The sequence below is a fragment of the Pelodiscus sinensis genome, chromosome 21 (assembly GCF_049634645.1).
Source record: "Pelodiscus sinensis isolate JC-2024 chromosome 21, ASM4963464v1, whole genome shotgun sequence".
NCBI classification, from domain to species: Eukaryota; Metazoa; Chordata; order Testudines; family Trionychidae; genus Pelodiscus; species Pelodiscus sinensis.
The window spans coordinates 23,516,673-23,577,620 of NC_134731.1; the positions used below are offsets into that span (position 1 = coordinate 23,516,673).

Sequence of the window (60,948 nt, forward strand, 5' to 3'; positions counted from 1 at the left end):
CAGTGCCCTCTAAAAGCAAACATTTGGCCTTGCCTGGAACACATCTCCCTTGTCTTTACAGAGACCTTTGGTGCAGGCTAACAGAGTAGAGGTCACCTTAACACAATGTATCTCCTGTAACGCCTTCCCTTGTAACTTCTCATTGCAGCTGGGGCTGCATCCAGCTCGGCGTCTACTCCCTGTCTTCCAGCATCTGCCCACCTGGCTCAGATCCACAGGTGAAAACCGACAAGGGAGGACATGTTCCCGGAGCAGATAGACTGCATGAACTCCCTTGTGGAGGAGATGTGGGAAAAGCGCCTGGATCACATTGAGGAACACCAGGAGAGAAGAGCTACCAGGAAGCAGCAGACAAGGCAGCAGGAGACTGTGTTTGCCTCCCTGACTGCTTTTATGGAGCATTTGGCTTCATGCCTAAAGAGAGCCTCCTCCAAGAACCCTGTCTGCTCCAATGACAGCCCTGGTCCCTTCTTCCCCAGCACCATTGCTTCCACTCCCAGAGTCCCCAGGGGCCTCAGGACATGGGCGGCGGGAGGGGAGTGCGTAACTCAAGAGCAGCCATACCCTCCAACACCTCAGGGTGCAGAAGGCAGTCCCACTTGTGCTCCTGAGCTCCACTTCCTCCTTCGGGTTCCCACTTGTTTCCTTTGTTTTCCCCAAATAAAAACTCCTGTTCTTTGAACAATGGTATCTTTAATCCCCCACCTCTGCAGTTCATGCAATAAAGGCAAACACAGGGAGTGCAGGGGCAACTTATTGAGAGCTATGTGGAAGAGTCTTAAAACTGGCCTTGCATAAAACTGTCCACCAAGGCCTCTCTTATTTGTGCTGCCCCTTGCCGTCCTCTCCTTATGGCAATGGTGTCCAGTTCTCTGCCTAGGAACCCTGCCTCAGCCCCCCACCCCTGCCAGATGAGTTTCCCTCCCTTGCTTTTGCACAGATTATGGAGCACACAACAAGCTACCATGAAAAAGGGAATTTTGTGGTCACTGAGGGCCTGCTGAGTCAGGACATTCCTAAATCTACCCTTTAAATGTCCCAATGCACATATGACCCCCATTCTGCACTTGCTCAAATTGTTGACGAACACCTCCTTGCTTGGGTCCAGGCTGCCCGTATACAGCTTAATCAGCCACAGGAGCAAGGTGTAGGCTGGGTTGCAAAGGTTTACAATAGGGATTTCCATTTCTCTGACTGATTTTCCTGTCTGGGAAAAAAGTGCCACTCTTCATCTTTTGGAATAGGCAGGAGTTCCTAAAGATGAGGACATCATGCATCCTTTTCCAGCCATCCCAAGCTGATGTCCGTGAAATGGTCCTTGTGGTCCTTCAGCATCTGCAGCACCATCTAGACGTACCCTTTGCAGCTGATGTACTCTGTGGCAAGGAGATCAGGGGCTAAGATGGGGATGTGTGTTCCATCTATGGCTTCAGGGCAGTTAGGGAACCCCACCCTGGCAAAACCAACTACTGTGGTGTCCACATTTCCCAGAATCACTGCCCTCTGTAGCAGAATGTGATTGATCACCTTGGCTACTTGTCTAACAGCCCCCAATGTAGATTTCCCCAATCCCAACTGATTCACCACCTACCGGTAGCTGTCTAGCATTGCAAGCTTCCATAGGGCAATTGCCGCGCACTTCCCCAGGGTCGGAGCAGGACTCATTCAGGTATTCTGGCACCTCAGCACAGGGGCAAGCTATTCACAAAATTCCAAGAGCGTGACCTTGAGCATTTGGAAGTTCTGCAGGCCCTGCTGATCATCCCATCACAGTGCCATCCTACCTGTCTGAGATTGTCTCATGGTGCCAGAACTGGCGTTGCACTGTCTCCAGAGGATTGATTGGCAGCTGTGCCTCCATGCCACACTGAGCTTCATCCTCAACCTCTTCCTGGAGGAGTGACATGTGTCAGCTCTCCAAGTACTGCGCCATTAGGTGCACCCCAACATACATCCCCATCACAATGGTTTGCTGCAAACTGGGCTCCATGTTCATGCTTCTATGGTGTCTGTTGAGGGCACAAAAAGGCGTGAGCACATTGCCTCTCCTTTATCTCACACAAGGGGGGAGGGACTAGACAAGTGCATTATGGGACATTGGTGACATGAGTGAATAACTGCCCATTGCACATTTTTGGTTGCAGTGGGCACAGTGAGCCTAGCCCAGAATCAAAGTGACCTCGGAGTTGACCAGAGGTTCCCTAATGGGGACACATTACTTCAGACAACGTTCAGTTCTTCCCCGCAGTGAGGACCCAGGCCTTTGACATCGCAAAATTGGGTAGTAAGAAATTGACCATATTAGATTCAATCTTACCTTGTAGTATAGATTTGCCAGTATATTTCATCATTAATCCTTAGAATGTACGAGGTGTTAGATCTTAATATATAGCTTCTATAATGAAATTGTATGAAGTTCTATTGAAACCAGTGAGTATTTGGTTGTTAAAAGAAAACCAAGCAGATCTATCATATCCTATACACTTCAGCTATTTCACATTGGTGCGATCTTGCGCAAAAGCCAAAATTTGCTGCCTGTCTACACTGACATTCTAATGTATGAAATCAGTGCTTCTTGCACAAGAACTATGATGCTCCCGCTCAGGAATAAGCCCTCTTGCACAGCTGTTCTTGCGCAAGAGGCCAATGTAGACAGGCAACATGAATTTCTTGCGCAAGAAAGCCCGGTGGTTAAAATGGCCAACAGAGTGTTCTTGCGCAAGAGAGCATCTACGCTGGCATGGATGCTCTTGCACAAAAGCACATCTCTTGCTCAAAGGCACATGCCAGTATAGACGCTCTCTTCTGGAAGAGTTTTTGCACAAGAACTCTTCTGCAAAATCATGCCAGTGTAGACGTAGCCTTTAAGTTTATGGAAGGTAGATTTTGCATATTTTCAAAAGCCATGTTCTGTGATAGTCATTGTCTTTGTTCTTTATAATATTTAAAAAAAATGTCAACAGTTGTATCCCCTTCCTCTCCGTAAACTAGCACATTTTAAATATTTCCCATGAAACAGTAGTTTTTCAAACTAGCCAATTGCACTTATCTGCAATGACAAACCCATTTCAAGCAAATACTTCTTAGCCTTCTATAGAATTTTTCATTCAGGGATACCAAATTCCTTCAAAAAGAAGGGCAACTTTCCATATGCAATTTTGTAGATGGGGAAGAATGTAAATGACTTGCTCATTAGCAAAACATGGAATATAATTGAGGTCCCCCACAGTACTGGTCCACTGCCTTATTCCCTGGAGCACATAAAATGTCTCTTAAACAGATGTTAAAAAATATGTCACGGCTGTTCTCCACTCTGGCACTCCGAGTGCAGAAAGTGGGTGCCCGCGGAAGACCTTAAATACCTTGCCTCTATAGGTTTCTGCTTAAAAACCTCCTCAAGTTTACAGATTCCCTGGCCTTGGCCATCTAATGTAAAAAAAAAAATCCCTTTTTTTTAGACCCAGGAAGAAGCACTTGAGCTGCTTCCATAGGGGTATCTCCTGTCAGTCCCCGTAATACACGAGGTTCGAAGGGATGCCGGAAAGGATGAGACCACAACTGGGGGCTTTAAAAAGCACAAACTGATTTTATTTTGATGGCGCCAGACAATCATCAGAACAAAAATTAAACAGATTGCCAGACAACACAAAACAATTCCCTGAGGCTTTTCTAAATCACAATAATTCCCAATAACTGCCCAGGGGTTAGAAACAGTTGAATTAACACTGGTATTGTCCATAGGGCTGATTATTTACACAACTTTATACAAGGAATCAGTAAAAACCCAAAACCACAACTATTTATAAACTAACTTAGTGGTTAAAAAGTTACTGTCACTTGACAAGCTATAAGGACAACTAAGAAATCAATTAGGATAGGGATGATGGCGGGGGGGGGGGGGATTTATACCAGTTCTGGAGACAGCAGGAACACAAGTACCGGTCACATGCTCATAAACTGTCTCCACTCGGGTCGACCAACTCGGAGTACGCTCAGTTAGACTCGAGAGCGGGGGGTGCAAGGCGTCTGGGTGATCAGGCCAGGTGTTCACTCAATGCGAATCCCCAGGGAGAGAGGGGCTGTCTGCCTGTTTTATTGCCTGTGAACTTATCACCCCATAGGTTGGTTTTTGCTGCAGTGGGTGGAGTAGCAGGCCTGAGCACAAGTCAGCCCATTGGCTGATCTTTCACTGCAATGGGTGGAGCGAGCAGGGGAAGATTATTAATTTACATGCCCTTATATGGAAAACACTCCACCTCACAGACAGAGCCCCCTATACCAGCCTTAGAGGTATTACAGGCTATGGCTCCCTGCGATGGGCAGCCATTGTTGTAGTTCTGACTCGGACATCCCCAAGCTCTTTTACCACAGGAGAGCTTGAAGAAAAAAGAAGAAAAACTGCAATCTCTTACAGCTGACCTTTCAGTCTTAGGCATGCATACACAGACCTCCTGCTACCTTCCAGGACACAGGAATCAAATAATCACCTTAAAAAAGGCGATTTTATTAACAAAACAAAAAGATATCCTTGATAAAGCGTGCCTAGTTGTTAGATATTACAGCGCAATGAGAAACTAACAGATTAAAACACATAGAAAATGGTTATCTCTGGGTGCAACATAGATAAAGGGAATGGGGGGGGGCACATGGACGTAGTACAGAGTAGCTTAACCAAAAAAACAAAACAAAGAAAATAACCTGATCGCGACTAAATATACAATTTTCCCTATTTACTCACGATACACTTCAAGATCCAGTCCATTTCTATGTCCACTATTTCTTGTAGTCATGGTAATTCTGCCTGGTTTAATTCTTCTTGTTTCCCCAGCTCCTAGTTTAGAACTCACACAAAGAGACCAGCAGGCAGGTATATCTTTTCAATTCAAATTTAAGCACTGTATCCCATTGGTTCTCCTGGCTCCCGGCCAACAACCCCTAGCTACCTGAGTTTAACTCTTTAGCCACTGAATGCTGCTCAGCACTCCTCCTATCCATCACAATGAATCACTCCTTGGTAAAGCTGGGTGACTTTTTTAGGGAATTTTTTGGGTTGTTGTTTATGGAAAAATACAGAGTGGGGTCAACCAAAACATTTCACAAACTCATGTCAAAATTTCTGAATTGTCTTAGGGAAAAAAACCCACTAAAAATAATGCAGGAAATGTCAAAACATCTGGGCCTCTGTTTAGTTTTGAATAAAAAGTCTTCAACGTGCAGCTCATCAATGTATATACCTGTCTCTCCACAAATAAATTAAGCCAGTCGCTAGCATAACAAGACCTAGGCATGTTTAAAAGCAGAGTTAATTGCCATATACTTTACCTCTTGAAGTAGCAAGTTACAGTATTTCTAATAGATTTCCAATCAGGGCTCTGACTTGCATGATAGTTTGTTGTGCGATTGTGGAAATCACCAGCCAGGCCTATGAAAACAATCATGTAGCTTCTGAACAGTCTCTTGACTTAACCCAACCTACATCCCCTGTCTCACCAAATGTCTAACACCATCAGTCACGATGTGCTGTATTAATGGCTCCAGAAGAGTGAATGTGACAGTATAATAGTTCCCTTCATACCTGTCAAGTACAAACTGTACTAAATAGTGCATGTAAGGTATTTTTAGTTTGTGATCAAAGTGATTTAAATTGATGTACCCCAGGGCCTTATTAATTGCTGTAAAAACGACTTACCAGACATCTGTATTCACTTCACAAATTATTTGTATGCATGTGATGCTTTCTCCCCACATTTTGAAGCAAACAGCTTCACATTTTCCTGAGAAGTCTTTACACGGTATAGATTATTAATAAAGAGTCTTGTTACATCATGGTAACTTGAGCAACATTAATGTGATTCTTATGATCTACAGTAGTGGCTGGGATTTTTTGCAGAGAAGACATTAATTGAACTCCGTTTCCGAAGGCATCTCATTTTTGTAGCAGGTGCAGGATACTATCAAGGGAATTATTGCCATTTGTCTCCAACAGTGGTGGGCAAGCCTGTGGCCCGAAGGCTGCATGCAGCCCATTTGGGTTCTATCACATGTAGGAGACATTTTGTTGACTGTTGCCCATGCACAGGGTTGTCAGATTCGGCTGGTTTTTACCTGCATAGTTCCCCCCCCACACACACACTAGTATTACTGAAGTGACACGCACACAGCAAAGGCAAGTGAAGTGAAGTGTGTGCTGATTGACACAACATTTTGTGAGAGTTGCATGTTCCCTCTCCTGCTATGGTTCCATCAGCGCACCCTGCAAATTCTAGGTATGCAAGCTCAATGAGCAAATCTACCCTATCCCAGGAGACCATCTTGGTTATGACAATCTTGCGGCTCACTGAGATGAAGGAGGGCCACTCATGTGGCCCACTCAGTAGCCGAGGGTATGTCTGCACTAGCCCCCAATTCAAACTAGGGAGGCTAATGTACGCATTTGAAATTGCAAATGAAGCCCGGGATTTAAATATCCCGGGCTTTATTTGCATAGTCCCGTCCGGTCGCCATTTTGAAATTCCACTAGCCCGAAGTAACTGCCCGCGGCTACACACGGCAGTGAAACAGTAATTCGAACTAAGTCCTTAGTTCAAATTAACTGTTTCACCTCATTCCAGGAGAAGCAACAGTTAATTCGAACTAAGGACTTAGTTCGAATTACCGTTTCGCTGCTGCGTATAGCAGTGGGCAGTTACTTCGGGCTAGTGGAATTTCAAAATGGCGACCGGACGGGAACATGCAAATAAAGCCCGGTATATTTAAATCCTGGGCTTCATTTGCAATTTTGAATGCCTACATTAGCCTCCCTAGTTCGAACTGGGGGCTAGTATAAACATACCCCTAGGTTGCCCCTCTCTGGTCTACAATATTTGGAATGTCTTGACTAGCTCATATACATTCGCTCAACTGGCTTTTAGCACTTGAATGAATTGATCAATGAGGAGTTAATTTTTGTGCAGCCTGTAGATTCTATGGAATAAATCGATGCCTCATAACATGCTACACGGAAGCACCAGACTGCAGATCTATAAGCAGGAAATGAGCAAGAATTATACTATAGTAAGCACACCCATATTGGAAAGGTCACATTTAGTTATACTTATTAATATTGATATTTTATTTATTTATTATTTACATCATAAGGCCTAGTATGCCCAGTCATGGACTAGGGCTCTCTATGCCAGAGGAACTCAACACGCGGTCCGCAGGCCACATGCAGCCTGCCACCCATTTGTTTGCGGCCCGTGGTGCAGTTTGGGTTTACACAGGACGCAACATGCAGCCCACAGGGTAGAAGCCAAAACAAAAAAGTAGCCAATAGAATGGTCTTCTGTTGATATGCGTTTTAGTAGTTATATTCCTGGAATGACATTTCTCATTCAAGTGCTGTCAGATGGGTGGGAATCGGGTAACTATTGCATTTTATTGATCTCAGCAGAACTGACTTAAATGGGGCCTGCGTGTTGTGTAGTCTTGCCTTAATCTTTGTATTCATGCCCCTCAGTGAAAGAAGCTATTTGCATAAATGTTCATGGACATGCAACCACACTTAAGTTGCAGCCCTCGGTATGTGCTGAGAGTATCATTGTGGCCCCCAGGGCTTCCAAAGTTGAATAGCCCTGCCCTATGCAATGTGCTGGTTGAAGATGCAATAAGATTGCTCCTACCCCAAAGATTTTACAAACTAAACAAATAAATATTCCAATGAAACAACTAGATCTGCTATATTTAAATGCTGACAACGTTTTCACAAAGGTAGACACAACATGCACTTAAGGATTAATTTGAACAATGCACAATTAAATACATTCATTTCATGTTGAACTAATATAGCTAGAACTAAATTTGTATGCTGGAAAAAGTTATTCAGAACTAAGTGATCATTAGGGAAGAAGGATCTGAAATATATTAAATATGGTTGGGGCTTCATGCAGTTAGTTTAATTTTGAACAGGTTGCTTTATTTAATCTTATAACTGTTCTAGGCAATTAATAATAATGGGTCTACATCCTAAACTTGTGGGAATCCGTGAAGCTCTGCACACCCCAGCTGAAGATCTAGCTCGGTAAATAAACCAGGGTCACTTCTGCCGTTGTGTTGGAACAGTTGTTATAGTCAGGGTCCTGAAAGCCATTCCAAAATGGTAAAACTGTGTATGTTGAAAACCACTTACAGCTGGGGACACTGCCACAGCCATAGCACCCCTACTTCCAGTACCCGTGGGCTTCTGAAAAACATTTCAACCTAAAAAGTCAAAGCACCAATAAAAAGCAAGTCTAAGGCCAGGTCTACAGTAGTGACCGATGTTAAACAAAGGTGCGCAACTCCAGCTACATGAATAGCACAGCTGGAATAGATGTGCCTCAGTTCAAGTTACTGTGGCATCTCCATTGAGGGGAATTGATGGGAGAAACTCTCCTGTCAACTCCTCTTACGCCTCTCAATCCGCTGGAGTACCAGAGTCAATGGAAAGTGGTCGATTTAGCGGGTCTTTATCAGACCCACTAAACTGATCCCGGGAGATTGATCGCCATAGTGCTGCTCTCCCGGTATGTGTACACCACGCTCTTCTTCATGGTTGGAAGTGAACAAGAACTTACGTCTTCCAGGAGAAGTGTGACTTAAGGGGAGCACACGGAGAGCTGGCTTAGGAGATTAGAGAGGGGTTCCATGTGAAGGAGATTGTGAACGCACAGTATTGAGTGGGTAAAGTGCATGGGTATAGTTGTGTCTTTCAAGGGATATGAGCCATTTCAGGGTATGTCTAGACTTCATTGCTATTTCGGGATACTGGAAGTATCCCAAAATAGCAACGGCACATCCAAGGAACGCTATTTCGCTTTTTTTTTTTTAAATAACAGTCACACTCTTTCACCATCCCTGTAAACCTCATTCTATGAGGAATACAAGATGTCTTGAAAGAGCATTTTATTTCAAAATTTAGCACCGTATAAACACGCCAAATTTTGAAATATCGTTTTTCGATTTAATTTCAAAAGAGGCTAATGCAAATTGCGTAGCTTTTTTCGACTTTATAGTGCAGTCTAGACATCACCTCAGTCCTTAAGGAAGGGTTTAAGTAAGACTTAACTGCCCTATATCCTTAAGCAAGCCCTCTGCACTGGGATAAATATATTGAGGCATATGAAATGAAATGGCAGGTATAACACTATGTGAGCAGAGTTTTCACTCTAGGTTACTACAGAGTGCGAACATAGCAGCAGCTGTCAGATGTTCACGCTTTGGCTATATCAAGTGTAACAGCAATGGAGAATTGGGTGTTTTTCAAAAAGCCAAGAGGAATTGGAGTAAAATAATATCTTTGTAAGCTGATTCTCCTCTATCCAAGTCATTTCCCCAGTGCGATCCACTTAGTTTCTAACAAAAATGAATTCTAAAGATTAGCGACAGAACACTTTGAAGTTGAAGCCACTCCGGACTAATGATATAATTATTCCACAAAACCATTTATAAAGTAATTATGTACTATTGTTCCTTTTTTTCTGCGTCTTTATATCAGTGAGCCATCATGGCAGACACTTTTAAAGAATGCACTGAATAGGCTATTATGTGAAAATATAAATAATTTGTGCATATTTATACAAGAAAAAAGGAAATACTTTTTGCCACAGAGTCCATGGTTTTATAGAAAATGTGCATGAAATCTTTATACAGCGGCAGAATGAGCTATAATGATCTCTGATATGGAAGCCTGGTTGTTCTAATGTCTACAGAAAGTTTTTTCTTTAAGGAGGAATTATCTGGTGGGTTTTATTTGAACTTATCTCGTTAGCAATAAAAACCAATGTATAAACTAGAATTAAAGGGCAGTAGAAATAGAATGACTGGGAATGTTCTCTTCCAATGTATTTGGTGGGCCTCTCTTCCCTTTTTTGTTCACCGGGCAAATGTTTCAGTTTGTTAGCAGTCATCTACAGCAGTGTTAATTAGGGGGCTGGAGCACATGACCTATGAGGAGAGAGTGAGGGATTTGGGTTTGTAAGTCGCAGAGAAGAAGAGTGAGGGGGGATTTGATAGCAGCCTTCAACTTCCTGAAGGGAGGTTCCAAAGAGGATGGAGAGAGGCTGTTCACAATAGTGACGGATGGCAGAACAAGGAGCAATGGGCTCAAATTACCGTGGGGGAGGGGGGGGTATAGGTTGGAAATTAGGAAAAACTATTTCTTTAGGAGGGTGGTGAAGTACTGGAATGAGTTACCTAGGGAGTTGGTGGAATCTCCATCCCTAGAGGTTTTTAAGTCTCAGCTTGACAAAGCCCTGGCTGGGTTGATTTAGTTGGGACTGGTCCTGCCTAGGGCAGGGGGCTGGACTTGTTGACCTCCTGAGGTGTCTTCCAGCCCTAGGATTCTATGAGTGTTTCCCAAATGGTATTCCGTGAAACCCCAGGGTTCCACAAAGTGAAAATAAGGTTTCTGAGAAAATTCCATTACAAAAAAATTGTATTATTTGAAAAATAATCATTAATATTTAAGCATTTATGAATTTTATTGAAAGCAGTTTTCATTTGTGTGTGCCATGATAAGTGTCCCTGTGTAATGCCAGCTTAGCCAGAGAGTGGGGACTGTGATGTCACTCCTCAGTGCTGTGCACGCAGTCAGTGGTACCATCGTCTGTTATAGACCACCGTAAATCCCCGTACTCACTCTCTGGGAGCATGGATCACGTGGGTGACTAAATATGAATATACTAACGCCACCTCAGACAAAGTCAAAGCTTCAGCTGTCAAACCAATTGCTTGTACAGGAGTGCATAGGCAGTGCTCGTGCGAATATTTTACTTCAGTATAGTCACGCGGTTTCTTTTTCAGCTCCATATATAAGACTGTTTATTAGGGGTTCCGCAAAATTCTTTCGCATTTAAAAGGGTTCCACGGCCAAATAAAATTGGGAAACACCACCCTACAGAAACAAATTTCAGAAGCGGCGCCGGAAGTGCTTGTGTTGCTCAGTCAGGAAACAGTATCATGCGGCAGAGCTGACAAATTACAGTAAGCAACGTGTTAACGGCGAGCTGTAATCCACCCAGAGAATTTACAAGGAATACAAAAGAAATGGCTCAAAATAATATAAAATAAATCAATATTGCAGTAGGGCCTAGGAGTGCTTGCTATGGACCAGAAACATAATGAACTGGGTGCTGTACAAACCTGGAACAAAAGATTCCTTGGTCCAAAGAGCTTGCAACTTATGTCTTTGGGAACCGTTTGCTCAGTTCTAATAACTTACCTGTGCAATAAGTTACCCCCATCCTTTCCAAAGTACTACAGGTTGGACTTCCCTGGTCCAGCTCCTTGTGGGCCTGGCTGGTTCTGAACAAGGGGAATGCCCTGTGATTATCCTCCCAGCCCTGTGCCCCTTGCGACTGCCAAATGCTTCTGGCCTGCATCAGCCCTGCTGCCCTTGGCCTCAGGCTCAGGTTCTAGTCCCAGCCCTGCTGCTGCACCCAGTCCCCGCCCACCCCTACCGATAGCCTAGTGGGGGCTACTTGCTGCCACCAAGGCCAGAGCTCCCTCATCTCCAGGGCCAAAGCTCCATGATTGCTGCCAGGGCTGGAGTTCCATGGCTACTCTGGGCTGGAACTTCCTGTTATGCCCCCTGTCCCTCCTGCCCTTGGGCTCCTGGCCGCATCACCATTCCCCCTGCAGCATGCCTGGCCTTTCCGCCAGATCTCCTAATCCTGGGGCTCTCTGGTCCAGCAACATCCGTGGCCCTGCTGGACTACAGGTCTGTGTCTAGACTGCATCCCTTTTTCGTAAAAGGGATGCAAATTAGACATATCGCAATTGCAAATGAAGCGGGGATTTAAATCCCCCCCGCTTCATTAGCATAAAAATGGCTACCGCTTTTTTCTGGCTCAGAGCTTTGCCGGAAAAAAGCGCCAGTCTAGACGCAGATCTTTTGGAAAATAAAGCCTTTTCCAAAAGATCCCTTATCCCTTAAAGAGGGAATCTTTCGGAAAAGGCTTTATTTTCCGAAAGATCCACGTCTAGACTGGCACTTTTTTCCGGCAAAGCTCCTAGTCGGAAAAAAGCGGCAGCCACGTTTATGCAAATGAAGCGGGGGGGATTTAAATCCCCGCTTCATTTGCAATTGCGATGTGTCTAATTTGCATCCCTTTTACGGAAAAGGGATGCAGTCTAGACACAGCCCAGATGTTGCCGGAGCAGAGAGGGCCAGTTTAGGGAGGTACCGCCTGTAATTAACAAACCGATGGCTAGCTCCTCCGTGGTTGCTCTGCTGCCTGCCTGGCGTAGGTTTCGCCTACACGACAAAGGTTTGCTAGCACAACGGTGTAGGGGAGCCTGGACCACCCTGTCTTGGCAATAAATGGTGATGTCCGCCTTTTCCACAGTGCGGATTTCTAAAAAACAAATCCAGGCCTGTCTCAAGTCTGGTGCGCCAAAGCGTACAGGCAAGGCCCGAGAGTCAGGAATTGTTTTGCATCACAATGCAGATTAAGCCTGGTACACAAGACCACATCAAGAACACACGACCAGCAACCTTGTACTGGTACCTCTGTGTCCGATAAGCAAAAATGACAGATGGAGCCATGAAAAAAATTTCAGAAAAGCAGACACGTTTTTTTGGCATCCTTGTTTTACAAGGAAGAAGAGATGTTCCAAAAAAGGGTTTTTTTCTGACATCTGGCCCAGTGTAAATGGGCCATAAGAGACATTCCCTGCACCAAAGAACCTACAGTAAGATTGTCTATTGTCTAGCACAGTGGTCCCCACCGCGGTGCTTGTGGGCGCCATGGTGCCCGCCGGGGCATTTATGTGCACCTGCCGAGTGCCCAGGGCAAGCCCAAGACATTCTTGCATCCCAGGCCCCGGGCACACGGTGCAGGTGCAGCCCCTGCCCCGGGCGCGCGGCGCCAGCTCCGGGCACGTGGCACAGGCACGGCCCCACCCCTGGGTGCTCAGCAGCCCCAAAAAGTTGGGGACAACTGGTCTAGCACAATGGGCTTTGATTTCAATGGGTTCTTGTGGTATTACCATTACAGATACCATGGGGAAGGCGCTGAACTCATTTGGAGACTTTACTGTAATAGAACTAAAAAATTCATAAGGTACAGAGATGGCAGACACCTCTGCAATTATTGGAACGTTGTTAACCCAATGCAGCTTCTTTAGCTCTCCATTTTTTGCTGTAAAGTTGTTTGGACATCTCTTCTAAGTCAACTTCATTGAGTTGAAGTGAACGTGTGTCAAATGGCTTGTTTCCATCTGAACCCAAATGATGGCTACTGCTTTTGCCATTTCTGTTGTGGCAGGGATTCCTACTCTACCAAGGCTGCTCCTCGAACAATTTCTTATCATAGAATCATAGAATAATAGGACTGGAAGGGACCTCAAGAGGTCATCGAGTCCAGCCCCCCGCCCTCAAGGCAGGACCAAGCTCCGTCTACATCATCCCTGACAGATGTCTATCTAACCTGTTCTTAAATATCTCCAGAGAGGGAGATTCCACCACCTCCCTTGGCAATTTATTCCAATATTTGATCACCATGACAGTTAGGAATTTTTTCCTAATGTCCAATCTAAACCTCCCCTGCTGCACTTTAAGCCCATTACTCCTTGTCCTGTCCTCAGAAACCAAGAGGAACAAATTTTCTCCTTCCTCCTTGTGACACCCTTTTAGATATTTGAAAACCGCTATCATGTCCCCCCTTAATCTTCTTTTTTCCAAACTAAACAAGCCCAGTTCATGAAGCCTGGCTTCATAGGTCATGTTCTCTAGACCTTTAATCATTCTTGTCACTCTTCTCTGTACCCTTTCCAATTTCTCCACATCTTTCTTGAAATGTGGCGCCCAGAACTGGACACAGTACTCCAGCTGAGGCCTAACTAGTGCAGAGTAGAGCGGCAGAATGACTTCACGAGTTTTGCTTACAACACACCTGTTGATACAACCTAGAATCATATTTGCTTTTTTTGCAACAGCATCACACTGTTGACTCATATTCAACTTGTGGTCCACTATGACCCCTAGATCCCTTTCTGCCATGCTCCTTCCTAGACAGTCGCTTCCCATCTTGTATGTATGGAACTGATTGTTCCTTCCTAAAAAGCCCTCTGTTCTGCCACTTTACTGCTGATTTACTTGCGCAAAAGTGCATTTGAGGTGTGGACGCGCCACAGGTTTTTGTGCAAAAATGGGCATTTTCGCACAAAAACCTTGCAGTGAAGACGTAGCCCTAGTGTAGACCAGACCTCAGTACACTGAAATCTTAGTGACATAAATAACATCCTTTTGTTTACTTTATCCTCAAAACCTATGTTTAAATTATAGCCCTAGACTGTAGAGTTTGGTGTAATTGATTCATTGTGCCCCTCTGTATTTTTGTGTTTGTTACCTTCTCTACCAAGAGAATGTTTTAAATCTGGGAAAGAAAGAGAGACAGAGAGAGATGCAGAGTATATTACTGTGTATCAAACAATTCCAAATTTCAGGCCGTGGACCAATTTGCTTTTTAAATTGAAGGAGGATGAACTGACCTGATGATTCATCAATTTAGGAAGATAACTGGCCAATTCAGCTGTTCTGAACCAACATTTATTTCCTTGCTTAAAATAAAGGACTGTAATCCCAAAAAGTGACACTGGATTTCTGAATTGGAGTCGTTTAGACAGGAAATAGAGGGACTTATTTCTCAGTAGGGTCCATCCCTATCCTTTTTGTGTAAATACAAGGCTCTCTTTTTTTTGTTTGTTTTTGTTTTGCATGACTAAGAGGAGAAGCAGTTTCTGTGAGTGGCAGATGGCTGGACTTCTTTCTCTTAAGAATGCCGCTTGGAAATGAAATATATATCATGTTTTGTTCTGTGTGTAAAGTTGGGAAGAAAATATCTGTATAGGAACTTGGACAGAGATCTCGATAAAGCATTTATATTGACTGTTACTCACAGGACGACAGAAATGTATCGATCAAAATAAAATGTGAGGTTAAAAACTAATTTACATCACATCTGGGGAGGAGACACCACAGATGGTACATCGGAACCTAACACCATGACATATCCAGGGGCTTACTCCCAAGCTGCAAACACATCTGGTGCTGAAACTTGCGGGTGGACCAGATGCTATTACCTGCTCTTTGTGTGGCTTGTACCCAGTGAAGAATAAGCAGGGCAATCTACATAGTCACATGCTTTTTTTTTTCATTGAAGTTAGAAACAGATTTTTCAGTGTCATTTATATGATCTTTACTTTAGACTAAACTAGACTAAAAGTCGGAGAAAGGACTTTGAAGTGCCCGAGTCCAGGTCTACCCTAGATCCAGCAGTTCAGCATAAGGTTCACAACTCCAGCTACATAGAAAATTTGACTGAAGCTGGCTTATCTCAAGCCAAGATTGGTGGCATCCCCACAGTGGGAGGTCGACAGGAGCAAACGCTCCTGCCAGTTTCCTTTACTCCTCACGAAAGCAGGAGTACCAGACACCTCTGAGTTTGATTTAGCGAGTCTTAACTAGACTCGCTAAATTGAACCCCAGAAGATTGATCGCGGCAGCGGCGATCTTCCGTTTAGTGTAGACAAGCCCTGAGGGTTTGGTTTGCTCTGAGGACCACCAAAAAGCTGGTCCAAATTCTGACTCCACAAAATGACTCTGAAATCTTGGAAGGGAAGACTTTTTCAGAGGGTGGCCACATTTCTGCTTTTAGACCTGGCTGGAATTAAGCAAGGTAAGGGGCATGCAGCAGACATTGGCCGTTTAAAAGGAAGTTAATCTATTTGTGAGGGAGTGAGAGGAGGGCCTGGCAGTGCAGGGGCAAAACAAAGGCTTTTAGCCCAGCTAGCTCCATCCCTCTTTTCATGTAGCCAATGCCAGACCTGGAGGGAGGATTTGAGAAAGGAGCCTGTCTCAGTTAGGAGATGACCAGCGAGGAGACAGGAGCTGCTTCTGCTGTCTTTTGCAGGACCTGAACCAAAACCCATCTACTTGGCCAGCTGCCAGAGCATGTAACCCTCCAACCCTACACCCTGGGGCAAAGGAGGGGGAACCTACAAGGAACCTTCACAAAGGAGGGGAAAATTTGGACTCTTGGGGCCACTCCTCAAACTTAAGGACTATCCCCAGATAAAAGGCCAGAATGCCCAGGTCTGGGGCAAAAGCTGCAGGGAGCTGCACCCCTTTTCCCCCTGCGAAATCAGGGTCTGAACTACTAGGCCACCCCAATGCCAGGGGGACCCGGCCACACTATTTTTCTGATTTAATTCTTTCTAGTAAAATAATGCTTCAATCAGGAATAGAAGCCCTATAAAGCTAAGGGTTCTACAAACACAGTAAGAAACAGTCCCTCATTTTGCAAGCTCACAATTGAAATAAACAGACAAAAAAGGCAGTGTGGTACAGTGAGTAGGTCCCTGTACCTATGCACTGTGCCAGACCTGGTGTCTATCCCTATCTCTGTCACTGGCTTTGTGTGACATATGTAACCCTCTCTGTGCTTATGTTTCTCCCCTCCAGCCTCTCTCCCTCTCCCCCCCGTCGTCCTGTCAGTCCCACCCTTACCCATATACAGGATACACAGTTGCATAGGGCCCCTGAAAATTTGGGGCACCACTGGGTCTTAACGTTCCCCTAACCACCTCTTCCTATCCCTGTTCTGTAGCTCTGCTTCCTCTAGACAGGATCTAGTTAACTTAAAAGTGACAAAGCTGGACAGAGCTATTAGCAGGCACTGAACCTATGCAAGAGCCATTCACGTGGCAATGAAGCCATTTAACAGGCATTTGCCAACTCTAGGGACATACTGTCAGTTTCTGAATTTTCTGGGGTACCCCACAGGATTTTAGTTGAACATTTGCTTTAAAAATATTTCATTAGCGTGTTGCTGAAGACTATAAAATCCCATCTCTAAAAAAGTGCCCCTTCTCTTCGGCAGCCATCAGGCATAGGGGCTTCAGTATAATAGGATTACATAGGTCCCTATAAATCCTAAGGAAGGCCCTGGTCTGTCTTATCTATTTAGTTTACCAGTCACAATGTGTTTGTACAGCGCCAAGCACAATGGGGCTCTGACCTCTACGGAGGCTTTTCTACAACCATAATATAAAACATAGATAAAGGTAAGTCAGTATATTACAAATTACTTAGAAAAGTTGGATGTCTTCAAGTCATCAGGGTCTGATGAACTGCATCCTAGAATACTCAAGGAGCTGGTTGAGGAGATATCTGAGTCACTAGCTATCATCTCAGAAGAGATTCCAGAAGCCTGGAAAAAGGGAAAATCTAGTGCCCATCTCTAAAAAGGGAAATAAGAACAACCCAGGAAACTACAGACCATTCTGTATCCATACAGATAGATAATTAAGGAATTCATCTGCAAATATCTAGAAGACCGTAGGGTGATAGGGAACAGCCAGCATGGATTTGTAAAGAACAACTCATGCCAAACCAATTTGATAGCTTGCTTTGATAGGATAACAACTCTTGTGAATAAGGGAGAAGCAGTGGACTTTAGTAAAGAAACTGATACTGTCTCACATGAATGTCTTATCAATAAATTAAGGAAATACAACCTAGGTGGGGCTACTATAAGGTGGGTACATAACTCGCTGGATAACTGTTCTGAGAGAGTAGTTATTAACAGTTCACAGTCATGCTGGAAGAGCATAACAAGTGGGGTTCCACAGGGGGTCTGTTTTGGGACAGGTTCTCTTCAATATCTTCATCAATGATTTAGATGATGACATAGAGAGTATGACTATTAAGTTTGCAGATGATACCAAAGTGGGAGGAGTTGCAAGTGCTTTGCAGGCGAGGGTCATAATTCAAAGTGTTCTGGACAAACTGGAGAAATAGTCTGAGATAAACACGATGAAATTTAATAAGGACAAATGCAAAGTACTCCACTTAGGAAGGAGCAATCAGTTTCACACTAACAGAATGGGGAGAGACTGTCTGCAGAAAGGGATTTAGGGGTCACAGTGGACCACAAGCTAAATGTGAGTCAACAGTGTGACATTGCTGCAAAAAAGACAAACATGATTCTGGGATGCATTAACAGGAATGTTGTGAGCAAGACACAATAAGTCATTCTTCCGCTTTACTCTGTGCTGATTAGGCCTCATTTGGAGTATTGTGTCCAGTTGTGGGCACCACATTTCAAGAAAGATTTGGAGAAATTGGAGAAGGTCCAAAGAAGAAGAACAAAAGGGATTAAAGGTCTAGAGAACCTGACTTATTAGGGAAGACTGAAAGAACTGGGCTTGTATAGTTTAGAAAAGAGAAGACTGAGAGGAGACATAATAGCAGTTTTTCAAGTGTCTAAAGGTGTGTTACAAGGAGGAGGGAGAAAAATTGTTTTCCTTGGCCTCTCTGGATAGGACAAGAAGAAATGAGCTTAAATCGAAACAAGGGAGGTTTAAGTTGGGACATTAGGAAAAACTTCCTAACTTTCAAGGTGGTTAAACACTGGAATAAATTGCCTGGGGAGGTTGTGGAATCTCCATCTCTGGAGATATTTAAGAGCAGGTTAGACAGCCATCTACCAGGGATGATCTAGATCATGGGTTCCCAAACTGGGGGGGGGCATGAAAAAATTACAGGGGGGGGACATGAGGCGACCCAGCCTCCCTCTTTCCCTCCCAATCAAGTTTTTCTACTCTGTTCAGTTCCTTTTTTTTTTCTCAACAAATTTTGCTGCTATTTGGGGGGGAAGGAGGGGATGAGGTTTTTTCAAAAATCAAAAAGGGGGGCGTGTTGCCAAAAAGTTTGGGAACCACTGATCTAGATGGTTCTTGGTCCTGCCACGAGGGCAGGGGATTGGACTAGATGATCTCTCGAGGGCCCTTCCAGTTCTAGTGTTCTATGATTCTATGAAACAGACCAAAATAAAATGACCAATGGATATACATGCAAGAGAAAAGAATTTATTTATTACAATCTGGAAAAGCTTGGGGCAAAAGTCCAGAGCTATGCCCTTAAACTAATCCTATCTGCGTATGCTAAATAGCATCCCAGCTTTCAACCTGCCTGGTATTTGAGAACGCAGCGGCCTTTTAAATCCAGCCTTCCGTACAGTGGCAGTGTGTTGCCTGGAGGCAATGAAGTACTTACAGCCGACACCAGGGAAGTGGGGAGAGTGGCTGTGAATTGCTATTAATAATATTATTAATGAAAGCTCTCCAAAAGATCAAGGCCTTTCATATTAATTATTCCTTGTTACAATATGCCGCCTGAAAAGAGTCTGCCAAAATCAATAATGGGCTTCTAGCCTTTTCCTTATTAAATTAATTTGGTTTCACATCTTCAGCTTCTCCTCCCTCACCCCCATCTGTGAAATTTTTATAAATATTTAAAAGCTAAATTAATAAGAAAAGCGTAAGGAGAATAGGGGCAGCAGTGAGCCGGCTGAGAAAGGCCTATGGAAAAGAAATCGAGATTCCTTCATATGGATAGGCATAGCTGAATAAATATCCTTTCATTTTTATGAGTATTATAATTTTTTCAAAGGCTCTTGTGCCCAGATCCTGCATTTTTTTGTGCATTTTAATCTTCCACAAATACTTAAAGATAAGGACCCAGTCTTACTTTCCTTGAACTCAGTGTGAGAATTTGAAAATTGAACCAATTGATACATCTGTTTCTATTAAATCTGATTAGTAGACATTGGAGATAATTTAACACTTCTGTATGCACTATGCTTTCTTGAAGTATCATTGCCAAGTTTCATTTGAACCATGGGTGTTCATTTTACTGCAGCCAGAAAGAAAAATATTCCTCATCTGGTTTCTCTAGTGTTAGCTCAGGGTGCATCTACACTGCACCATAGGTCAAAATAAGAGACGCAATTTGAGCTAGGCAAATTGCGTGTCTTATTTTTATCTTATTTCAAAATAGCTTATTTCGTAATTTGGCAGTTTACCCAGCACCAAATTTCGAAATAACCCGCTATTCTGAAACATCCCTTATGAAATGAGGTTTACAGGGACACTGGAGTAGCGAGCCCGTTATATTTCGAAATAACGGGCTTGCTGTTAAGATGCAGGATAGCTATTTTGGGGTACCTAGGTATCCCGAAATATCGCCACTGTGTCAACGTAGCCTTAGTGATTTTTGATAGTTTTAATGAAGCCTAGGTCTCCCTAGAAATCCAGAGCTGAAATTCTGGCTCCACTGTAGTCAATGGCAAAACTTCCATTAATCTCTCTGGGGTCACAATTTCATCTCATGTTGAATAGTAGTAGAGAGGTAGCTGTGTTAGTCTGATCTTGCTAAAACAAAAGGAAAAACGATGTAGCCCTTTAAAGACTAACAAGATGGTTTAATAGGTGAAGAGCTTTCGTGAGCCAGACCCACTTCCTCAGATCGTATTTTGAAAGAGAATTGGCATGACCATATATACCAAAGGAATACAATAAAAAAAAATGAACACATTATTAAACTGACAAATCAGATTTAGAACAGAAGGTGGGGTGAGTGAAGGGAGGGAGGGAATAGCAGTTTATAAGTCAATGAATGGCTAATCAGGGGTGATAAGTGGGGAAGATGTCTTTGTAAGGTAATTAGCATCTTTGTTAAGGCCCATTTGTAAAGTGTCAAATTTAAGCATGAATGAAAGTTCTGAAGTTTCTCTCTGTAATCTGGTGTTAAAGTCTCTTTGAAGTAAGATGCATGTAGTAAGGTCATTAAGACTATGTCCAGGTAGGTTGAAATGCAAACGGACAGATTTTTCCTTGTGAAGATGTCTGATGTCTGTTTTGTGGGCATTAATTCTTTGGCGAAGTGTCTGAGAAGTCTGTCCAATATACATAGCAGAAGGACACTGTTGGCACATGATGGCATAAATTATATTTCTGGATGAACAGGAATATGTGTCCTTGATCGTATAACTGACACGGTTCAGTCCAGTGATGGTGTCACCAGAGTAAATATGTGGACAAAGTTGGCCTGCGAGAGACTCTCGGGGACAGACCCATACTCCCCTATAGACAACCACATAACGTCAGGAAGATTCTTACCAACAACCACAGGACATACCACATTAATACCAACCCTGGAACTTTCCCTTGAAACAAACCCCGTTGCCATCTTTGTCCACATATTTACTCTGGTGACACCATCACTGGACCTAACCATGGCTAATCAGGGCTTGGGGGTGGGGCAGCGCGTGAAGTCTCCTTCTGCCCTGCCAGGAGCACGCGGCACTTTGAAGTGCCTCATGCTCCTGGTAGGGTGGAGAAAACTTCGAGCGCTTCCCCCCAGCCCCGGGCCCTAACTGGCCTGGGGCTAGGGGAGTGGCAGGGCCTCCGTTAACCTCTTTTAGGACACAGTCCGCTCCCAGGAAAGCAGGAAAGGGGTAGTCTCACTTGGGGACTGCATCTTTGCCTGGCCCGGAGGCAAACTGCCCAAGTGGTGAGTTTTTGGTAAAAGAAAACTCAACGCACATGGTTATTACAGGGCAAAGCTGCATCTATACCTCCATGAGCGCTTCAGGAGCCTGGCGCAAGACACTCGGCTAATGTCTGTTAGAGGAATGATTATCCTCAGGACATATGGTTCCTCATCCCACCCACAAACGTTTGACAGTCATGCAATCATTTGGCAAATGTTCCTATGGCTACATCTAGTCTGCAAGCCTCTTTCGAAAGAGGCTTTTTCAAAAGTATCTTTCGATAAAGCCTCTTTCAAAAAAGAGTGTCTAGACAACAACAAGATTTTTCAAAAAAGCGGCTCGCTTTTTCGAAAGAGATTCTAGATGCTCTCTTTCAAAAAAGCCCTGTTTTCATGCAATAGCACCTTTTTTTGAAAGATGACTTTTGAAAAAAGGCGTTATTCCTCGTAGAATGAGGTTTACTGCCATCGGCGAAACTGCCATGTTCTTTCAATTTACTGTTGACAGAACACGGCAGTAGTCTAGATGCAGGTACAGTTTTTCCAATAAAAGGCCACTTTTTTTGAAAAAACCCTGTAGTCTAGACACACCCTTTGGGAAGCCCTCTTGTACGCCATGCGGGTAAGACCTGACATCATATTGTTTACAAATATTTCATTACCGCAGTATTAGTAACTGAATATTTCACTATACCTGGCAAAGATACCTTGCCACTTTGCTTCTTTTCAAGAGGTGAGTAACTTTAATACTTGCAGGATAGTAAATGGAAAGAAGCTGATTATTAAAGCTTTAACTCAAGTGGAACTCAGCTAGGTTATGTTGTGAGATTGAGTTAGAGCTTTAATATCCCTTTTTGTCTGTTATGTCTTCAAAAAATGAGGAACTTCTTCGGTCCAACTAGAGCTATTCACTTGTTAATTAATCTGTGCATGGTTATTTAGGAGGGCTTTTTTTTTCTTAACGACTGATAAGGGAATTACATTTCTCTTGTTTTAATAGGCAATCTGTGTTATTACAAATAAAAAAATCAATTGCATACTTTCTAAGCAACGGTCAGAGAAATTCTGTGGCTTGTGATGTACTAGAGATGAGACTAGATGATGTACTGATTCCTTCTGGCCTTAAACTCTGTGCATTCCTCCTCTAAGGATAGACGTCGTTTGTCTTCTGTCATGTAATCATTGAGAGTCTTTCACCTGAAGTCTTCTGCATTTCTGATATGGTTTTGAAGAATTTTTTCAATCTGTGAACAAGTTGGCCTCATTAACCTTTTCCTTCAGGCAAATCCATTTCAGCTTAGCTCTTGGCAACAGCTAAACTAGTGATGGTTGCATATTTTCTTCTCAACACAAATCAGCTTTTGCTGAGTACTAAGACATTACAATCTTTCCTGCTGCAATGATTATAAAAATACAACTCTATTGCTTTCTACATTTGATGATGGCAGGAGAATTAAACTGTTATGAGCCTTCTTCTTTGTGAAAGCCAGGAATTGAACAATGCCTGTAGGATCACTTTAAGTGTCATTCTCTGTTCTCTCATTGTACGTATGCCACTGTAAGGCCAGGTCTATACTTACCCCAAGATTGACACTCCAGAGATTGATCTCCCAGGCTTGATTTAGCAGGTCTAGTAAGGACCCACTAAATTGACCACTGATGGTGGCCCCGTCAATCCCCGTACTCCACCAGGGTCATGAGGAGTAAGGGAAATCAACAGGAGAGTTTCTCCCATCGACTTCCCACAGACGCTTCAGAAATTTGACTTAAAATACGTCAACTGCAGCTACACTATTCTTGTAACTGGATATGCTAGTCTTCTAGCTGGATACACTATTCTTGCATATCATAGGTTGACTTTCTCCCCAATGTAGGCCTGGACTAACACTGAACTGGAAACATGGCAGATACAGTCTCATCTATGCACAAAATAGCAGCACAAGGGGATAAAAAGTTGATCGTGGCTGGATTATCTGTGCAAATGACAGACAGTTCTGATGTATATAATGGGCATAGCCTCACACAAGGAGTAACATGATATTGAACCAGCCATAGGGAGCACTGGAAGATGCTGGATCTCAAAGATGCAAATGTATTCAGGAAAAATTTCCTTCCAGCTGCTGCTGTTCAAGGATGTCTCATAGAATCATGGAATCCTATAGCTGGAAGAGACCCCAGGAGTTATCAAATCCAGCCCCCTGCCCAAGCCAGGACCAATCCCAACTAAATCAACCCAGCCAGGGCTTTGTCAATATGAGACTTAAAAGCCTCTAGGGATGGAGATTCCACCACCTTCCTAGGAAACTCATTCCAGTACTTCACCACCCTCTAGTGAAATAGTTTTTCCCAATATCCAACCTAGACTTCCCCCGCTGCAACTTGAGACCATTGCTCCTTGTTCTGCCATCTGTCACCACTGAGAACAGCCTCTCTCCATCCTCTTTGGAACCCCCTTCAGGAAGTTGAAGGCTGCTATCAAAGCCCCCCTCACTCTTCTCTTCTGCAGACTAAATAAGACCCAAACTCTCGGCCTCCCCTCATAGGTCATGTGCTCCAACCCTGTAATCATTTTGGTTGCCCTCCACTAGACCCTCTCCAATGCATCCACATCCTTTCTATAGTGGGGGGCCCACAACTGGACATAATACTCTAATGAGCCCACTGGGCAGGTGAGAGTAAGGCCTTTCTTACACCCACTTTCCCCCTGGATGTGCACAATATAATCCCCAGGCTTAGGTGTGAGACGAAGGGGGACTTGATTTAAAGAAGCATGTCAAATAATGGATTGTTTAGACAAGATACATCAAGGGACATAGAAGTAGACAGTCTAGGCAAGCACAGTGTTTTACCATTCCATTTCATTCAAAGAAAAGTATATACATGTAGAATCAGAGAGGATGTAGAAGACTGAGCATGCCAACTAATGTCAAGTTCCAGCATTCTGCGTTTTTGGAAGGGAGCCAATGTGTCAGTGGCTGTGGAGCAACCCCGCTTTCTGCATTACCTGTCCACAGACATTCATTCTGAGCACATACATGGCTCTGCAGGGGGCCATTACTGATGTACCAAAGAGCATCAGTCAGCGTGGTAAGCTATGGGCACTTCAGTTTCAGAAAAGGAATAATGAAATATTCCTTGGCTACACATCTTCCGCTTTTTACATTTATTTTTGCAGGAGGCGGAGAAGACTGAAACGGGAGCAGTGATAAAAAATGAGCAGATGGAGACCTAGCCAAGTCTATGACAGTTGTGAAGAATCTCCAGCTGTCACTGGTTAAAAACCTGAAATTAGCAACAAGTCCCCATTTACACTCTTGAATGTGCTGCCCATAGTGATCTGGTCATAACTCCGTAGCATCCTGATGAGGGTGGCTAGCGGAGAAAGTCTAATGCCATGCAACGTTTCGGTAACCGTCAATAGGAGCACCCTGCTGGGCAAAGTACAGTCCTGGTGTATGCATGTGCACTTGACTGGGGATGAATTTCTTATTCTGCCTGTATCTGTTCATGTTCTCAGCCAATGAAAAGTCTGGTTAAAAAGAGAGGGACGCTACTCACCTTGTGCAGTAACGACAGTTCTTTGAAACGGGTGTCCCTGTGGGTGCTCCACTGTAGGTGTCGGGTTGTCTTAGAACCACAGATTGGAGTTTTCCCTAGCAGTAGCCGGCTGGGCCGCATGTGTGCACCTGGTGCCTCATGCTGTTTGCGTCTTGCACTTCACGTTTTTCAGCCCGACCATCCTCAGTTCCTCCTGTATGCCCAAGTATCTGAAAAAGAGAGGAATAGAAACTCTGAAGAAGAGGAGAGGAGGGCGGGTAGTGGAGTACCCAGGGGACAACCATCTTAAAGAGGCGTTGTTACTGCACAAGATGAGTAACTTCCCTTTCTTCTTCAAATGATGTCCCCATGGGAGCTCCACTATAGGTGGATGAAAAAGCAGATAGGTGGGCTTCAGAGTCACCGTTTGTTGATGGTCAATAACACCACAATGGCTACTGAGGCATTGTTGGAGGGATGCGGAAGAATGGTGTAATGCTTCATAAAGGTATGGTTTGAAGACCTTAGCAGCACGGCAATTGTCCTGAAGGGCAATACCCCAAAGAAAGGCAGTGGATGTTGACACCACTCTGGTGGAGTGTGCTCTTGGTGGAACAGGAAGGGTTTTGTTCAGTATCGAATAGCATTAGGTGACACAGGAGACAATGATTCTTGAACTGCGGTGTGACAAAATCGATTTACACTTGGAACGCTGAGCTACCGAAACAAACAGGTGTTGTGATGTATGAAAGGACCTGGTTCTATCTATATAGAAGGAAAGGGCCCTGCAAACATCCTATGTGTGCAGGACTGCATTTTGTTGGGACGAATGGGGCTTGGGATAAAAGACAGGGAGAACAATAGGCTCATTAATATGGAACATAGACCACAGCTTTTGCATAAAGGAAGGGTGAGGACATGGTATAACACTCAGTGAAGGTGGGGTAAGGAGGTGTCACCATAAGGGCCATGAGCTCGCTGACCCTGCAGGTAGATGTTATTGCAAGCCAGAAGGCAATCTTTATAGTCATCAGAGACAGAGGGCAGCTTGCCAATGGCTCGGATGGAGACTGAGTGAGCATGCCCAACACCATCTCTAGGTTCCACGATGGGGTTGGGGGAGGCCTATGTGGGGTGTTAAGATTGTGAAGATCTTTAATGAATCTTCTCATGGTGGGGTGTGCAAAAATGGAATATTCGTCGATTTAGGGAAGGAAGGTGATAATAGCACCATGATGGACTCTGAGGGAAGCCAGGGATAACTTTGACTGCTTTAAATCAAGGATGTAATCTAAAACTATGTAGAAATAATTTAATCTAAAATAATCTAAAAATAAGTGCCACATATGGCTCAATGTGATTTTGCATGCACCAGGCCGTGAATCTGTTTCATTTTTGGAGGTAGGTAGCATGCGTGTTGTCTACTATGCTGTAGGACATCTTTCATCCAATCCGAGCAGCATGTTTCAGACTCCTGAAACTAGCAAGGAGCCAAGCTGTCAGGTGAAGAGTCTGAGGATGGGGGTGCAGGTGGGTTCCAGCAGATCATGGCAGTTCAGGAGATGATGGGGGGTCAAAGAGACATCCAAGAGAGATAAGGAAACCACATCTGCCTGTTCTGGAGGGGGGGGGGGCTGTGAGGATAACTCAAGCCCCATCTTTCCTAACTTTTTTGAGGACTCTCATGATGAGAGGAATCAGTAGAAAGGCTTAGAATAAATGGGCCATTCCAGTTGATTAGGAAGGCATCCTCTAATGATCCCACACCCGCTCTGGAATAATACAGAGGGCATTTGGCGTTGTCGTGGGAGGTGAACAGATCTATCTGAGGAAATCCCCATCGGCAAAAGATGAGTTGGAACACTTGGTGATTAATCTCCCACTCAGAGTCTATGGCGAAGTGCCTGCTCAAATTGTCCGCTTGTAGTATTTTTTATCCTGGGCAAATATGATGCAGTTTTGGTTACATTGGTGGGGATACACTTATTCCATAGCCGAATACCCTCCAGGCAGAGAGAGCAGGAATGGGCTCCACCTTGACAATTGATGTAGTGCATTGTTATGTTGTCGGTGAATATTCTGACTGTACGGTTGAGGATACATGACCAAAAGTGTTTGCAAGAGTTGACCACCACTCGTAATTCCAGAAGGCTGATTTGGAGAGTTGTTTCATGATCAGACCATTGACCCTGGGCAAAACGTTCATCTAAGTGGGCACCCTTTCCAATGACAGAGGCATTGGTCATGATCTGTACAGTTTGTGGTAGAAAGGGACCCCCTGCAAGAAGATTGTCTGGGTTGGTCCACCATTTGAGGGAGGCAACCTCATTGAATGGGGGAGAGATGTGCTTGTGGATATGATGTTTGGAAGGAATGTATACTGATGTCTGCCAATGCTGAAGACAATGAAGGTGTAGGTAGTCGTGGTACACAACATAGGTTGTCACGGCCATATGGCCATCAGTTGCAAACAGGTAAGTACCGGCACAGTCAGGTTCATGGAAACCACTGCAAACAGATCCTGTATCAATTGGAATCTTTGCATGGTTAAATAGGCATGGGTACTAATGGAGTCTAGCTGGGTGCCTCTAAAGTCCAGGGTCTGAGTCAGGTGAAATGTGAATTTTTGCTCATTGATGATGAGACCGAGCAATTTGAATAGATTTCTAGCTGTGCATATCATGCCGTGTGTTTCCATGCAAGATGAACCCTTTATGAAACAATTGTCAAGGTACAGGAAGATCATAATGCCGCGATGATGTGTATGTACCCCGACAACTGCCAGTGTCTTTGAAAACACTCTGGGGGCAGATGAGAGGCCAAAATGCGAAACGCGGAATTAGAAATGTTCTGATGCTATAGTGAAATGAAGAAATCGCATGTGGGCCGGAGGGATGGTTACATGAAAGTAGGCGACAAAGTATACTTTGTCCAATGCTGGGTTTATAGATGCCAAGGTAACCATTTGGAACCACTGCTTGCTAAGTTTTTGTTGAGCTTGCAAAGAATGAGGCTAGGTCTCCAGCCTCCTGTTCTTTTCTCCATGAGAAAATAATTGGAATAGAAGTTTGCCTCTGAACTGTCCGAGAATTCTCTTGACTGCTCCAGTGGTGAGGAGATGATGTACTTCCTGTCTTAGTAGCTCCTCATGAGAGGGGTCCCTGAAAAGGGGTGGGGAGGTTGGCTGAAGAGAGGTAAAGGGGATGTGTACCCGAATGTCACAATTTTGAGGACCCAACGGTCCATGTAGATGGCAGCACATCGGTGGTAAAACGGGTGCAAGCTGTGGTAAAAAATGGGAACGTTCATAGTACGGATGTGCACAAGAGAGGTGAGGTAGACCTTCGACCAATGTCTCAAATTTGCTGTTTGTTGACCTGTTGATTAGCGGAGTGGTTGTTTTGTGGTCACTTCCTCTGGGCTCGTGGTCTACAGCAAGACTGATCAAAACCTCTCTGCCGGTTTCATGTGTACAAGAAGTTGTGGTACTGCTGGTAGGGCATGTAGACTAGGGACTCCAGTGACTTGGAGCGAAGAAGCCTTCCACATGGCATAATATAGCCCTCCTGCACTATAGACTTTAAAATAGGTCTTTCATTGTCCTGAAGATGTTCCATGAGGCCCGTAAACTTGGAGTAATTATCAAAATCATGGTTAGTTAGAAGGGCTGAGTAGTTCACAATACAAAGGTGGAGAGTTGAGGAAGAATACATCTTCCTGTCAACCAAGTCCATGCGTTGACTCTCTTTATCTTGAGCCGCATTCTTGTATTGTGGTCGTTTTGACCTGTGATGTGCTGTGTCAGCTACAAAGGAATTTGGCTCAGGGTGCGAGAATAAAAAGTCCATGCCGTTGGCAGGAACAAAATATTTCTTATCATCCCGCTTGTTGGTAGGAGGAGTGGCCACTGCGATCTGTCACATTATCAGCCGCTTCCATGATCACCTCATTGATAGGTAATGTGATCTTGGCACGGTGGGAAGGATGAAGATTTTTAAGGAGATGATGCTATTTCTCCTGGTCCTCCATAAGTTGTACCTCCTGACTGGTAGCTACCCTCTTAACCAGTTCCAGGAACTGTTTCAAATCATCTATTGGTGAATCTCCTGGAATGACTCTCCTCTGGGCGTCATCAAAGGCGCTGTGAACCGATATCACTAGAGATCTAGGATCCCTGAATGAGCCTTGTGAGAAAAGGGGCAATGGAGAGAGCAGTCAGGCTGCAGTAATGCGAGATGATCTAGTCTGCGGCACTGGATTGTGAGGAGAAACATGTTGTTGCTGTCCCCTGGGATGTTGTGTAATGTTCCCCAAAGAATCCTCCATCGGCGCCGGTGCCAACTGGCTACTGCTAGAGAAAACTCCAATCTGAAGCACCAGGACAACCCGACCCATGGGGACATCACTTGAAGAATTCCGGGTTTGACCCAGTTGGGGGCATTCCATGCTAAAGTGGATAATTCCGTTTTTGAGCCCTGGACTAATTTGTCTAACTCCTTGGTGCTGGAAGCAAAATGTTCAGTTGGTTTTGAATTGGTAGAGCAGTAAGGTACTCTAGAGGTGCAATATCTTTTGTCTGCATGGAAGAATTCTAGAGAAATCACTCTAAAGGAGGTGACAGAGAATGGGACCTTCCTATTATTTTTCTTTTTAATCATCCCACTATGATTCTGCAGCAGAAACACAATTCTCAGTTAAGCAATGCACGATTTTGGCTGCGGGTGGAAAATAAAGTTAATGGGTATGTATACAACAGATGCTCTAGTGAATAACCCAGCTACTAGCCTTCCATGATCCAACATTAAGCGTCTTGGTGTCCAACGAATCAAATATTACCTGCCAGAAAAACAGAATTTGTCTCTTGGGACTGGTAGTCTAGGATACTGGTGAGAGCTGATGTAAGGTTGAAGTCATGATGTGTGACATCTTCTGCCAATGCTTCCTAGCAGAGGAGTATTTTGGAGGAAGGAATCTCCCAGTCTAGGACCAAAAGAGTCATATAGGCACGATAGCATTTTTAGAGGGGGGAATCATCTCAAGTCAACAGCACCTTTTCATAGGTCAAGCACCTAACTATTTGGGAGATCTTATGTTAAAGTTCCCTTAAAGATAATGGTACTTATCTACATGCTTAACATCAAGCACATGCTTAAGTGTTCTCTTAAATCAGTGAGTCTATGTCTACCCAGTAGCATTTTTGTGGAAGAGGAAATGCAAATGAAGCGCTCATTAACATTTCTCACACTCTCATTTGCATATTCTCTTCCTATCTGTTTTGCGGAAGAGGTTTTTGCAGAAACAAACGAAGTGTAGACGGGGCCATTTTGCATGAAAAAAAACATTTTGCGCAAGATCCTGTATACCTCCTTTTTTGAGGGATAAGGGATCTTGCGCAAAAGGGGGGTTTTGCGCAAAATGGCCTTGTCTACACTGCGTTTTTTCCCGCAAAAACCTCTTCTGCAAAACGGCTATGCAAATGAGAGTCTGAGAAATGCGAATGAGTGCTTGATTTGCATTTCCTCTTCTGCAAAAATACTACAGCGTAGATATAGCCTGAGGGGCAACCTGGGCTAGTGAGTGGGCCATGAGTGGCTCGCCTTCATTTTAGTGGGCTGCAAGATGGTCTCCCAGGATAGGGCAGTTTTGCTCCCTGCGTACCTAGAATTTGTGGAGTGAGCTGATCAAACCGTCGCAGCGCTTTGATTGGATGCAGAGGGAGCACACTGCTCCCAGTCAATGTTGTGTGCAATCAGCTTGCCCCTCGCTCCGTGTGGCCTTGCTTTAGATGAGTGCCACTTTAGTAATGCCGGTAGGAAAAAAAACCTATGTGGACAAAAACCAACAGAATCTGGCAACCCTGTGCATTGGCAACGGTAAACAAACAAGTCTTGTTTACCATTGCCCATAGAACACTGATGGGCTGCATGTGGCTCGCCGTCTGCAGGTTGCCCACTATTGTCTTAGAGATGGACTAAAGGAAGTGCCTACGTCTTTTCTAGAATTGGCGCTACAGGGTGTCAAGCTCCACTCCTGTTTGGCATGCAACACACAGGCCCTTGTTCAACTCTAGATTACACAGTAACTAAATGTAAGTTTTTCCGTTAATCTAAGGTTTAGAATTCAAGGTGACAAATCTGATTTAAGAGCTCGTAGAAATTTTGACATTAATCATTCTTCAGTGCTTTGACTTAAATCAGGTAGCCCCCTGCAATTTCTGACTTCAGAATTAATACAATCTATTTTTCAATTTCTTTTATCACAGCCATTTGTCTTAATCTGTCTCAGCGCATTGTCTCTGTTGAATACACACATGCTGTCGGGAATGACTGCATAGCTAATTTCCTTATTTCACAAGTATAGGAATAGTGTGTTTCCATCTAGCTTTCTGTGGGAAAGTCTCCTAATGTTCTGAACTACGTTAATTCCTCCCCCAGTAGGATACTACTTACAGCTCCAAATATAGCACCGTTCTGCCACCAAGCAATATGTCATTACCGATTACTCCATTTAACAACCGTCTCGTAGTACACCTGGTTTAAAGAAAGCAGGAGAAAAAGACTTTTTACGTTCTATAGGTGTTGACTTTACATAAAGGATCTTTGCACCAACTTTGATGCCTCTTATTTCCAATCATATGTATTCAGAAGGGGGAAAGATTTTCCAGAATTGTAGTGTGGGCCTCTCTGCCCGATACACTTTCAGATTGAAAAAGGAGGTGGTATCTGTCATGTCTTTCTGATTAATCAATACTGACATGTCAACCGCACACAAATGGGTCTGACATACCACCCCACTGCTCTTATTGGCTTCCTATTGCAACGTCCCATGGAAAGCTTTCCGGGGGGGGGTCTCTTAATTTCCCTCATTCCCAGTATTGTTTAGGTTCATGAATGACTGAAATCCAGGTGTGAAGGACAATTTTATCTGAACACGAATTACTTTTAAATGTCTACATTTTTATTACCAATGGCCATATTATCATCATTGGTGAAATTCCAATTATTAAAATAATTACACAAGAGTGTGAAGCAATAGAATTATTCTCTCCGCTTCTGCAAAAACCACAAGGAGTCCTGTGGCACCTTATACACTAACAGATTTATTGGAGCAGAAGCTTTCATGCATCTGACGAAGTGGGTCTTTGCCCACAAAAGCTTATGCTCCAGTACATCTGTTAGTCTATAAGGGTATGTCTATACTACCACCCTAGTTCAAACTAGGGTGGTTAATGTAGGCAACCGGAGTTGCAAATGAAGCCCGGGATTTGAATTTCCTGGGCTTCATTTGCATCTTGCCAGGTGCCGCCATTTTTAAATCCCCGCTAGTTCGGACTCCGTGCCTGCGGCTACACGCGGCACGGACTAGGTAGTTCGGATTAGGCTTCCTATTCCGAACTACCAGTACACCTCGAACTAGGGTGGTAGTGTAGACATACCCTAAGATGCCACAGGACTTCTCATTGTTTATGAAGATTCAGACTAACACAGCTATCCCTCTGATGCTTATTAAATATGTTTAGTTGTGCTCTGTTATTGTTGTTGTTTTTCTGTAACTTCATGCAGTGCAATTTAATTGGGTAAAAGATGTAATCCATGGAAGTATCTAAATCCAGACAGCTGCTTTTAAGAGGTACTTAGATTTTTTTAAAAGTCAGCATTAATCTACTGTTTCCAGGCAGTGATAGCCTTGTCACATTAGGAGATACCCCAAGAACGTGGCCCAGTATCTGACACCACTGTGTGCAAATGCTGATTTTGTATTGGCCATCACCGGACAATGTGTGCACTGGTAAAGCATATTTGGATAGTGACTTTCTAGCCCTTAGCACTTATGCTAAAGTTCTTTGCTTCAAGACACTGTACAAATATTAATGAAGCCCAGGAGGTAGGTGACCAAACATAGTATTGTCACCATCCCTTTGAATCACTCCACTGTGTCCCTTCTCACCATTACAAACATTACTTTTCTTCACAGGCTGTCCCCACCTGACCTATCATCACTCACTCAGGCTATGTCTACACTACAGAGTTTTTTCGGAAAAAAAGATGTTTTTCCTAAAAAACTTCACTTACGTCCACACTACAATCATGTTCTTTTGAAAAACAAAATCGAAAGAACAGAGGGGTTTTCCCAGCATTGGTAATCCACTTTCTAGGAGGAAGAATCCTTTTTCTGAAAGAGCTCTTTCAGAAAAAGGCGTGTGTGGATGGGGAAGAGGGCGTTCTTTCGGAAGAAGAGGAAAGAGGAAAAAGCAGAGGCGCCTGGTGGCCACTCCGTCCACAGTAATCACAACTTAAATGTGAGAGATCATCCATTCAGTGTGGACGCTCTCTTTTGCAAAAGCAGATTGCTTTTTCGATGTGCTTTGGCAGTGTGCACGCCCTCTTTCAGGAGATGTTTTTTCAGAAGATCTCTTCGGCTATGTCTAGACTGCAAGCCTCTTTCGAAACAGGCTTTTTCGAAAGTATCTTTCGAAAAAGCCTCTTTCGAAAAAGAGCGTCTAGACTGCAAGCAGTACTTTCGAAAAAGCAAGCCGCTTTTTCGAAAGAAAGCAGCGAGTGAGTCTGGATGCTTTCTTTCTAAAAAACCCTGTTGGCATTCAAGAATGCCTTTTTTCAAAAGAGCACTTTCGAAAGAAGGCGTTCTTCCTCGTGGAATGAGGTTTACCGCCGTCGAAAGAAAAGCCGCGTTCTTTCGATTTAATTTCGAAAGAATGCGGCTGCAGTCTAGACACAGGTGACGTTTTTTTGAAAAAAGGCTACTTTAAAAAAAAAAAAACCCTGAGTCTGGACACAGCCTTCTAGAAAAGCTTCTTCCAAAAGAAGCTTGCAGTCTCGACGTTGCCTCAGTGTCTGATTAGGCTTATTGCTACCAACCTCCGCTGCCCACTTGTTACATTTTCAAACAAGCACTTTCATTTTGTCTGCCATGCTTCCCCTTTGGCTGGAGGGGAGAGCCCCATCACACACACACACACACACACACCCCCCCCCCCCCAGTGCCACTTTGTCATTCTCTTTCAAATCCCCGCTTAAAACCACCTTGGCATGACACCTGCAAACCACTTGCTGGAGGGTAGTTGCTGGAGTGCTGATGCCATTGTCTACCACGCTGACTGATATTGTTTTGGGTCTTTCTGCTCACTGTAGCCACCTGTTTTTCTTTTCTCCCCTCCTCCCCCATGGGAAATTTTAAAATGAAAGGATCGTTAAAAAACACATTTTTAAAAAATTGGCTTTTTTGTTTCTCCTTTCTCTTTCCCATTCCCTTTTAGCCACTGAAAGGAATAGTATGAACAATGTCTTAGGCCGGTCTCCACTTGGAAGCTGTGCTAGTGTAACTATGTCAGTTAGGGGATGAATTTTTTACCACTTGTACTGGAAGAGACCCTAATGTGGACATTGTTATGTCAGGATAAAGGTGTCTTATTCTGGTATAATGGACCGGAAACGTTATCCTTCAATAAAGCACCTGTATACTCAGGGGTGATGGTGAAGGGATACTCAGGGGGCCACCAGTCACATGACTCCCCCAAACCCAGGAAAAAGTCAGGATAAGCCCCCTTTACTCTGGGACCCCTTCTCTTCACCCCTCTTCCAGCTCCTGCTCTGCCCTCTCCCCTCCTCTTCCCCACCTTTGCTCCATCCTCCCCCTGCCTTTCCCCCCAAGAGAGGCGGCCCAGGGGACAAGCAAGACTGAGGTCCAGCACTGACAGTAAAGGTCTGGTCCCCCCTCACTCACCAGCAGCGGCCAGAGAAATAGAGCATTGTGGTCCCAGCTCGCTCTGTTCCCCCTTCTGCACCACTCTGCTTCCTGCTGGCGAGAGTAGGGGTTATCTCGCCTATCCCGAAGAGACGTGGTAGCTGGGGGAAGCAGAGTGAGCTGGGGCTGCATTGCTCCACTTCCCCCACCACAAACTCCTCCCTACCCCGCACTAGTCCTGCAAGCTGCCAGGTGTCTGGTGTTTGCCTGGACAGTTCAGAATTCAGGACCCCCGTCCGGTAAAAAAAACATGTGAAATGTCTGGTATTTCCTGTTTCCCTTGGATGGAAGCCCAGCAGGGACAGTTTTTCCCTGCCGTGGTGCCATTTAAGGGCACAGCAACTTTTTTTTTTTTTGCTCAACAACTTTGATCTCCTGTTGTTGGGTTGGTTTTTTTTTTTCAACCAAGTTTGCCATGTTTGGGATTTTTGTTGAAAGCATCTGGCAAGCCTAACTGCAGGTGCCTGCCCTCCATGCTGGGGAAGGGAGCAGAGAAGGCCACGTCTGTGGGCTGCAAATGCTCCAGGGATGGCAAGAGAAGTCTGCAGGCTGCCCATGTTTGGGGGGAGGTGCCCCTCCTTGGGGGGGATTTGGCTCCCACTGGGGCCATGAGAGGTATGAGTGGTGTCTCAGATGGCAGGGATGGGTTTGGGAGCTTTCCTCCTCCAGCCTGAGGTTCACCCGTCACCCCTGGGCTTTTTCCATGTTTTCATTTCATCTTCGGGTTGTTATTTAAAAGTTACAATCAAGATTTGGCCCTCCGGATGCTGGGTGCTGTACATACACATAAAAGAGAGTCCCTATCCGAGAAACCTTAGAGAGCCAAGAAATACTTACTCATAAAATACTATTCATTCATGTAATCCCGTTGGTTTAATTAGGGTTAGTCGCATGAGCTCCACAGAATGAATAAAGCTGTCAGAGTCTTGCCCAAACTAAACAAGACAGACAAAGGATTAAGAGTAGGAAGAACTATTATTTCCACTTTGCAGATGGGAAACTGAGGCACGGAGCAATTACGTGACTTGCTGAAAGACATACATGAGGAATCTGTGGCAGAAGCAGATGAAAGCAGTTCTCAGTTTCAGTCCAAAGACTTAACAGGGCCACCCTTTTCATAGTATGCACTAGGGTTCCAGTCTGGCTTGTTTGAGGAGATTTGGCAAGCAACGCTTCTTTCATCATGATGGACTGTTCTGTATAACAGTGTTTCATCCCTTTCCTTCAGAGCAGCAGGCAACAATAGTAAATGCCACAAGAAGGATGGCAAATACAAACAGTCTGTGCAATAAACTCATGTTAATAGTGTTTGCCGTGTCTGCGTGGCCTCTTTGTAAAAGAAAGGAAAGATCATTCTGCCAACTCTATGTCCCAGAGACTAGTTCTCCTAATTAACCCACTGCTAAATAACCTCTTTGAAATGCACTTTATTTTCCAAGCCAGTTTTAGAGTCTGGAAACTGTTAGCTCTTAATTGGAAATTGGCTTGTTTTTTAAAGCAACGTTTTTCATACAGCACGTTTTACATGCCCTTGGGCCATCTGTTTTGTGGCCATGCTTTGCTCTCTGGGGTATCTTGCGTAGGCCAGTGGTTTTCAAACAATGGATCATGACCCAATAGTGGGTTGCACAATGTCAAAAGCTGGGTCACCTTGCAGTAGGGCAGGGGTGGCCAACCAGTTATAAAGTGCAAAAAAAAAAGGAGCCCCCAGAAAGAGCCCCCAAAAAGTTGTAGAGCAAAAAAAAGAACTGGCCCTTTAAAAAGGCTTTTTGAGGATTTTTGGCCTCAGCAAGCTCCTGCCTGCAGCCGTGGCTGCCATTTTGGATCCGCCACTTTGATCCGGACAGCTCCCCTAACCTGGTGAGCACAGGGGAGCTGGGAGGTGTGGAGGCAGCTTCGCGAGCCGCACTGACGGGGGAAGAACCGCATGTGGCTCACGAGCCGTGGGTTGGCCACGCCTGTGGTAGGGTAACCCAGTGACTAGTGAGGAGGGTACTAAGGCAGGTTTCCTGCCAGTCCTGGCACTATGGATCACCAAGCAGCAGGTCTGGGGCTCTATGCACTGCCCCCACCCTGAACTCCACACTCCCATTGGCCAATTGCTGGCCAATGGGAGCTGCCGGAGGGATCCATGCCTGTAGGCCAGGAGCAGCATGCAGACCTGCTGCTGCCCAATTCCAGGGCACAGTGTGAGCTGCAGCACCAGGAGAGGCAGGAAGCCGCCTTAGCGCCCCCACTGAGCCCCTGGCCAAGAGCTTCTGGAGGTAAGCCATGGCCAACCATGAGCATCAACCTCCTGCACCAGGTTTGAGGCCACCCTGAACCAGTGCCTCCTTCTGCACCCCAGACCTCTCATTCCTGGCTCCTCCCACCCAAAGCCTGAACTCTAGTCAATAGATATTATTATGTTGGCTCACGAGCATCTGCAATTTTCAACTGGATCATGAGAAAAAAAGTCTGAAAACCACAGGCATAGGTATTCTTAAATGATGAAGGGTAATATAAGACGGGATTACAACAAGAATCGCTTACACATTTCCTTTTGTTCATTTATCACTCAGAGCTGTTTGGGAATTTTTCAGCGAAATGTTTCTTTTTTTAAATGCCATCATTTATAAACAAGCAAAAGTAAATGTTTTAGTGACCTAAGTCAGGTTTTTTTCCAGATATATTTGACATTTTGAAAATTTTTGACATTTTGACCTTTTTTGTCCTGATTCAGAAGGGGGGAAGGGTTTGATATCTCAAAATTTTGTAAGACAGAAGAATTATTTCCCACCCAGCTGTATTTACCATATAGTTGATTTGGATGTTCTGTTCATGACAGCCACTTGTGTCTGAAAATTCATCCAGCTCTTCTTGTTAGTGGAGTCAAATCATCACCCTTTTATTTCCATGTCAAATTTTCCCCTTGCAATCATGATGAATCTCTCAGAGTGCATGTTCAAGCAGTTACGCTTGCTGTCTGATTGCAGGAGACGGTTATTGACAGGCTGTCTGGAAGTGACATACTTGCAGGATTATCCCTCTATGTCTGAAAAGCTGAATTTAGATTCGCGTTGCAGCAGGGAATGTTTATGCAGGGAGACACCAATGGTGCAGATCTGGATTTTGATGGCAATCCAGACTTTTTAAAGTGTCGCCTTCCACAGCTCCCTAAAGTGTTTTGATCTGGATCACACTGAATGACTGACCAAATGGATCCTTAGCCTGCAAACACTGAACACGCCCTGCAAGTACCTGGCTCCAGCTCTGCTGAAAGGTGCTGTAGAACTAGAAGCTTGGGGATATCTGGGTCTGTAGACATCAACTTCCTATCCAGCTGAGCCTCCCCAGTGCCCCAGGCCTTGCTCTCATTCCACTCTTTCTCACACGACTCTGCCCCATTCCACCCCACCATCCAAGCTCCACACCCCCATCCTGCCTCTTCTCCCATCTCCTTCCCCTAACTGTGCTCCATGCCAGCCCCTCTCCCTCCCTCCCAGAGCTTTTGGAATGCCACGAATCAGCTGTTCATGGCACTCCAGAAGCACTGGGAAGGCAGGGATGAGTTGGTAAGTGGGGCTACCAAGGCATGGGAGATGGGGAGGGAGGGTTGCTGGCTGTCAGTTGGTGCTTTGCATTCTAATATTTGCTCTAGCCCCAGAGCACCCATGAAATCAACTCCCCATTTGACCTGCAGCTGGTCCCACTGTGTGCTCTCCATTGCTTCGGAGTCTCCAAGGGTACGTCTAGACTACAAACCTCTTTCAAAAGAGAGCGTCTAGACAGCAGCCTCTTTTTTCGAAAAAGAGAGCCGCTTTTTCAAAAGAGAGCACCAAGGCAGTCTGGATGCTCTCTTTCAAAAAAGCACCGTGTGCATTTCAATAACGTCTTTTTTCGAAAGAGCACTTTCAAAAGAAGGCGTTATTTCTTGTAAAATGCGGTTTTCCACGGTCAAAAAAACTGCCATATTCTTTTGATTAAATTTCGAAAGAACGCAGCAGCAGTTTGGACACAGGTGAAGTTTTTTTTTTTTAAAAAGGACACTGTTTTTGAAAAAACCCTGTAGTCTAGACCCACCCAGTGGTGGTGTTACATGCAGCCTCTGATTTCCCTTCCCTCCATAAGATTTTGTCTATGGGGCTGGTTGTTCTTCTCCTTCCACTGGCCCCCAGGTTCCTCTCTGGCCTGCCTTGCTGTTAGGCATCTTCCTGCAGCAGCTAACTCCCAGCCTTGCTCTGACCCAAGTCTAAGTGGAGGGTCTACAAGCATTGGGAAGTCTGCTTGCTCTCTGCCATGGAGCAGGCAAAAAAACCCTCCATCCATCACTCATGGTGTGACTGACGCTGGGAAATGCCTGAGGGTACATTGGGGTGCTCCCTCCTCCGCCTCAAACAGTGCAGGTTACCCCACAGCAGGTCCCTGGGCAAGATGGGGTGGGGTGGTACTACACTCCTGGAAGGGGCAGGGCCTTGGCTGGAAGGTGCATGGCCAAGACATCCAGCCCCGCCCTCACCCCAAATTGCGGCACAGCACTCCAGCAGTGAATTAATGAGCCCACAGCTCCGGCTGTCACTGTTGCTGCGGTAACAGAGATGGCAGCTGGAGGCTCCAGGTCCCGTTGGATCGCTAGGCCCCAGGGCAACTGTCCTCTTTCCCCCTCTGTTGGCAGGCCTGCCACCGGCTGCTCATTGCAACACAACGTGGGAAGCTTTCCGTTGGGATTTTTCTCTGTAAAGTGCAATGAATCGAAGCAACCCCTTGCCCCAGCCCTACTCTCCACCAAGAGTGGAAAAAAATCACCTCAGAATGTATGCACAAGTTACGTCAGTTGAGGGTGGAGCTGAATTTTGAATTTCCTCTCCATGGGAAATTCTGACATTTCCCCATTTGCTTCTGTCTGGAATAGGAGTGAAATGTTTGGTAGAAAAGGGAAATTCTGGGGGGCAAAATTGATTTGAAAGTGTTATTTCTGGTTATTGAAGGGGCCTGAAATGCTCTCCTTTGGATCTGTTTGATATTAAAAGGCATTTTCTTGTAGTACTACATTATCTAATGGGGGGTATAGTTCAAGACACTGATGCTCCCATTCTGCTCTTTGGACCAGTCCCTAAGGGTGCATGTAGACTGTGGCGCTATTTTGGGATATTTCCAGTATTCCGAAATAGCGTAGGCCGTGTCTTGACAATGCGCCCATTATTTCAATTTTTTTTTTAAATAATAGGCATGCTATTCTGATGTCCCTGTAAATCTTGTTCCACGAGGATTAAGGGACGTTTTGAAAGAGCGCTCTATTTTGAAATTTGGCACTGTATAGACAGCACCAAATTTCAAAATAATGTACTTAAAAATACTCAATCAAATCTCCCAGTATACGCTCGGTCATGAGACTCCCATGATGCACCACGGATTCCAAAATCTATAGGAGATTGGAGGGAATTGGAGTCAGAACTACACCTGCAATAAGGTAATGCACCATGAGCTTTTACAACTTAATGCTTTTGAATTGATTGGAAGCACAATGTTTTTGGTCAGTTAAAAAAGCAACCAATTCTTATTCAGGTTGTACTGGCCTGTAATATTTCATTTAGAATTTCCTCTGGGCAGTTTTGTTTTTTGCAGAAAGCGCATTTTCTACCGGAAAAAACCCTCCAGTGGAAAATTCCTGGCAGGAGTTTGACTATGAGTACTTCAGCAACCCACCTTTGCTGGCACATTTACTTGTAAGGGAGGAAAAGAGCTTCTGTGGCTAAGACATTGGACTGGGACTTGCAAGATTTGGTTTCAGTTCCCATCTCTTTCAGAGACTTGCCACATGGCCCTGGGCAAGTCACTTTCTCTCTGTGTGCCTCAGTTCGCCCAGCTGTAAAATGGGGATAAAAATTCCATTTGTTCTTTCTATTCTGACTGTAAGCACTTTGAAGCAGGGACTGTGTCTTAAGACACATTTAGTATAGTGTCTAGAACAGTGGAATCCTGATCACAGTAGGGCCTCTAGAAATGAGAAGTAATAATGTGTAAATTTTTAAGCTCAAACACCCAGACTTAAATTTCAAATACACTGAAAATTCAATGTGCAGCTCTCAGTTACTTAAAACAGCCAATCAGGAAACAGAAACAATACCCCATGACCTGAGTAACTACGTGGCACAGCTGGGATTTTGAATATTTGCAATGAACCGCCAATGAGTGATTTGCAGGCAGGAACTATTTGTGAATAATTTTGTGTAACGAATATGTTCCAGAATTTCACAAAATGTTCAAAGGGAGATGAAAGGTGAAATGCAGCCAATAAATTATTCACGACAAATTATACCCGGAGCTCTCTTCATCACAGAGATGAGACAGAATTATTGACTGGACATGGAAACCAAATTTCATTTCAGAGAGATGATATTAAAATACTGGTATGTTGGTTTAATTATGCTTAGGCTATAAAGACATTACTCTTCCCCTAAAAAATATTCCTTCGGTAACGGCAGCCAGATTGATACTCTCCAAGTAAAGTGCATAGGACTTCGTCCTCTAAGCTACACGGTAGAATTTAAGGACAACGCTGACTTGCTTCAGCAGTGAGATGCATTGCTGTTAATTTTCTTTGCTTATAATTTGCAAAAGGACAAATTATTATGCCCAGTATCTGGCCCAAAGAGCGGGGCTGAAACACGTGTAATTAAACTGTGGGGTGGGTGGAAGAATCTTTCCTCTCCCCACAGGCTATGGTACTCTGACGATAGTTGCTGGAGTCCCCAGAAGTGTGAAACACTTCTGGGGACCCCCAGAAGTGTTACCCCCCTTCCACCTTCAGTGAGAGAGATTGTGGGTGTTTAATTGGGTGTCCACTCCCCGTTTCCTCCAGTCTCTTCACCACCCAACCAATCTCCTCATGTCTCTGCAGTTTAATAAAAGGTCGCCCCAACATCCAACTTCTCCTTTGAAGTGTCCCCCTGTAGTGCACTCAGAGTAATAGCAGGCCCGCTGTCTCCCAAAGGAACAGCGCACATGCCACCTTAAATGAATCAGTTCAGGATGGGCTCCGTGTACAATACTACAGCACTGAGATACTTTTATAGACGGGGTCGGCAACCTTTTCGAGCCAAACGCCATCAAAATTCAGAACCCGTGGTCAGCAAAGAGCTGTCTAAAAATGCCCATTTGCAAGGCTGAAAATATACAACTTAGTATGATTGATTATTGACATAATGATTAATAATAGTATACATACAACATTGTACTCACAGACTTGATTTAATGGGACTTCTGCTGCTGCATCTGCTCACACATTTCTTTGAAGTTAACATCATAACAGGTCAAATCCAGCTTCATGCATGCAGTCAGGCTGTCTTCGGTCAATCTTATGGCAGGGAGCTGGGGAGGAGGGGGTGCAAAAGTCTGAGCTGGGGTGTATGATGGGCTCAGGACACAGAGTTGGGATGTGAGGGGCTGCAGGAGTGTTATGGCAGGGGACTAGGGATGTGGGGGGAACAAGAGTCTGGGGATCTGGGGCATGAGGGGCTCAAGGTTGGGGAGTGGGGAGGATGCAGGAGTGTTATGATGCTGCAGCCAGATGGGGATTGGGTCCCAATTGGGGGCTTGTTGGCCAGGCTTCACTTTGAAATAAAGTAAAATAGTATGTCCAACACAAAAGGTTTCAACATTGTCTACTTATGGCGGAGCTGGGGAACCTCTTTGGGGTCAGGGCCACTGACCCACAGGAATATTAGTCAGGGACCCACACAAGTGAGAAGCAAAACAAACACAAAAACAACCCCTCCAAAAAACCCAACCCTCACTGATGTGGCCCTCAACTGAGACACCTCACTCCCCTGGTGCTCCAGCTCCATGATGGGAGAAGGGGCAGGGAGGACTGAGGTTCAAGGCCTCAGGCCAGATTTACTCTTCTGGGGTTCCAAGATTAGTGGATTTTGTGGGTCCCCCTAGGCTCTGGGGTAGGGTCAAAAATGAGGAGTTAAGAGTGTAGCACAGAGCTGCCAGTAAGTGAGATAGGGATGTGGGGTGCAGGATCTGGGCAAGAGGCAAGGTGCAGGAGGGGGCGAAGGGGTGACGTCTGGGTAGGAGGTAGGGTGCAGGAGCAGGCCTGGAGTAGGGTGTCTGGCCAGGCGGAGGGTGCAGGAGCAGGTGGGGGTAGGTGTCTGGCCAGAGGGGAGGGAGAAAGAGCAGGGGAGTGGGAAGGAGCAGGCTGGGGGCAGGGTGTCTGTCCAGGGAGAAGGGTGCAGGAGCAGGCTGGGGGCAGGGTGTCTGTCCAGGGAGAAGGGTGCAGGAGCAGGCTGGGGGCAGGGTGTCTGTCCAGGGTGAAGGGTGCAGGAGCAGGCTGGAGGCAGGGTGTCTGTGCAGGGAGAAGGGTGCAGGAGCAGGCTGGGGGCAGGGTGTCTGTCCAGGGAGAAGGGTGCAGGAGCAGGCTGGGGGCAGGGTGTCTGTGCAGGGAGAAGGGTGCAGGAGCAGGCTGGGGGCAGGGTGTCTGTCCAGGGAGAAGGGTGCAGGAGCAGGCTGGGGGCAGGGTGTCTGTCCAGGGAGAAGGGTGCAGGAGCAGGCTGGGGGCAGGGTGTCTGTCCAGGGAGAAGGGTGCAGGAGCAGGCTGGGGGCAGGGTGTCTGTCCAGGGAGAAGGGTGCAGGAGCAGGCTGGGGGCAGGGTGTCTGTCCAGAGGAATGGGTGCAGGAGCAGGCTGGGGGCAGGGTGTCTGTCCAGAGGAATGGGTGCAGGATCAGGCTGGGGGTGCAGGGTCTTGGCGGGGGAGGGTGTGAGAGAGGACTGGGGATGCAGTTTCTGGGCATGAGGGGCTGGGGGGACACTTACTTGATTTTGCCCCATGCACCACTCCCAGCCACCAGAGGCTTTCCCCACTACTACAATGGGAGCAGCAGGGAAAGCCCCCAGGGAGCACGTCCACACACTTCTGTTCCCCCGGCCAGGGGAGGGGGAGGGAAGCAGCAGTGAGAAGCCTCTTCTGGCTCCAGCTTCTTCCCCACCAGCTGGATCCAGCAGGGACACTCGGGGCTTCTCCTGCTGCAGGAAGCCAGCGCTGGCGCTCCAATTGTGCCGGCGGCCGTGAGGCTGGGTGCCAGTGGGTTCCCTGCTGGGGGGGCGGGGTGCAAAAGACCCTGAGCCATATTTGGCTTGCGAGTTATAGGTTGCCAACCCCTGATTTACAGCAAACACAATTGTAAGTTTACTGACCCAGATTTAAGAGAGAACGAGCAAGGAAAATGGAAACCTGTAAAATAAAACCAATGCACGTTTCCTAGAGACTAGACTTACTTGCAGTGGAAAGCAGTGGTCTCTCCCCCAAAGCCTTTTGGAAATGTTTCCAGTCAAGGCTGGTTGGGGTCTTATTTTCACGAGTGTGTAAACGTGCTATCGATTTACTCCCTAGGTACAATGGGATCCCTTTTCCTGTTTCTTTCATATTCCCCACAGTTCATTTTTTGCCTCCAAATACAGGGCAAACCCCTGTGGTTCTGTCTCTCTTGTCACCTTGCTGGTTTCCCATCCCCCTGTCGACTTCCTCCGTAAAAGGAGCTTCTGTTGTTTTGGCCTCCAGTGCTTAATTTACAGGCAAACCCAGAAAGACTGGAGAATATATATCCCCTGTCAGTCAGAAAACTGTTACTCCACCCTGCTTTGAGTCACATGTTAGGAACCATATTTTCATCATGCATCCATAACTTATTACAGAGCATCAGTATGCATCGTTCACATTAATATTAATGAACAGAGAGAGTCTGGCTTACACAACACATTGTCATGAACTGAAATACATATAACAGGACATTCTTGTAACCCCTTTACCAGTGAGCACTGACAAGTTCTTAGGGTTTTGTTCAATGTGCATAGCTTGGACCGTCTCCTGGGCTTCTCCCCAAATGTAGACTCTCCTCTCCCCGTCAAAAGGCTATGCTGTTCCAGAGAAGTATAGCATGTGCATTTTTAGTAGGTATTCTCCCCTGTTCAGCAAAGCACTTAGCATCTGTTCATTTTCAAACATGTGAGTAATCCCCTCCCCAGTCAGCAAAGTACCTCAGCATGCTGTGAGTGTATTGACAAAGATTGAGCTTTAAGTGAGTAAGGAAAATGAGACTTAAATACATGCTAGTGTGATGTATGAAAAAGGGATTCGATTATTCAAGCACTTACCGTTAAGCAGTTGCTTCTCTGAATTGGGGCGTCTAGCATCACTAAGAACAGCCAGACTGGGTCAGACCAAAGGTGCATCTAACCCAGCATCCTATCTGCCAACAGTGGCCAAACCCCAGAGGGAGTGAACAAAACGGAATCATCAAGTGATCCCTCTCTCACCATCCATTTCCAGCCCCTGACAAACAGAGGCGAGGGACACCTTTCCTGCCCATCCTGGCTAATAAGCATTGATGGACCTAACCTCCATGAATTATCTAGTGCTTTATCTGGGTCCTCGTGTGACCGTAGAATCTGCAGCACAGACTGAATGCGAACCTTTGGCCACCACTTTAGACAGCCCCGTGGTAAAAACATCTTTCCCGCACGTGCACGACAGCTTTCCCCTTAAGCGCTGAGCTGAGACTCAATGTGCATTCGGATTTTCTCGGTGCTGGACCACACTCCACGTCCTCTGCTTCAAGTGCTCCTCCTAGCTTTGTATCCTTGTGACAGACATCCAACCTATCAACTGCAAACAACCCCTCCCACCCACAACCTGGTCTCCTACGGCTTGGTTGTGCCAGTTAATTACTGGCAGCCAAGTAGTCCCCAGAAACCCCAGTTGAGATCAGGGCCCCATTGTGCTCGGTGCTGCATTTAGACACAGTAAACGATTTTATCATAGAATCATAGAATATTAGGACTGGAAGGGACCTCGAGAGGTCATCGAGTCCAGCCCCTGCCTCATGGCAGGAACAAGTACTAGTTTTGTTTGTTTGTTTTGTTTTTGCTGTTCCTTGAGTTAACTGTGCATAGGGTAGGTTTTGCACAGATTAAGTCCTTAATGGCTCCCTTCTGCTATACTTATTATAATAAACAGAGTTGATTTTTGTGCACAAATTATCGTTGTCTTTCCTTTAATCCCAGGCTACGTCTACACTGGCACCCTTTTCCGGAAATGCTTAAAACGGAACAGTTTTCCGTTATAAGTATTTCCGGAAAAAGCGCGTCTACATTGGCAGGATGCTTTTCCAGAAAAGCGTCCGTGCCGATGTAGATGCGCTTTTCCGCAAAAAAGCCCCGATCGTCATTTTCGCGATCGGGGCTTTTTTGCGGAAAACACTACTGTGCTGTCTACACTGGCCCTTTTCCGGAACAGTTTTCTGAAAAAAGGACTTTTGCCCGAACGGGAGCAGCATAGTATTTCCGGAAAAGCGGCTGATTTCTTACAGTAGATCGTCAGTGCTTTTCCGGAAATTCAAGGGGCCAGTGTAGACAGCTGGCAAGTTATTCCGGAAAAGCGGCTGATTTTCCGGAATAAGTGGCCAGTGTAGATACAGCCACTGTGTTCTTGTCCATCTGTCCTTACATTAGGAGCTTCCCAGTGCAGGGACTTACTTTCTTGAGCATTTGGAAAGCACTTAACCCATTGTAGGTGAAAATAGTAATAACTGATCCGATTGTTGCATTGAAGGAGGTAAGTCATTGTCGGCTCACGCTATTGCACTGGGGGCAGGACACCAGAGATAATGAACTAATGATTTGATTTAACATGTGTGACAGACCTAAGCCAGCAGCCTACCACACTCTGGTCCTATTGGATGCCAGGAGGTGGGTGGGCATTATCCTGCCCACATATAAAGGACCTCCCTGCAGCCTACGGGGAGGATCCACAGAGCCCAGAACACCAAATGAGTCCTGGGGACAAATAAAGAGAAAACAGGGACAGGTGTGGAGGTCTTACAGTCAAAACAAGGGAACCGGATAGGGACACCAAGCAGAGAAACCCAGACAGGGCCCACTGCCCTTCAAAGGCCTTGAAAGAGCCAGCGACACCACCCAGTGGAACTCTGCCCAGATGCGTGAATGGATACAGGAATGGAAATAGACCCCATGGTTGCACCAGCCCCCTCCCTCAGCCAACCTCTGCTCCCTGGTCTTGTAGATTGCCATCTTGGCCATAACCAGGAGGAGGTTGACGAGACGGTCCTGCAACTTTGTGGTGCCATGCATGGGGTGTGCATAAATTAATAGGTGAGGGGAGAAGTGCAGCCAGAACCTCAACAAGAGGTTCTGGAGGAGCCAAAAGAGGGGCTGTAACCTGGCGCACTCCACATAAATGTGCCACCAGGGTCTACCTCAAGCCACAGGGGTGAACCGTGCCAAGAACATGCCTGGGCTCACCGCGCCATGGAGGATTCTCCAGCTGATGTCCCCGGTAGGCCATGGAACCAAGGTGGAGTAAAGACTGGCCCACCAAAGCTCCCCACCCTCTATTGGTTGTAAGAAGTCCCGCCACGTGAAGAGCGTGAAGCATAAGCGTGTACTGATTACTCTTTGGCTGCAATGCGTACAGCCAGCTCAGATGATAAGGGAAGGCACGCGAGGCAAGGGGCCGATGGAGAGATCAGTAGGGTCAGGGGTAAAGAGCGGGCGGGGTGCACACTCTCACAGGACCCTGTCAAGATATTAAGGGGTTTTCACCCCAAAACTATGCACTAGCCTGTGCTGAGTATGGCTCACTACACGATGGACCCTGCCTCCTGTAAAGAGAAAGGGATTGTGTATAGGACCACAGCGAGTCTCTGAGGCTGATATTATCCACCAGTAGCGCGAGACTCACAGGGCACAGCCAGAACTTTGCCGCACATGACAAATCCATTGTCCCATTCACGCTATAGGTTCTTTATTTCTTTATTTGGTTATCTTATGTCGGAAGGTAATGTCCTTAAATATCTAGCTCTACAAACCAATGCTTGAAAATGTTTTGTTAATTCCTCCTCCATTTTATCGGTCTTCGTTATACTTTCAAAAACTCACACTAAAATTCCCGATGGCTCAGGCCACAAGAGCACATGTTGGTTCATACTGGAAGACACAATTTGTACCGCCCCAGTTAGAAACATTGGTCTAAAAAGCAGGAAGAGGAGGAATCCTATGTATATTTGTGTGGTGGTGCTTTTGATTCTGTATTACTAACTGGAGACTTGTTTGTGGCTACTGGATTGCTTTCCCTTATTGTTATAGGCAGTCTTTCAACAACAAAAAAAAGAAGGCTTTCAAAATGCTAATCAAAGCATTAGTGTTTCATCATCATTGGCTTGCAAAAAACAATGTCTAGATCAATCTATCCATTTCTAAATCTTCAGAGAAACAAAATTTAAACTCGTTTTTCCAAGGCCAAATGTCAATCATTCAAAGGAATCTATATGAAATTTTAATTGCAAGATGTTCTGTGCAAATTTAATGAGTGAAATAAGAGATCTGAGAATTCAAGCATGCTCAGCTCATGCATAATGTTGACTTAAATTGGCTCTCTAGAGGGGCTGGGAATTGCGTTTTTAGAATTTACACACTGATAGAGCAAATGTACTGGGCTCTGTAGGTTAAGGTCATAAATCAGAATCATTTAACTGCCTTTGAGTGATTGCTAGAGACTATAATGGCTGAGTGAACTGGCTTCAGCTACAGGTGATTACTCTGCTTGGATTATTGAAATGCTACTCAATATTCATAAATCAGTGATCATTAATCCCCCAAATAGTTCCTGTCAGATTTCTAAATACATTTCCTACTGGCTAATTGAGATTGAAACAGACTGGAATGCGCTAGCTCAGAATCAAAGCAAGGGAGGTGCGTTGCCTAACTGTGATTGGAAACCTGTCTTTGGGGGCAAATCAAACCATTTGGGGTGACATGCACAGCAGCTAAAATAAACCGATCCAGGCTGTTTTCGGAAGGAGCCGTTGAAGCGGGTTTTGCAGATACAAGGTGTGATGATTGTAAAAAGGCACCCGGCTGCATTTCTGTGGCACATGGGTAGTTCTCAAAGCTTTAGCTAGGAGGTAGTGACATTTTTTGGTTTTAGACACATCAAACATCCCAAATGCCTGGAATCAAGCTGAATGCTGAGCAACGTTTGGATGTGTTGGTTTGGAGAAGCTTGTCGCAGTCTTCCCAACAATTCCCTCAGGAGGGATAAGAGAAATGAAAAGGCCTGTGCGTGCTGCTTGTCCATAGGCCCGTTAATTTGACCTCACAGATTTTTTTTTTTTTAGCATGGCAGATCTTAGGTTCCTTTTGTTTTGGATACTTGTTCTATTCCTGCTCCTTACAGGAACGTTTATGTGAATTGTTCAATGTAAATATAACAAATGCTGTACTTAAAAACAGCGCAGTGCAGGCTGGCAAAGAGGCCTGGGCCCTCTGGAATCATCGTCTGGAGTCCAAGTCATCAAACTTCAACCCTTGGACTTTCTGATATCGTTATAGAGCTAAATACAATCATGGGCCTCACTTCAAGGCCCATATTTGCAAAATAGTCCATATGCTAGGACCAGGGGAGCCTGAGCAAGGTATGGGGAGAACCCAGCTCCATGCTCCTGGAAAGGATGGGGCCTCAGGTGGAAGGAACGGGCCAGGGGTCGCCAGCCCTCAGCGCTGCCCGGAGCATGGCGGTCACTCCCCAGCCCTTAGAGCCAACCAGACCACACAGCGTCTCACTCCAGTGGCGATTTAAAGGGCCAGAGGCTTCTGCTGCTGCCACTTCTGCTGTAGTGACAGAAACCCCGGGCCCACCGCCAGGAGCCCTAGGCCCCTTTAAATGTCTGGGCCCTGTGGCAACTGCCTCCTTTGCCCCTTCTCCGCCCATCTGTGGGCCTGGCTAAGGCTCACTCATTGCGTACACACGTTAGCATTCCTTAGGACATGCCCTAGGACCGAGGCTTTTCCTCCTGTCCCGCTAAACTCCCTCCCCACTCTGCTCGGCACTTATTACACGATCCCTGCATTCCTCTCAGCCTCCATTAGAGGCACGTATGTGTCGTTTTCAAAGCTCTTTGGCATTCTTTGCAACAAAAGGCTGTAGGTAAATGTCCAAGTGTTTGCACTGCCGGTGGTGTTAGGCATTTGCCATGGTAGAATACCACAGCAGACACCACTGCAGAAAGGAGAAATCCTCATGCCCCGCTTAGTTCTCAGACTAGTGATTGGCACCACTGATGAGAAGATGGGATGGAGAGGCACAGTTTTGAATTTGGCATGTCTTCAGTGTCTTTCATCGCGGGAGACATTTTGAAAACCCTAAATATGCCAAATACTTCACAGAGAGAGGAAAACATTGTGTTCACAGCTGCAAAAAGGAGACTAACTGAAAAGGAGCTGGGGGTTCACGTGGCTCACAAAGTGAATGAGTCCACAGGTGATGCCGTTGCAAAAACGGCTAATCTCCTCCGGGAGGGTGTTAACATGCGTTTTGTGGGTAAGACGCAGGAGGTAAATGTCCCACTCCACTTGGCAGCCGGTAAGGCCTCAGCTGGGAGAGTTTCATAGAATCCTAGAACACTAGAACTGGGAGGGACCTCGCGGGGTCACCGTGTCCGGTCCCCTGCCCTCACGGCAGGACCAAGCGCCATCTACGTCAGGGGTCAGCCACCTATGGCTCGTGAGCCAAATATGGCTCTTTTGCAGCTCGAGTTCAGTCCCCCCCTCCCACAACCACCACCCTAGTTCCCCTCGTGCTGGTGCTTCAGCCTCGCAGCCCCCCTCAAGATTGGGGCACCAGTGCCGGCTTCCTGCAGAAGCAGGGGTGGGGGAAGCCCCGAGCTGCCCCGCCAGATCCGGCTTGTAGGGAAGAAGCCGGAGCCAGAAGTGCCCCTCCCCTTCCCTTGTGTGAGGGAACATCAGTGCACTGACCTGCTTCCCGGAGACTTTCCCTGCTGCTTCCATTGGAGAGAGCAGGGAAAGCCTCCGGTGTCTGAGGCATGAAAACAAGTAAATGCCCCCCCCCACTCCTCATGACCAGACCCTGCACCCCCAGTCCTCTCAAGCACCACCTCCCCCAATGAGACCCTGCACCCCCAGCCTGCTCTTGCACCTTCCCACCTGGCCAGACACCTACTCCCACCCTGCCCCTGCCCCCTCCCTTGTTCCTGCCCCCTTCCTCCCCAGCTAGACACCATATTCCCAGCCTGCTTCTGCACCCCACCTGCCACCTGGATCCTACTCACTGGCCGTCCTGTCATGCACACCCCAGAAGAGTAAATCTGGCTTGAGGCCTTGAACCCGTGTCCTTCTGGCACCAGGGGAGTGAGGCGTTTCATCTGGGGGACCGCATCAGTGAGGGTTGGGGAGTTTTGGAGGGTTGGGTTTGGGGGGGGGAGGTTGCTTATCACTTGTATGGTTCCTGACTGATTTTTCTGTGGGACAGTGGGCCCCCAACCCAAAAAAAGATTCCCCACCCCCTGCCATAAATACAATGTTGAACCCTTTTGTGTTGGACATAATATTTTATTTTATTTAAAAATGAAGCCTGGTCATTTGGCCGCAGCATCATAACACTCCTGCATCTCCCCCACTCTCCAACCCTGAGCCCAACATATACCTGAACCCCCTGCCCTGAGCCCCTCATACTCCCATAACCCCAGACTCCTGCACCCCCCATGCCCAATCCGGAGTCCATCATACACCCAAAATCTCTTCCCTGAGTCCTTCATACACCCCAACCTAGACTCCTGCACCCCAACATCCTCAGCCCCCGCCATAAGACTGACAGAAGACAGCCTGAAGATGCACATACCTGGTCAAATCCAGCTTCATGATGATAACTTCTGCTGCTGCATCTTTTCACACATTGCTTTGAAGTCTCATTATATAGTCTGTGAGTCCAATGTTTGACTTATGCTATTATTAATCATTATGTCAATTATCAGTCACTAAATTGTATATTTTCGGTCATGCAAATGGGCATTCTTGTACCGTTCTTTGTTGACTGCTTATTCTGAATTTTGATGTAGTTCGGCTCATTGGTTTCAGAGGTTGCCAACCCCCGATATAAATCATCCCTGATAGATGTTGGTGTAAACTGCTCTTAAACATCTGATGACAGGACAAGAAGCAATGGGTTTAAACTGCAGCAAGGGAGATTTAAATTGGATGTTAGGAAAAACTTCCTAACTGTCAGGGTGGTAAAACACTGGAATAAATTACCTATGGAGGTTGTGAAATCTCCATCATGGGAGATATTTAAGGAGAATAATTTTTCTCCATCCTCTTTGAAACAACTTTTTAGGTACCTGAAAGCTGATATCATGTCCCCTCTCAGTTTTCTTTTCTAAACTAAACAAGCCCAATTCTTTCAGTCTTCCCTCATAGCTCATGTTCTCTAGACCTTTAATCATTTTTGTTGCTCTTCTCTGGACCCTCTCCAATTTCTCCACATCTTTCTTGAAATGTGGTGCCCAGAACGGAACACAATACTCCAATGGAGGCCTAATCAGTTGTGGGTGTGGACAAATTTCTTCAATGTGTCACTTTATTGTTGTAAACCTTGACATGAATGCAAACATAAATAAAAACGTTAAGGGTATGTCTAGAGGCATGTAAATTAGACTACCAGACATAGTCAATTAAGAGGGGATTTAAAATAAATCTTCATTAAAGTAAAATACAATGGCTTTATTAAAATAAAAATGGCCGCCGCTCCGTGCCGGCTCAGCTGATCATCAGCACAGCGCGACAGTCAAGATGCAGATCGGTCGACAGGAAATGCCTTTGTCGACTGCTCCCTTATGCCTCGTGAAACGCGGTTTACAGGAGCAATCGAAAAATACGTTCCCTGTCAACCAATCCATGTCTTGACTGCTGCACTGTGCTTACGATCAGCTGAGCCGGCACAGTGCAGCGGCCATTTTTATTTTAATGAAGCGGGGGATATTTAAATCCCCGCTTCATCGACTATGTTGGGTAGTCTAATTTACATGCCTCTGTTGGCAGAGTGTAGTCTAGACATGCCCTAAATGCCTTTGGTGCAAAGCTAGCAATCCAGTTGAAAGGGAGGCCCAGAGAAAATAGCAAAACCCCACCTTCTGCCTCTGATTCTTTTGCTCTGGTGTTTTAAAAGATCTCCGGGCATGAAATCTGTTAATAGTAGCAATGTCAAAGGTGTAAGGGTTTGTGCCAAGCATTGGGGCTTGGAGTATATGCTAATTAATTGATCTGAACTCAGCTATAGGTCTAACTAATGAACCCAACCCTTTGCGTTTTATATGAATGTGCTTCAGATGAGAATTCCTGGTACTTTTCAGAATTTTTTTCTCTCCGTTGGTGTTTATATTTTATAGCCTAGCACCACTTAATTACTTTGCTTGGAATTAGAGTTTATTCACTGATAAATTATAAATGCTCCTGTAATCTCTCCTAAGCTCCTTGAATTGGAGAATGACAAATACGCCCAGATCGTTGGCTCCCTTTAGGATCATTTTTGCAAGCTCTGAGGAGGCAACGCCTTGGCAGCCGGATTAGAAACGTACCTTGGAGCTTCAAAGCCTCACCTTGTGCTGGTAACGAGTATTGTTATAATACGGCTATAATACATTTGAGTCCAATCACATCACAGTCCACGCACCAGGCTCCCATTGTGCTAGCCCCTTTACAAGTAGACCACAAAAAGACTGCGCCTGCCTGCGGTAACGTGGCTTGCCCAATGGGCTGGAGACCCGGAGGCGAGTCAGTCCTGATCACCAAGGCCTAGATCTTGGGAATAAGACTTCCGCTGCCACCACCCAAATATTAATAACGCGATTAGGGGAAAGATCATTTGGGAAATCTCACCCCTATTGTACAAATCAGGACACACAAGTAACCCATGCCAGGTTAATAAAAAGAAAAGAGAAAACTTGTATTATTACAACAATATTCCTCTTGCAAGCATAAGGATCAGATGGAAAGGTAACAAAATATACTCATGGAGGAATTACACCAGGGGCTAGAACTTAGTGAAACAGAAAAGCCAGACATCTCTTAAGCAGTGCCAGATATCAGATCCCATACCCAACCCTTAAAACAATAAAGCCTAACGAAACTACCTAAACTTTTCCCTACTTACAGATGTGAAGAATTGTTTCTTGGAGAGAGAGAGAGACATGCTTGTCCCTCCCTGTAGCTGCAGAGGATCACCCAGAAAGACAAAAGGAGAAAGGAAAAAACCCAAATTCCTTTGTCCCAGTTTGAAAGTCCCACCTACATTCCTACTGGTCACTTCACCTGGCTAGGTGTAGTTAACCCCTTAATCCCCAGGCTGCTGGCTAACCCTCATAATCATGACAGCCTCGTCTACATTTCGCAGCACCACTGATCTATTTCAGCTGTGCACATTGTGTAGCTGAAGTCCACATACTCACCGCGGTGTCTTGCGTGTGGTAAGGTCGGCGGGAGCTGCTGCCCCATCAAAGTTGGCTGCTCTTCTTGTCCTGGTGGCACGCCAGAGTCGAGGGGAGTACTCTCGGTGATCGTGTCCAATCACAGGCCCAAATAACTCGCCACCTACAGCAGAGAGAGTCCCAAATAGGACTGAGATGCCAGCCAGCAGGATCTGGAAGCAGCCTGCCAAAACAGAGAAGACCCCAGGCAGGAAGGCCAGAGGAGAGGAAGAGAAACCTTTGTTATGTGTGAACTTACAGCTGGATTGTGCTTTGAGCTGTTGAGATTTCTTTGAAGTTTATTTAATAAACTCTGTCCCCCGGGAAAGCTATTTTTGACTTGGATAAAGCCTGGATGAAGTTTTCTTTGAACATTCCAGGAGAGGAAACTGAGGCTGCACACAAGCTGGTGGCTTGCTCCTGCTGCCCCCGGGGCTTACAATTTAAGTATAAGACAAGCGAACAGGAGGAGAGAGACAGACGGAGGTCCACAAGGCAATGGAGTAGGTAGCGAGCAGTAGCTTGTACAGGTTGAACCTCTCTAATCTGGGACTCTCTGGTCCGGCAATGGGACTACGGACGTTGCGGACTACAGAGCCCCAGTGGCAGAGGTTGCCGGCAGCTCTGAGTGGAGCCAGCCAGCAGGGCAGTGGTGCCTGGGGCACCAGAGCCTGCAGCAAGCAGGGCAGGGAAGCTAGGGGGGTGGGGCAAAGCTCATGGGGGATCCCATAACAGGCGGGGTCACCTGGAGCTGGGCTGCCATAGCTGACGGGGCCATCGGGAGCTACCGCGAGGGTGATGTGGCTGCCAGGAACTCCAGTGGGGCTGCCACAGTTCACAAGGCCAGGAAGTCTGGCAAGGCTGCTGTAGCTTGTGGGGCCGAAGGCAGGGGAAAGGAGCACTGGTGGCTGGGAGGAGAACCCCGTGTGGGGAGGCTGGCACCTCCCCCCACACACACTCCTCCAGACCTCCTCTGGTCTGGAAAACTCCCTTGTTCAGGACCAGTCAAGTCCTGAGAGCGCCGGACCATGGAGGTCCAACCTCTAAAATACTACATTGACCCAATAAGAGAGTATATATTTGTAACCCCCCAGCACTGAGACTACTGGGGAAGGGAAGAATGACGTGTGCTCTGCTGCCTTGCCGTTCAGCTCACGAGGTAGGGGCTCTTGGCTTTAGTTCCCAGGTTCAAACCCGCTTGCTGACCACCCAGGTCTGTCGGCTTTGTATATTGACTACGTTAAATAAAAATTCTTCGTGGGGGTAGTAATTTGTATTTCACTTTCTTACGCTTACGCAAAGCTCTGTTGGCATCTCTGGAGGTCAGCGTTGGCGGCTTTCGCGTGAAGGTGAGTTGAATTTTTCACTTACAAGAGGAATTCAGTCAATTCAGGGATTGAGTGTGTATTCTAGATTGAAGCTGATGGGGCTGAAGAGACGCAGAGCTTCCCCCAGGCAGATTAGATTGCTAGACTAGTAGCCCAGTCATTTATATATCATAGGCCGCCAGATAGCTCATTTCCTCAGGCGAAGGTGAGCAGGACGCTGAACTAGTTTTTATAGCGGGGGTGCTGAGAGCCACTGAAACCAAACTGTAAACTCCAATTTTAAGGGCTATCAATCACTGCAGGGGGCGCTGCAGCACTCCGCAGACCGTGAGTTCCAGCACCTATGTCAGTGAGTGGCTAGCAATGTACTTAATCTGCCTCTGTTTCCAAGACTGGTTGTACAGATATTGACAGCAAAAGAGGGAGGAAATATAGCTCCTTGGAGACACGGGTTGCAGTGTGGGCTAAGGAACTTTTAGTGCACACCTGTGAGCCAGTCAATGTGCGGCACGTTGGTACACTATGCAGTTCCCACCTGTCTAGTGCACAACTGTGCCATGTGGACAAGCCCCTACATGCATCAGTATGTACACAGGCACTGAGTCCAAGAGCAATTGTTAAATCTTTCAAGTACAGGGAGGACCTCCCTGGTCTTGCAGCCTTGGGACCTGACTGGTCTGGGGATGTTAAACGGTGTTTAATCAACGAGTCAATGGAATTTCCATTAACTAATCGATTAGTCGATGAAACTGCAGAACAGCTGCGGGGTTAGCTCCCGGCCCCAGGAGCTAACCCCACTGAAGATCTGCTTTTTAAATGTATTAAGAGCCTGCTGCCTCTTTATACAGTTTAAAAAGCAGAGGCGCAACGCCTGGAACTGGATGCGAGCTGGGTATCAGCTGATTCCTGGCTCGCTCCCTGTCCCCTGCTACACCTCTGCATCCCTTGCCCCCCACGGAGACAGTGCTAGGGGAAACCAAATTTTAAGCTGGCTCCCTCAGTACCAGCTTGTGCTCCCCTCCTTGCTGCCTCTGATAGAGGCAGCGGGGCGGGGGAGGCAAAAGTCAAGTCACTATTCGACTATCCAACAAGCATAGTAGACTAGTCGCTTAGGCTGTGTCCAGACTCAGGGGTTTTTTCAAAAAAAGTAGCCTTTTTTCGAAAAAACTTCACCTGCGTCTAGACTACAGCCGCGTTCTTTCGAAATTAAATCAAAAGAACGCGGCTTTTCTTTCGATGGCGGTAAACCTCATTTCACGAGGAAGAATGCCTTTTTTCGAAAGTGCTCTTTCGAAAAAAGGCATTCTCGAATGCCAACAGGGCTTTTTAGAAAGAGAGCATCCAGACTCACTCACTGCTTTCTTTCGAAAAAGCGGCTTGCTTTTTCGAAATTTCTGCTTGCAGTCTAGACGCTCTTTTTCGAAAGAATCTTTCGAAAAAGCCTCTTTCAAAAGAGGCTTGCAGTCTAGACATAGCCTTACAGATGAGATTTTGCTGGACTAGGGGAGGGTCATTTCTGGCTCCCTTGCCACCGGCTCCCCCAGCCCTGGCTTCCCCTCTGCCCCTGGCCCTACTGCCCTGCCAGCCCCCAGCTGCCCGTCCTCTACCAGTACTCTCTGGTCCAAGAACATCCATGCTCCTGCTGGATCACAGATATTGCCAGACCAGAGCTCCGGTTTAGAGAGGTTCAGCCTGTATTATGGGAACACGGGGTTCTATAGCCAGGAATGGAATGCTTGTTCTTTGAAATGTGATAGAAATGTAGCCGTGTTAGTCTGGGGTAGCTGAAGCAAAATGCAGGACAATGTAGCACTTTAAAGACTAACAAGATGGTTTATTAGATGATGAGCTTTCGTGGGCCAGACCCACTTCCTCAGAACTGTGCATCTATGTGGGGCACATATTAACAAATATACACACGCTCCCCTCCCCCTTCTCTACGCCTGTATCTTTTCCCAATGGAGTTACTTTCTGAGGCTTGCTTTGTGTCGTGTGAAAACTTACTTGAAAATGATACAATGCCAGCCTTTGTAATCGTTTGTTAATAGACTAATCCCATTGTTATGTCAAACCCTCTAATCTTGATCCAAATTTTGTCCACTGAGCTAATTAGCTTTTTTGTTAGCTCCTGGCAAATTTCTGGCTCGTGGATTTGCTGGGTTTGCTCCCAAGGGTAGGAGGGAGGAATGATCCATACGGTTTCTAGTGGCTTTAAATAGAAACATCTGTCAGACAAGAGCAGATTTTTGGCGGAGTTTAGCAGTGAGCAAACTTACATTGTTCGCCCTGGCCTTGCTCCTGATTGATTTCAGGAGAAAGTCTGGACAGTCACACTTTATGCTACAACAGTAAAAGGAACCCAAGAAAACTGGAGATGTAAGATCCCCCGCCTGTACGATGCCCACAGGGTGCAGTGATGCTGTGTGTCTGTGTTGTGTGTCTTTGCAAAGCAGGTGGCGATGATTTCCAGGAAGGTTTGATTTTGCAATAACAAGACGAGAATGTGAAAACCCCCAAAAGTCTCCAGGTTTGAAAATTCCACTGAGAACCTTTCTCACTAAATCTAGTCCAGAGCTCTGATATCATGCACAGAGTGTTCTTTGTCTGGGTGGAGACTTCCAGGCATAGAAAGGAGCCTGTGTATTTTGCAGAAGATGCAGCTCCTTGTATTCTCTTGTGACCACCCCACTGAGTGTACAAAATGCCAGACTCTCTCCTTCCGACTGCATGGTAAACGCTCAACGGTTTCTATTCTGGCTTCTCTCATCTCTCGCTCGTGTTAAGTTCTTTTCGGGCTTGCTGCGTGTGTCAGTCCAACATCACGCACTTGACCCTCATTTTTATGTCATTCAACATGACTAGACCTGGTGTCAGGCCCGCCAATGGGGGGAGGGGGCAAAGCAGGCAGTTGCTCCAGGGCCCAGCAGCGGTGGTGGCTGTAATCCTGGGCCCTTTACATTTCCACCACAGCACTATGCTACATGCTTCAGGTGGCTCTGAGGGTTAGGGGAGGAGGGCATGCTGCAGTGCTGGAGGTTGGCTGCCCCCAGACCCGACCCTTCCACCTGAGACCGGGTACAGAGCCAGGCCCTCTCACAACTTGTCCAGGGGCCCACAGAGTCTGCCAGCTCCCCTGCTTTCAGTCACTGATCTTCTGTAGTCACCATGGAAGCATGGAGGGGGTTACTCTGAGGTTCCGTATTTGATTTTTTTTTTAAAGCACCATTAAAACTTCTGGGGGAATGCAGATGCATAAAGAGCAGATATTACGTTCATGTTTAAATAACTAAAGCTGCCCTGGGTTTTGCTCCAATGTTATAGAGAGAAATTTTGAAAAAAAAAACCCTATCGTCCTATCTATCTTGTGTTTGCTATAAAAAGGATGGATCAGTTTCTCTAAGAGAAGCCCGGGTGGAGGAAAAAACAAGGAAATATATCACCAGATGTAATTGCGGATTATGAAGACCAAGATACAGCTTAAAAAAAAAAGATGCCTTCAAATCAAGGGTGGGTGTTTTTCTAGAAGATATGCTTTAGTCCAATACAAGCTATTGGGCTCAACACAGGAGCAATACTGAGTAAAACTGAATAGCATGCAGTATATGAGTTCACACTATGATCTAATGGTCCTTTTTGGCGTTAAACTCTCAGAATCTATTAGCTATCCTGTTAATGTACAGCCGGTCCCCGAGTTGCGAACGGTTGGCTTCCGACCGTTCGCAGTTACGACCGAAGCTGTCGTAAATGGCAGACCCCGAGTTACGAATGAGATCCACGCTTACGAACAGCGCGGTCACGTGTAACTCTATGGGGTCCAACTTACGAACCGGTTATGGACCAAGCAATTGGTCGTAACTTGGTTTGTTCGTACGTCGGAGAGAGGCTGCATGTTTTTAATTGTTAGACATCATGACACATTTTAAAGAGTGAATGAGAGGGTGTGAGGCATAGGACTTAACAAAACTTTCTTTCCTTAATTCATTTCTCTCTCTAGGGCTACAAGCCCGTTCTTGCGCAAGAAAGTTTACAGTAGATCGTCAGAAGAGAGGGCTTTTTGCGCAAGAGTTATTCCTCTCCCCATGAGGAATAAGCCTTTTTGCACAAGAGCTCTCGCACAAAAAGGGTAGCGTGGATGCTCCGCAGGAAGGTTTGCGCAAGAACTGGCCTCCAGGGAAAAGCACACGTGCTCTGCTGGATGCTCCTGAAAACTCATCACAGCTCTATAGTTCCTGCCTGCTGGCCCCTCTTAAAGGTGCAGGCACCATGGCGGGAAGCTGTTCCCAAGCAGCAGCTATCTCCACACGGCTCTCCCTGCCACAGCCAGCACGAGGCAGGTCTGCCCCTGAGGCCCTCCACGGCCCTCCTGGCCCTCATGGGAGCAGCCCCAGGGGTCAGAGGACCCGCCCAGTGGCACCAAGAGGTGCGCACCCACCTGGTCTGGGTCTGAGATCGAGGCCCTCTTGGAGCTGTGGGGACAAGAGGAGGCCCTGCAGGATCCACGGGCTAGGCAGAGAAATGTCAAGACCTTCGGCCGGATGGCAGACGCCTTGGCTGACTGTGGCCACCCACTCTGGACCTTTTGAGCAGGTCCAGAGTAAGGTGAAAGAATTCCGGCTCACCTTCCTGCTGACCAGCGAGCACCCAGGGGTAGGGGCCCACAGCTGCCCCTACTACCGCAAGCTGCACCACATCCTGGGGGACAAGGAGGAAGACACACATGTCCTGGCCTGGGTGCGGGAGGGTTCACAGTCTGGGAGCAGGCTAGCCACAAGGGCACAAGCCAGACCCCATACACCCCAAGGAGTGCCGCACGCACTGTGGGGCCATGCCTGCCCGTGCGAGACAGCAAAAAGTTCTTGCGCAAGGAGCTTGCAGTGTAGACATAGTTAACAATCTGCCACCCAACTGATGCAAAAGATGAGTACTGCGGAGTAAGGGGGAACGAGCTTGTTTTTAATACAAGGGACTCTGATGATCGAAGTGATTGAGACTAATAAATGTTCACACGTAAAAGGAAATTATTATTTTTTCAGCCGTCCATTGAGGCAGACCATGGTTTTTTAAACTCTTTTTTAACATTTCTAAGTGGCTTGGGGAATGAACATTGCAATGTAGCTTGACTGACGACTTCCTCAGGAGAAAAAAACACATATAATGAAACTGACAAATTTCTGACATTGATTAGAACACTGTCTTGTGAGTAATGGTGACAGACGTTACAGTCCAAATTCCAACAGCCTTCCACTGCATATGAATAAGTCCTTTTTACATGAATGACAAAGTTTGTGTAACTAAATTTTCCTTTCCCATTCCAAATGTGTATCAGTATAGTATGGTCATTTATTACATGGAATTGCAGTCACATACAATAATAGAATCATTACTTGTCTATGGGCAATTCTCCTTCAGCTGAGTTAGTCTAACTCTTCCACTGCACCACAGGGAGGGAGGGGCAGACAGCAAGATAAAGAGGGTACGTCTAGACTATGGGGTATCCCGGAAAAACTCCACCGCATCCAAGGAATGCATTTGCTCTTCCACGTTTTTTTTCCAGAAGATAAACGCGCTCTTTTGGAAGCCCAGTCTTCCTCATTCTACGAGGAAGAAGGGATCTTCTGAAAGAGGGGGATATTCTGAAATTTGGCCCAGTGT

General features: G+C 45.9%; 1 long non-coding RNA gene across 1 annotated transcript; it reads right to left on the reverse strand.

Annotated features, from left to right (window-relative positions):
* Positions 1 to 29,648: 29,648 nt before the first annotated feature.
* On the reverse strand, positions 29,649 to 54,142 carry LOC112543556 (uncharacterized). Its single transcript, XR_003086781.2, has 3 exons — positions 53,951 to 54,142; positions 31,342 to 31,422; positions 29,649 to 29,872 (listed from the first exon to the last, which is right to left on the reverse strand). It is a non-coding gene; the product is annotated as an uncharacterized LOC112543556 (long non-coding RNA).
* Positions 54,143 to 60,948: the final 6,806 nt, after the last annotated feature.